A 56,705-nucleotide genomic window follows, 5' to 3' on the forward strand; every position below is an offset into this window, starting at 1 on the left:
CGCTGGAACCACTATATGAACTAGCGACCATGCTATCGGTGTGATAGCTACAATATGAACTAGCGAGCAGGCTACCGATGTGATAGCTACAACATGAACTAGCGACCAGGCTACCGGTGTGATAGCCACAATATGAACTAGCGAGCATGCTACCGGTGTGATAGCTAATATAACTATATGAACTAGCGAGGAGGCTACCGATGTGATAGCCACAATATGAACTAGCGACCAGGCTACCGATGTGATAGCCACAATATGAACTAGCGAACAGGCTACCGATGTGATAGCCACAATATGAACTAGCGAGCATGCTACCGGTGTGATAGCTAATATAACTATATGAACTAGCGAGTAGGCTACCGATGTGATAGCCACAATATGAACTAGCGAACAGGCTACCGATGTGATAATGAATATAACCACAATATGAGCTATCGAGTAGGCTATAAGTCTGATACTTTAGATAGCCACAATATGAACTATCCAGTAGGCTACCAATGTGATAATTACTCACTGTCAGGTAAATGTGGATGATCCTAATAATGAATGGTTGGCTACCGGTGTGATAATGATCCACTGTTAGCTAAATTTTGATAGCATGCACGTAAAACGTGGAAAAAAACAACCTTACGATAATGAATAGTGCTTTGTCATTTTTTCCACACATTGTATACACTCAAAGATAGTACAATAAAACCTACAACAACAGAACAGATTATCGTAAAGTGAGTTGTACATTAAATCTCTAGTTTGGGTCAAGGGACTTATTGGATTATTTAAATTGCTTGGATATTTTATATATATATATATATATATATATATATATATATATATATATATATATATATATATATATATATATTTGTATGTCTATGCATATATAAATTGACTATAAACAGTAAATTAACCAGACGTCTTTAATTTTGGCTACTTGACTTGAATGTACTAGATCAAAACTTAACCTACTATGCCACGTCGTGCATCAGAAAAAAATATAACGTGATTCGAACAGAAACCTTGCGGGCTCTGCCTTTTGTTCAAACAACTTCGATTTATTCTCCCCCTTCCCACGGGCAGAACCGGTTTTCCACATCTTTCTTAAGCCCGGGCAAGCCCACCGGATGTAGAAACGCCCCCTTTCCCCCTCCCCTCTCGTGATGTTTGCCTACATGTGTGACCTTTCGTTTTCGCCGGGTGCATTATACAATTTAATTTAAAATTTTAAATAATGGTGTGTGTATGTGTGTGTGTGGGATGGGGGCGGTGGGGTTGTCACCATTCAGTCTATATTAAGTGTACAGTCTAAAGCCTGGTTGTAGTCCCGTGGTTTATCTCATTTTATCTCACTTTATATCTTACTTTATATCTCACTTTATATCTCACTTTATATCTCACTTTATATCTCACATTTAGCTGTTTAACTTCCTTATTTAATCGAAATTTCATTCACAAATTACGTGCGTACAGCATACTATTTACAGCAACATATGTTTAAAACGTTCGGTTACAATATGCTATTAACTCTTATTGCTTGCTTCAAGTTGTAGATAGCTTGTTTCAACTTTCTAAAATAATCGTATATTATAGTAACTATTTGGGGGAGGGGGGGGAGGGGGAGGAGGGGCACTTCCAGAGAAATTGGGAAATAGAAGTGGTTTATCAATTAGAGACAAAAATCGCTTGTTTCTATAGAAAATAAACATCATATACAGTATGAAAAGTACTCTTTTGTGAGAAATGGATTTAGTTATAATATATTTCAAAACGGTTAAAAAAAACTGTCAAAAAACAGAAATAGGGTTATGTATCACATAAGGTTACCCGACATCACAAGAGTGTTTTTAAATATGCGATCAAATGATCTAGTGTTAATGTATGGTCCTCAGTCTACCGAAGCGGAACGGTACGGCCTACTTATTTTGTGTGTGTTGAGAAACCGAAAGTTTAAATTATCCCTTCCGGTAGCCGGAAATCACAGAAAAGCCGAGAATGCCTAAGTGGTAATTAAGTCAAAGTGTTTACACAGACGCACATTCACATAATTTGCCAAATGGGGTTTTCCTACTCAGGAATGCGTAAAACGTCGACATTTATCAAAATCCTGATTTCACTTATTAAACTGCACTAAAGTAATCTCCTATAACCAGCATACAAGAAAGTAATGTGCTATAGTGAACAGGAATCGACCAAGTCCTGTGTAGAAAAAAAGAATGATCTAATTTGTGTTTTTTCCAGACTTTTTTCTCCAGGGGTTCTTGATATCTTTGGGGGGGGGGGGGGGGAAGGCAACATTTTCAATAGGGGGGGGGGGGTTGAACACTGATAAAAGTAGGCCTATGTTTTCTATATAAATTCCATATTTCGTTGGAGGGGGGGGTAGACTGTCTTTCGGGGGAGGGGAGAGATGCCTCGAAGAAACTCGGGATCTAATTGTACAGCGTGCTACACGCTGTTTAGTAGCACGCTGTTTAGATTTAAAGCAAAACCTTCTATTATATTACTGAAGGACATAATAAATAGATCGCATTTTTCCCCGTTTGCTTTACTCCATTGTCAAGAACATCCTGATAACAGCGTGTTAATCAAATAGTGTGGCAAGCCCACTCCAATATTTACACTATAGCTCGGGATTTCCTTTCGGGGTTTAGAAAAGAAAAAAAATTTAACTATCACCAAACACAAAGAGGACCCGTGCTGTGTATTTTTTAAACGCTTTAGTAGCTTCAGATTTGTGTAACTTTTATATTTTTAGCGACCAAAGGAAATTTAAATCCCCACCAGCTTAATTATAGAATCCGTATATTTAAAAAAAAAACTATTTTTTTAATAAACCGTGTCTATTTTAAGTATTAAATTACAGGAAAGGTAAATTTACTAGAACAATAGCGTTAGCTATGGTTAATCAAGGCTTTATATCCCAACATTATTGTCCACCGACTGCTATAACATATCCGATATAAAATTTAACACTGATAAAAAAGACAATAGATGTATCCACAACATAGGCAAAATATCTATTCTTTTCAACGAGCTAAATGTATACCTAAAAAAACCGCTGTAGTTATTTTCTAAAACGTTATCTACAAATGCCTAGAAAACTAGTTAAAGGTCACCTGATCCTGAACAAAAAGCGTGACTGGCAACTGTATAAAAAAAAAAAAACAATGTTTTCGCTTGTGTTGAATTGTGCAAACAAGGTATCTGGATGAAAAAGGGGGAGGGGGACCAATTGAGATAATGCAAGCAGGTGGAAAAAACCAGGTACGTCAGAGACACGACAGGTTGATGCTCCTCCCCCTCCCCTCCATTCACGGTGGTTAAACATCCGTGTTTTATCATCCTGAATCTGTGATATAAAAGGTGAATACATCACGATAGGCCCTCTTTTAAACACTAGTCATCGCTTAGAGTAAAACAAAGTAAAGTTTCAGTTTTAATGAATTTAAGTTTTATAGTATTCGTGTGATTATTTAAAGTATGTTTAATAACAGTTTGATGTCTAATGTAATTTGTCAATGTTAAAGCTTACATGCATTTTCACAGCGCTTTTATTTATTTATTAATGCAAATGAATAAAAACGTTTTTTTTCTTTCTAGAATACTTCACTTATTGAGCAAATTTAATAGCAGCATTATCAAGATAAATATCTTTCACTGTGTTATTTAAAAAAAGAGGAAAATGAACACATCAGTATTAGGTAGGTTATTTTAAAATATGTGTGTAGGTGTATGTATGTTCATGTGTATATTATGTGCCATTACGTGTATGTGCGGGCTCGTGTGTGTGTGTGTGTGTGTGTGTGTTATGTTTTCAAGTATTCTGTGTATGGGAGATATATATATATATATATATATAGAGAGAGAGAGAGAGAGAGACATACAAGGACAGCGAGGTAGAGAGAGAACTTGTAATTATCGTGTTTTACGATCTTTATAACACAAACCAATTCACATAACGACATAACGACAAAAGACGGACTTATTCATTATGGTCGTTTAATAATTTGTAAATTTTAGAACATAGCACAAATATCTGACGATACGCATATACATACATACACACACACGCATATATATATATATATATATATATATATATATATATATATATATATATATATATATATATATATATATATATATAAAGCTCAATTCTGTATGTAACTGACATGTAATAAGTTTGTTTGTCGTTGACATACTTCCATGGATTTAAGTGTTAGATAGTTAAAGTCCTTATGGTCTAAATTTATTAGTTAAAAAATTAATATTGAAAGTTTTGGGAAATAATTTTCATTTATCAAACTGAAAGTAATAATTTTCGGCATGTTCATTAAACACAAGTTCTAAAAAAATATCATCTTTTACAAAAATTCTAATTATGTTTTTATTTAGTCCTATAGCACTTACTTCCCTTTGATAAATTAGGAAAACACAATTACTTCCCTTTATAAAACCATTGCATTTGTGGAAAAGAATTTACTTTTTAATTACTTTGTTTTGGTGTTGGGAAAAAAATAATTACATAATTAGCGGGGATTGATCAAGTGCTGATGTTGTAGGTATTTTACGGATAAGCTTGGAGTATTATAATTGTTCATTAAATTGAAACAGGCGCGTTCGTTTAAGTGAGTGTAAAAGACTATGAATAAGTTGGGGTACTATAGTCGTTCATTAAGCTAAAACAGGTGATTCCGCCCCGGGCGTTCATGTTCGCGTTAGTGTTTTCTTTGTGTTTAGGTGGGTTTGCGTTAGTGGTTGCGTTTTGATTTGGTTCGTTTTCGTTCTGTCTTTTTTCGTTTTTGTTTGTGTTTTTTTCTTTGGGTTTGTATTTGTGTTTTTGGTTGGTTTTGCGTTTGGATTTGGTTTGTTTTCGTTTGCTTGTTCGTTGTTTTTTGTGTTGGTATTGGTGTTTGTGGTTGGGTTTGTTGTTAGGTTTTTGTTTTCGTTTGCTTTTTTGTTTGTTTTTTTCTTTGTGTTTGTATTGGTGTTTGTGGTTGTGGTTGGGTTTGATTTTAGGTTTTTGTTTTCGTTTGTATTTGTAATTGTGTTAGCGTTATGTTTGCGTTTTGTTGTTTTGGTTTTGGTTGGTTGTGGTTCGGGTAGGCAATGCCGGGTTTAGAATGATTACTAAACACACAGGTAATGGTCTTTAACAGAAAGGTTTTTCATAGAAGCCAGAGCGAGGCCTGGCCGGGACGGCTAGTATATATATATATATATATATATATATATATATATATATATATATATATATATATATATATATATATATATATATATATATATATATATATATATATATATATATGTATATATATATATATATATATATATATATATATATATATATATATATATATATACAATATTAAAGCGAATAAAGGGGTACCTCGAGATAAGAATTTATTTCGTTTTGCATCCTTTCGGTCATTCATTGTCAACATCTCGCTACACTGTTATTACTAACCTATATCCCTAAACTTGACAGAGCGTATCTTAAGCTTTGTCAAGCTTGTTAAGCTTATATTTGCCAAGGTTTCTTAACCGTTCTTATTCCCCCCACCTTCCCCTGCAGGCATTTTTATAAAAAGGAATATTCTCCGAGGTAGTTTTTTCTTGCCCCCATTCTTAATGTTGTTAAGATGAATTAGACACATGTCATTAAATAACTCCAGCACACAAGGATGCATCAAAACGTGCTTATTCGGTTCGTCGTATAGCGAATTTTGCTGGTATTAAAAAAAAAACCTCTTCATCAACTGCTTAAAGATATCAGCAAAACCTGGTATGTAAGGCGCTCATTTTTCGAGGTACAACTGCACTAGTATTGGAAAAGGTCAGAGAGTAGATTTAATTTGTTTTTGCTTTCTTTTTTTTCAGTTTTGTTCGCTCTTACTCTATTGGTCGGTAAGTTGAAATTGTACATAAAAAACAAATTGCTTGATTGCTAATCACTTCCTTAAAGAGTGGTTTGATAATGTGGTTAAATGTACGTTTAGATATTTCAAAATGCTAATCATCTTTTTAAAACATTAAAATATATTATTTGCTGAAACTAAGTGTAATATTATAGGACGGCGTGGTTGAATGGTAGTGCGTTCGGCTGCTGTTACCAGAGGCTTAGTGACCCTTCCCTGCGCCCGGGGACAAACTTTCGATTTGCACCAACCCCCCCTCTAACTTTTCATTTGCACCCCACCCCCTCAAACTTTCGATTTGCACCACCCCCCCCTCGAACTTTTCATTTGCACCCCTCCCCTCAAACTTTCAATTTGTTTTTCCAACCCATTTTGGCGCCCCCCCCCTAAGGTCGGCGCCCGGGGACATATGTCCCCCCCGCCCCCCCCCTCGCTACGCCTCTGGTCTGTGGTATAATTTAATTAAATAGTTATGGTAAAAATTATATGCCTCTTTCTTTAGGTTATTTGCAAGCTGTAGATGCAGTCACCCCTGCTGCCGGTACGTCTAGCGCTACCGACAACACACCTTCTACGACAACTACGACACCCAGCACCACAACAACACCTACCACTACAACAAATAGCACTTCCTCAACAACCAATACATCATCAAATACGACCTCACATGAAGTGACGACTAAAAATGGAGGAAACGCTAAACCAGCAAGTAGGAAGTGTTCAATCCCTAACAAATTGCGTTTAAATGTTTAATTATAATATGTTTTTTAGTATTTTTTAGTATATTTTTATTTAAACACATTGAATATAAAAATATAAACTGTTTTTTTCAGATACGTATATGCTGCAGCTAACTGGACTTGTTCTGTTTACAAATGTATATAGGTACCTGCCATAGTATGGAGATTGTCACTACCAGTTTAGTAAAAACTAAAATGAAGTGATATAGGCCTATATATATATATATATATATATATATATATATATATATATATATATATATATATATATATATATATATATGTGTGTGTGTGTGTGTGTGTGTGAGAGTGTATGTATTTGTGTGTGTGTGCTTGCGTGTGTTTCTTGTGTTTACAGGGTAAATATTACATGCAAATCATTTTGATTCATAAAGATTTTCTATAGCACAGTTCATGTTGATGTTATGTTTATTGATTTTATTACAAGCATTTATTTGGTTACGCATATTTATTTTATCTCTCGTAAAGTCTTCTGAATAATCATGATACCATTTTTTTTCATTATTTTCGTTTAAATATATCTAATAAGTTATGATTTGTGATGTTTTATGACGGCTTTTTTGGTTTGATATACATCACTAATATTAATTAAGACATATCTTATAAAAATGGATGTCTTTTTTTTCGATGTTTTATTAAAATGTCGACACATTTCTGTTTTGGTTTTCAATTTCCTCTGTTGTATAACCAACATCGATATAAGATAATGGAGCTATTATACTTAAATATTTAGTAAATACTTTTCAATAAAATAGCTAAGAAGCTTGAAATCATTGCCTCACAAAATAAAATTATAAATTATCTAAAATAAAAACAAATTAAAAAAGAACAACAGGAAATGAATTGATACCACTAAGTGTATGAAGTGTCATATTATCAAGTTAGCGAGGGCCTCCTTCTGTATGTATTACTTCCTGGTAGTATCAGCCTGAGTGTCACCTTAAAGATATTTTACTGATAGGTGTTTTCAGGTTTTTACTGCCATGATAACCCAGTCAACGATACTTTAGCCTGTTAACTTGTATGTTCGTTGTTAAATAGTTTTGATATAAAAAGTTTAAGTCTGGTATTTTTATAGTTGTTTAAAATGCTTTGTCTTAATTTGAATTTAGAAACAATAATTCGATATGGGACAAGCTATGCTACTAAAAACCTTCCATTCTTCTTCAATTATGTAGTCTACATAGTATAAAGTAGTCGACTGAATTTGAGCAGTTAGTTTCCGTATTTCTGCATTTTAATCTACAATAACCTTAACATACACTTTTTTTTAAACTTTTTTGTTGGGTAAATTTAAAAACGGAAATTCAGTTTTAAAACGTTGACAATATGGAAGACAAAGATTTCGTATCAATGTCTACGCCTGGTTAGATCTATGTCTCATCAACTTGACACGATGTTCAACATAATATAAACATGGAATTTATTTACCGTATTTTAAAACGAAAAGATTTAACAATACTAAGAACTGGATTTTACGAGCTATTTCCCTTCTGCTTTTCTGCAGTTATGGGCTGTAATTCATAGAATAAATGGAAGTTAGCATTTTACAAGTAGCTTCCCTTTGCATAGATCTATCGGTTGTGCGTTGTTTGCGGATTACACGACTGTGGTGTTAGTCTAGGTCATACAGGAACAATACATCTCATTTAAAGTATGTCAAAAGTACATTCCTCTTCAGACGTAGCGATCCATTGAGCAGATGAAGTAGAGTTCGTATGTGTGGTCAGCACTATGCCGAGCCGTCTTTACTTTCCCTAACATGAGTTAGGTACCCATCAGAGCTGAGTGGACAAAGAAACGTTGACCGAACTCGAGACTTCGGGTTAGCAGTCGTACGTTCTACCAGTAGATCATTCCAACCCCAAACAAAATGTCTATTTTTTTATATTTTTTACAAACCTGATTAATCCATAAAGTAAAATCTTATTGCTTTTATTTAACCCGGATTTGAACTTGAGACTTTGGGGTTAGCGACCTGGCGCTGACTAAAGTATTTGCTACCTAGTTATTTATAACTTTAAAAGGATTCTACGACTAATAGATCTGAGAAAATTGATAACAAATAAAAACAATTACAACAAAAATTTGAATTAATAAAAAATTCAAATTGAATCCCATTGTATCTTGTACATTAATTATAAATATTGTGAAGTTAAGAGGTGGGTTGCTTGACTAATAGAACATATCCGTTTAAGGAAACTCATAACAACCACGAGCATAATATTATTCACACGTTAATGCGCACACGATTTTGTATATATATATATATATATATATATATATATATATATATATATATATATATATATATATATATATATATATATATATATATATATATATATATGTATGTATGTATGTGTATATATATATATATATATATAAATATAAATGGATAAGTAATCGAAGCTTACTCGTTATGTTAGTATATAATTTAAAAATCAGTTTGTTTTGCTAAACCTGTCTTTCGATGTCTGTTAACCAAGTTTCCCTTTAGCTTTAACGTTTTTTTCCATCTACTTCAGACATTATGGTGGAGAGCTGGACTGCTAACCCGTATGTCTCGAGTTCGAATCCGGGTTCAAGTCAGTAGACCGTCCCTGAGTCCACCCAACGCTGATGAGTACCTAACTCACGTCAGGGAAAGTAAAGGCGGCTGGGCAAAGTGCTGACCACACTATCTCTTCATATGCCGAGGTCACAAAAACAAGTGAACTCTACTTCACTTGCCCCATAGACCGTCAGATTTGAAAGGGAAACTTTACTTCAGACATTTATTTTCAAACATTTATTATAACACTTTATTATACGAATTAAATAATCTTAAAGTACATTTTAGAAGTACTTTATTATAAAGTGAAAGGAAATGCATGAATTGTATAAGATTTCTCTTGGAGCTTTCGACTTATCAACTTGTTGGCACAAGATACGACAAAGAATAACAATTTAACAATATTGTTTTAGAATACGCTACCCTTATAACATGACACCTGCCTTTTCTGGTCTTAATTTCATGTCCAATGTCTCACTCTCTCAAACGTAATACTCGTAAGGATATTGCTAAAGGGAAGAAAATAATGAGATTTCTGAATTCCCGAAATCCGAAGACACCTTTACTTAATAATAGCTTCACTAGGTATCAAGAAGATTCCCAACACAATGTTATCTAATCAATGTATTTAATACTTAAAAACCATGGCCAACCTCCATAAGATCCAGACGTTTGATAAATGTTATAATAGCTTTTGTTTAAATGGATTCGTCCTACTCTTGTTTACTTTCCACGTAGGCCTACAGCATGTTGACCTGGGTGAACTTTTGTAATCGTAATTTAAAAAGTACCTACCAAATCTTTTATTTTAAACTTCAAACGTTAGTCAAAATCCGATGGGGATACAAGGACATAGGGATATATGGACACAGGAATATAGGGATATAAGAATATTGTGATATATGGATATACGAATACAAGGCTTTATGGATGAAGCGATATAGGTATACAAGAATACAGGAAAAAAATAATTTATGGGAATTAGCAGTTTTTTCCAGGCATCTCTTCGGGGGGGCTAAGCTCCCCCGAAAAAAATTTGCCGCCCCCCCCCCCCCCCCGAACGAAATGAAATTTATATAATTTATATAGAAAATATATACTTTTAACAGTGTCCGCCCCACCCCCCCCCCCCGAAGAAAGTCTACCGCCCCCCCCCCCCCCCCGAAAATTTCAAGTGCCCTCCCCGGAGAAAAAAGTCTGGAAGAAACACTGGGAATTAGAAACATAAGGATACAATAAAATATGAATATAGGTGTATAGGTGTATAAGGGTATAGACATATATGGGTATGGGTTTAGGGAGGTGTAGGGGTATAGGGGGTTAGGGAAACAGGTATATAGCAATAAAGGGATATAACAATAAAGCGATAAAGTAATAAGGAAGCTTTAATAATGATATTGGGCTTTTGGGATTATGATCCGCATATGGAAAGATAGCAGGATAGGGACACGTTTTATATTGTGGTTAGAGTACGTTCTGGGTGTAAAAGGCTTTCTTTGGAATTCGATTATCTCCCTATTTGTTAATAGTTTGTATTTTCAAGAGGAAAATTGGACAAATCTGTTAATTAACAGCTGTAATCTATCTGGGGGTAATAGCAGGGGGTGATACAAGTAGGTTATTGACAAGGGGACAATGTTCGATAACCGTCGAAACCATACCAACGCACCACCACACCACCTTGATTTTTTTTTTCATTGGGATTACAGACGTCAACAGCAAATTAAAACACTTTAAACAAAAGACTATAAAAGGCAGTTCATGTATCGGGACTTCACTTGTTTTCTTCTGTTAGATTTTCTGTATTGAGCCGTCCATATTTTGTAAGTTTTTAAAAATATTTTTTCAAATAACATTTAAATCAATACAAAAATGTAATACAATTAATTGAATAATACTGCTTAACTAGTTTCAACATGTTATTGACATGTTACATGATTTTCTGATTTTGTTAATAATCTTGTTAATTAATTGCATATTGTTTATAATTTTTTTCTGACAATATAGAAAACTTTTTAATAAAAAATTAATATTATCTAGTAACCTTTAGATTTTATGACACATAACTCTGCTATGCATTGTTTTATTAACATTTATGATTTTTATTTGCAAGCCGCTGGATGAAAACGATGTGTTTGATTTAAAAGGTTAAGGAATGGTAAAAGCATTGAACATAATATTGAAGTCCTACATTATTTTGTAACACACACACACACACACATATATATATATATATATATATATATAAATATATATATATATATATATATATATATATATATATATATATATATATATATATATATATATATATATATATATATATATATATATGTGTATATATATATATATATATATATATATATATATATATATATATATATATATATATATATATATATATATATATATATATATAGTAGCATATGTACACTAACCTCACTTTTAAATTACAGCATTTACAGAAAAAGATGTGCGGATTATTTTTTGGTAAGATATGTTTATTTAATATTTTATATTTGAATTGTTAAACATTTCATGACAAGGCACACACATTTTTAATAGATTTATTTTTTAAGTTAAAAAAGCAGAACAAGTTTGTCAGTTATTTGCATAGTATAGCTATTATTCTTTAGTTTTTACTGATTATATAAACTCTGGTGGCCTTGTATAAGTATAAAAACGGATAGCTCAATTTCTGGGCTGTATCTAACTAACCCTGCTCTATGTCTAAAAATACAGTTTAGTTTATAAAATGTCTTATATGATTGATAGTAATTATTATAGAACTAAAGTGAATATTTGTGTATACGTATCATCTTTTGAAATCAATTATGCACTTATCACATTTTTTACAGGTTCTCTGGTCTTCACGCTTTTTGCAGCTGGTAATATTGAATTTTAAAACGTACATATTGTCCCTTTACTATTAGCTTCCAAAAGCCAAAATTATTTTGTTACCGTCAAAGCCCGAAGTAGGCCAAATGACTCATTCGCCTGTAAAAACTCTCAATTTTCAATATATTATTATTTTCATTTGTTACAAGAAAACATTACACTAGTATTTATTCGCTGTGCTATTTCAGCTAATGTGTGAAGTTTTTGGTGAAAAATAAACAGCAAAAACACTTCTTGAATAGAGTTGTTTAAGAACTACATAATCGTCTTTAGCTTGTGGAAAGCGCCTTAGGCTTTCATAACAAACTGCAAGGACGATTCAGGATCGCCGCGACCTCTGTCAACATCTGAGATACGAATGTGTGTTAACATTTATAAAAGTTCTTACAACATGGTCAAAGGGAACTGGCCAAAGCGCGCACTTAGGGCTTTAAACCTCAGTTATATAATATAATATAAAAAAAAATAATAAATATAATATAAATAAATAATAATAAATATAATATAAATAAATAAATATATGATTATATACATCTATAGTCATATAAATAAATATATTGATATATAAATAAATAATAAATAAATAAATATATTATTAAATATATATATACATATATAGATATATAAATAAATATATATATAAATATATATATAAATATAAATATAAATATATATATATATATATATATATATATATATATATATATATATATATATATATATATATATATATATATATATATTCTTTTTTTGTTCCAAAGCGCTCGCAAAGTCTAATAGTGGTAACTATGAATAAAACCATTTATTTAATTATTTACTTGTATGATGGTGATAGTAAAATTAAGAAGCAAAAAACATAAAGATTCGCTAATGCTTCTCCCATGAACTAATATCATCAGTTGTTTCTATATGTTTTAAACACGATTGCCATTGCTGTGTTATTTACTATAAATGTTAATTATGCTAATGGTGCTGATGTTAATTGTAATATGATTCTATAAAACGTCCTCATTTTCAAAGACTCAACGTTTATCAATGATGTTACAAGTGAACTTTTTGGAAAATGCTACAAACCGTGCTTTACGGAACGAGAAAGTCTTTATGGTGCTAAAGATGATAAAGAAAGATGCAGGTTAATGCATGTTACTATACATTTTCCCATTTCGACTATTAAAAATATTTCATTTTTAAAGTTGATTATGAAGAATAAATATAAATTATAACTTTATCAATAGTTAAAATTTTTACATCTATAATAATGAAAATAATGAAATCTGCAGTAAAATACTTTAACTAATTCTTAGAAAATGTTTTCAGCAAGGCGGTCGATTACAGGACATGTATCAGCAACTTCGCCGAATGCAAAAGTGGCGACGTGTTAAAAGAATTCGAAAATTTCTATGACGAGGTTAATCGTTTGTGTGGTAAATTTTTCTTTATTTTCGCATTTTAAAAAAGCGTGTTATCTTATATAATATATGTTATATATTTTACTCTCTTACTGATTAAATATGTAAATAGACTGCAATTTTTGCAATCACTTTAGATTTTGTTATATAATACAACGTGAGCACAAAAGATTATAGAATAGAAAGCCATCAATTATGCGTTTGTTATTAAGCTACGCTTTAACAATAGAGATAAGAATTGTGTATTTGCTTTTTACAGAAACAGGAACACCAGATACACCAAAAGAAACAAGTAGGCTTATGTACCGTAACTAGCTTTGACCAAACTGACATCAGTTTTCACTATAGAACCCTCGATATTTTCCCATTAGGATTTTTGAAATTTTGTATACGAAAATTTTTATCATTTTCTAGGTGTACATTTCATAGAAATATCATTGCACAAAAACTTCTTTACTTTGAAATTTTTTTTTAGAATTCTTTAACATTTTATAGAATATTAAATAATTAACTTAATTAGCTAATTGATAAATTAAACCAGCTGGTCGAAAAACGTGTACTTTTACGTATTATTGTATAGAAATTTTGATTAGCTTTACAATTAAAAATAATAACGTAATTTTATGTGTTGCATTGACAGCGACAACACCATCGACACCATCGACTACAACAACCCCCACAAGTAAGTGTTGACGCTATCTAATGTTCACTGTTTGCTTTGAATGTATTAAATAGCTTTTTTAATTTTGAAAGAAAATCCATTGTCAGATATATATCTGCATTTTAAAATTGTGAACATAATTGTATGAATGTTTGCTTGTGTCAAGGTAATAGTTTTATTATACGTTTTATTGTATAGAAATTTGTATTAACTTTACAATTAAAAATAATAACGTAAATGTATGTGTTGCATTGACAGCGACGACACCAGCGACTACAACAACCCCCACAAGTAAGTGTTGAAGTTTTCTAATGCTCACTATTTTCTTTAAATATATTAAATTACTTTTTTTTATTTGGAAGAAAAATCCATTGTCAGATATATGTCTGCATTGTGAATATAATTACTTGAATGTTTGCTTGTGTCGATGTAGTGGTAAATTAGTTATAAAAACAAGAAAGCCAATCGATAATTTGTTAAAGTTTAAGTATACCAGTATATTTTATAAATGTTAGTAAACATCACTATGTTGAAATTTGCTTTATTGCAGCAACCACGAGTACGGCAACTACTACTACCAAAACTCCTAATAACCAAGCAATAGGTATATTTCTATTTTATTGTGTGGGGATTTTAGGTGAATGTAAGCAAATTAAAAAAAACGTTAACAGATAATACCACTTAAAGCTAACCGTTTAAAGTTTGTTAATAGTTTACTAAACTAAAGCTTAATGTAATTAAATTGCAAATTTGAAAAAAAATGTTTTTGTTAGATACATTAATCAAATTTGAAATATTTTTTTAGCGGTTTGTGTATTTGGATGTTATTACCAGCTACATTTAAAAAGTTAATTAATTTTTTTGTAACTGCTACTCTATAACAATGTAGTCAAAATATAATTGTCCACAATGGTTCATGAGAAGATGCATAAGCTCACAACAAAATTATATATACATATATATATATATATATATATATATATATATATATATATATATATATATATATATATATATATATATATATATATATATATATATATATATATATATATATATATATATATATATATATATATATATATATATATATATATATATACACACACAAGCCGTCCCGGCCAGGCCCTGCACTGGCTTCTGTGAAAAACCTTACTGTTAAAGACCATTACCTGTGTGTTTAGTAATCATCATAAACCCGGCATTACCCACCCAAACCACAACCAACAAAACCAAAACAACAAAACGCAAAAATAACACCAACACGATTACAAATACAAACGAAAATAAAAATCTAACAACAAACCCAACCACAACCACAAACACCAATACAAACACAAAGAAAAAACAAACAAAAAAGCAAACGAAAACAAAAACCTAACAACAAACCCAACCACAACCACAAACACCAATACGAACACAAAGAAAAAAACAAACGAAAAAGCAAACAAAAACAAACCAAATCCAAACGCAAAACCAACCACAAACACAAACACAAACCCAAAGAAAAAACACAAACGAAAAAGCCAACAAAAACAAACCAAATCCAAACGCAAAACCAACCACAAACACAAATACAAACACAAACCCAAAGAAAAAAACACAAACGAAAACGAAAAAAGAAAGAACAAAAACGAACCAAATCAAAATGCAACCACTAACGCAAACCCAACCTAAACACAAAGAAAACACAAACGCGAACATAAACGCAAAGTGCTCACAGTCTAGCCCGGCGCAGAATCGCCTGTTTCAGCTTAATAAACGCCTATAGTACCCCCAACTTATTCATAGTCTTTTGCACTCACTTAAACTAACGTAGGTGCCAAACCAAACCAAATAAACAATTATAATACTCCAAGCTTATCCGTAAAATACCTACAACATTTGCACTTGATCAATCCCCGCTAATTATGTAATTATTTTTTTTCCCAACACCAAAACAAAGTAATAAAAAGTAAATTCTTTTCCACTAATGCAATGTTTTATAAAGGGAAGTAATTGTAAGTGCTAAAGGACTAAATATAAATAATTTTCAGACATAATTAGATTTTTTGTAAAAGATGATATTTTTTTAAAAATTGTGTTTAATGAACATGCCGATAATTATTACTATCAGTTTGAAAAATGAAAATTATTTCCCAACACTTTCAATAGTAATTTTTAAACTCATAAATGTAGACTATGAGCACGATAATAATCTAACACTTAAATCCATCGAAGTATGTCAACGACAAACTTATTACAAACATACAAAATTGAGCTTTATATATATTATATATATATATATATATATATATATATATATATATATATATATATATATATAATGAAATTCATTTGATTGCCCATATTCAGGAGGTCGTAAAAGACGAGCTACAGGTAGGATTTGAAAAGTTAATAAAGTTACTAAAACATAAAGTATTTAAACATCAGTTTAAATACATATTTTTAAAAAAAAATCTGTAAATGATCCTTTTTCTAAAAAAGATATAAAAACAGCTGTTGACAATTTGTTAAAAGCCAACTTAACTTGCGTTAATGAGATGTGTCTTGCGAATAAAACTGCTATGCTGTCACCCGATCAAAAAACCATAGACTGCACGTAAGTACTAATTAACTTTTTATTTTATTTTTAAAGCAATACGTGTTTAGAAATATTATTTCATTAAAACAATGTTGTATTGATCATATTATCCCATATCTCAAATTACCAAACCCATATGTCGATTTTGCTTAAATTTGTTCATGTAAAATAGCCCACAGGTTTTACAAAAAAAGTCTGAGAAACATCGATAAGATAATAATAGTGGGTAGAAAACAATATCTCATGTATTTATTACATACATATTTATATATTATGATTATCAGCAAAACATTGTATACAGCGTTAAACAATACAACAATAGTGATTCGAATGACTTAATAATAACATTGTTGAAGTATCGTAGATTATACATATTAAAACATTATATATATATATATATATATATATATATATATATATATATATATATATATATATATATATATATATATGCATACACATATTATAATTAAGGTTGTTGGGAGTTTACGGGAAATGTCTTTCCGAAACATGCCCTGGACTAGAACCATCAGTTACTAAATACAACGAAAAGTGCGGTATGTATTGCCATATTGATATACATTTGTATCTCTCTCTCTCTCTCTCTCTCTCTCTCTCTCTCTCTCATCTTCTATCCACTGAAACTCCAACCGCAGACGTAGTGAACGAATCATAGATTTTAGTATCCACAGGACAAACCTTCGGTCTAAAATTTGTGAAAAGCAACAGTGACATTTATACAGAATTTTTCCCCCTGGAGTGTGTGTGGGGGGGGGGGGAGGGGTCTCGAAATTGTTTAGTGGACGGCAGAATAAATATTTTCGGGGGGGGGGGGGGGGGGGGTTGGCGTACACTATTAAAAGTATGTTTTCTACATAATTTCCATTTCGTTCGGGGGTTGGGGCGGTAGACTTTCTTTGGTGTGTGGGGGACTTGAGAGATGCCTGGAAGGAACACTACATTCATCAATTATGGATTGTATAATTAAATACGCCTATCAGGGGAGAAAATCTTATTTATATTGAAATAACAATTCACTTGTATTTTTATTCTTAAGCATACTACATTTCTGTAAAAAACTTTCTCTTACACTTTGGCCGTTATCCGCGCCTCTTGGCGATTGGTTACTTTCCGTTTACAAACCACTGTTCTATTTATTTTGTAATACTTTTGTATGATATATATATATATATATATATATATATATATATATATATATATATATATATATATATATAATTTTATTTTAAATCACCAGGTGCAGACAACATACAGCTCTTTTCGTATGTCTTACTTACGGCTGGTGTTATGTTTAAACTTTTGGTGTAATATTTTCATTCATGACAAAGACTCCGTCCGCATACCAGCGTATCTATTTTTATGGTAAATGACTCAACTATATTACAAAAAGTATGTGTTGTTGAAATTGTTAATTTTTCTTTTTGAAAACTCCTTTTGTTAATACATTTCAGATTATTTTACATTATTTTGGAGTAAAATGTCTAAAACAAATTTATCTGAAAAATCCATTTGGCAAAAATACTTCTAATGCATATTTTCTGTAGTGATGTTGATGAATACCGATAATAGTGTTTCGATTATATTATTTATTACTTATTTTAAACTTTTATATTATAAATAGTATATTTCAGTTTTGAAAAAAAAGATTTCCAAACTGAGATCTATTTCCAGATTTTATTTACATTTTAATAAATTAAATTTTAATTTTAAATTTGAGTTTTGGTATATGATTAACATAAACGTTATCTGAGTTTGTGATTGTAAAACAACACCCATTATTGTGAAATAAATTCCAAATACACATGTTTGAACATAAGTACTAAATGTATGAGATTTATGTAAAATTTCAAACACTTTGTATTTGATTAATATCGTTAATCATTGTTAATTTTTAAAAAAAATATTTATTACATGTATAGTATGACTTAGAAAAATAAAGTAGTCTTTGCAATTTAGTTTGTTTTTCGTTGTCTTTTGAAAAAAAAGTATAATATCAATATAAAATACAGTGAAATTAACTTACAACTAAGCAAGAGTGAACTAGCTTGTGTTTGCGACGGCATGGTTGAATAGTGGAGCATGCGTAAAAATTAACACTTCGATAGTAGAAAATGAAGGATTTTATTTAAATACATAAACTGTAAAGAAAAGCGTGGGCTTCTATATTATCCATTAGGTACCTTTAAAACTAATATCTATGGAAACTACCCACGCTTTTCTTTATTTTCTTTTTTTTAAAAGCAGTGTATTATTATATATTTAAAGAATATCATTTATTTTTCCCTTTTTTAGTGCATTATTACATAAAAGCTAATAATTAAAACGAACCGAATCTCATTTACATATAAAAACGTCTTTCTCATATTTAATTTCATTCAACAGAAATGGTACTTTATACATAATACAAAATATGTAATTTAATAACTAAAAATTAAAATTTATTTTTCAAGAGGTGACTCAATATGCTGTGGAGTGTTTAGTGGGGTCTGGGGAGGAGTTAAAAAAAATTGGGGAGAATTTTAAGGCATTAAATATAGTGTTTTTAACTGACCCACAATTTAAAAATTCACAATAAATTAGTTTGTAGATCTGCACACCATTTCAGCTGAGTACGCCAAAATAAGTTAAAAGGTTATCTTCTTCTTCTTCGTTCTTAATTTTTAGTGTTGGGAGGGATCGAGCCTTATCTGCCAGAGGGTTTGAACTCGAGAATTTTTTTCGAATTTATCAACCATGAGCTAAAAGGTTATGAATTCATTGTTTTTTGGTGTATAAAATTTAATAATTTATGAATGGTGAAAATCTTACGAAGAGGTTTTTTTTAGATGGCTGCCATGGTCTTAGTTACCAAATTTTATCAATTTTTTTTTTAGAAAATGGAAACACAAATACCGATGTACCTTTAAAAGCTGTAGAGAAAAAAATGTTTGATCTCTAGTATTAAAAAAGTTTTTTTTCTTTTTTAGCCTACCCGCTTAAGATGAAACACCAAAAAAATATCAAACATTTTTCCTTATCAAACAGCTATATCCATCGCCGTTCCCCTACAAAGTTTTTTTAAAGATAAAAAAATTGTTGCTGTTCTATACAGTTTTGAAGGCATGATAATATGATACTAAAGTGTGTATACGGTATTTAAATCAGGAAAGTAAAATAGGCTTAATCATAGCTTGTATGTAAAAATGTATATATGTTAAAGAATTTACTGTGGTATCAATTTATTAAAAATATTCAGGTTTACACATTAAATACAATAAAAAAAATGTACTACTAGTATATACATTGAGCTTCTCTGACTTAGGTGAATATTTAAAATAATTGGACGAATAAGAAAATATACATACTTCTAACACTAACTCAACCCTGATCATAACCACAAACAAAAATATAATCACAACTCCAATCTCACTATATTTAAGCGGGAGTGCTTTATTCATACGTACTTACCACGTTTTATATATTAGATATTAGATATTATTATATATTAGATCATAATGGCGTTGCATGAGAAATGATATTTAACAAACTAACTACCAACATTATACTAATTTACATTTTGTACAATTTCAAACAAAAATACACTTAAGAGCAGTAGCGTAGCCAGGATCGTCTCATGTGGGGGGGGGTCACATTTTTTGATTAGCATCCCCCCCCCTCAAACTTTCGATTAACACCCCCCCCCCTCAAACTTTATATATATACCGAGGGGTCTATGGCGGGGGGGGGGGGCGTTGACCCACCCTAACACCCACTGCCTACGCCGCTGCTTACGAGACTATAACTATATATCAATTAATTGTAGGACTAAAATTATGAATAATGAACTTGTAAAAATATAATTTTAATAACATCCTATTGATAAGCAAGTAAATTTGCTATGCACTCAAAGTGGGAACAATTTTAATTTACATGTGTTTATTCGTTCATGATAGAAAGCAAACAAAAATAGAAAGACCTGGATACTAGTCAACTCCATTCTTCTCTCTCACCATCTTTCCACTCCTGACGCCCCCATCGTCCCACCTCACACAATAATAACCTTTGACCCGAATCCCCTCCTCTTTCAACCCTCATCAACCCCAAGACATAAAAAATCCTTCATAATCACATGATACATTTTATACTGTTGTAGATGTCATAATTAATTAGTGAGTGGATAAGCTGTATACTATTCGGTGCTAGATTTTGCATCAATGTTCTTGACATTCTAATAAGGTCCACCCGTTGAGATAACAGCACAGAGCTCATTGGTTTTAACTATTCCCGTAATTCTCCACATGTTCTTAAATGAGACTGTTTGTATCTATGATAAAATCAAAACGACTAAAACTTAAATTGTACACTATAGATCACAGGCACCAATCAGTCTTAACAAGTAGGACATCGTAATATAAAAAGTTTAAATTTTTACCACATAATTTGTTTTCGTTTTGATTTCCGTTATATTATATACGTTGACTGACTTGAAAGTCCTGTGCACTCGCGCAGAATGAAACATGCCTGAACTTGCCACGGTTGTCATGAACCAAATGTCATGTGACTCAAGCATTGCGAGGGGCTATGATATTCACATACTGTGTGGGGATACTAATAAACCCACTTCTTGAAATGCCAGCAGTAAGATAAATAGCGTGTAGCGTAGATTATAATTGGAAGACAGTAAGTCCTCTTATTATTTTAATGTTTCACGTTAAAGCGAAACAAACTTTAGTCAGTTCAAAGTATGGAAATCGTAAGTGGCCCAAACACACAAACAACACCGGAAATGTTTAGCAAAGGGTACACATCTGTTAATCACCCCCCCCCCCTCCCTCCCTCCCTCACCTGTTTTATTAGGACAGTAATGGCGAGGCTAAAACGAAAAAAAAACATGTACGTACTCCAATAACACACATAGTTGATAAAGGTTGTTAAACACGATTATACTGATTCATTTTTACAACTTAGAAGTGATCTCCCTTTAAAATTACTATTTAGTATTTTTTCTTTATAAGATTTAATCTAATAACATTGGAAAGTTTTTGTTATTCATTATTAATTCATTATTAATTATTTTTCTTTTTTTTTCTTTAACTTAGCAATTAAAAATATATGTATTGAATAATAACGAATTTTCAGGACATAAAAAAAAGATGAGTACATCAGCTTAAAAATAGTATATCACTGCTGTATGTTATAATTAATGTAATGTACAGTTTAAAAATACCGTATCGTTTAAAATTAAACTAATAAAATATATTAACAATATCATGTAAACAAAAAAATCTATTCTCTTTCACCATAGTATAACTCGAAATGTCAAACACTATACAAACATACAGTCTTCGAAGCCATCACAGTTGGTAATCTAAAAAGTCGTATTAAACTGTTATCGTGTCCTCGAGAAATGCAATTTTAAAACCGTGACAACCTAGTTATCCAAAGTGTATTAAAAGAAATACATTTTATACAAATCTGGCCTTAGCGCTTGGCATATTGCGTTTTATAATTATACAGATAAGGTTGCATTAAGCAGCGAAACCTGTTTATTAACTTGCGCTAATTCCTACAGGTAGGCTTCTGTGGCGTAAAAATGAGTTCGAAAAGTATTGTGACTAAATTCATGTTAGAAATGGTTTGAAATATTATTTCAAATTCATGTACATTAACGATACTTATAAAGCACTAAAATTCATATTATTATTTTGTGCGTGTGATGAAACTTAGTAAATATGATTAAAAATATTTTGAATTTGAAACATAAATCATATTCCTTTTAAGTACTGGTGAGTATTTTAAATTTCAACTTCATGTTTAAAATACAAATGGGTTAGACATTTGTAATATCTAGTTGAAATTTATTTTTATTTCACAGTTTAGATTTTAAAGTTTTTTTTTTTTTTAAATTTCATATCGATCACATCAAAAAAGCTCTTGAAAGTTTAAAGAAATAAGAAATTGTTCTGAAATTCAGGAAAAATGTTTATAAATCAAAAACCTGCTTTTGATGTTTTATGTGTATCTACAATAGTTTGTACTAGAAAGGGACGCCGTGATCGGTATTTTCAAGCCATTAAATGAGCAAGCTGAGAAAACAAACATTCTCTAAAATTTAGTAATACATTTTGCGATCAGCATTATAACGTGCTAGCATACAAGTAAATTGTCCATATTTTTTCACCGTTGTGCTTTTACGTTAAAATCAAATCTTCCTTTTCGATGAAAAAACAACGTCTTAATTAATAAGACATTTTATTTATTTATGTATATCTAAAATGAGGAAATTTATTTACATGCATTAGAAATTGCTTTTTCTCCGGAAATAACCCCTTTAAGCTTAGTCTTCATTAAGTAATAACATCTCAATAAACTTCAGCATAAAAATAAGGCACTACGACCTCGTGAATCTATACTACTTTATTACCTTATAAAGAAAATATGTTTTAAACTTAAATAACTTAAAATCATTCAATAGGTTTAAATTTCTTTTAAGCAGGACAGTTTTTTTTTTTAATTTTTTGTTGCATGAGATAAATGAAAGCGCAAATGGGAATTTATTGGACACATCTAGCACATAAGAAAGAAAGACGAAAATTGGTAGACAGAACAAACATGGAAGCGGTCATTCGTCAGTGAAGCATCGTCTAGAGGTTTCCTTCCTATCCCCCACAAGGGGTCTACGTGAAAGATAACTAGATAAAGGTATGCCACTTGTAATATTTACAGTACAAATGAATTTTATAGTAGTCTCCCTTGGTCGTTTCTGTCTTATTTCTTGATAATATAAATAAAATGTTAAGTGCATTTCCTAACAATCTAGTATATCACAATCATTAGGATGTTTTCCATATAATAGAAATATTTTTACACCCAGCCATTCTCAATTTCAACTTAGATAAAATCTTCGTTGCACAAATCCGTCATTACTTGTAGCACTTTATGCAATCTGACCGCACAGCAACTACGATATACTATTGGTGAACTTACCTTTTACAATAATACTTATTTTTTAATGCTTCTAACATACTATTGTCATCGTGTATTTTTGTTTTACAAGCTCGTACAGCTTTCTTTATACTCCATTAAACAAAACAATTGAAAAATTAAAATACACAACCTCAAATGCTTTTTTAATATTGACATGACATATATGGCATGTTAATTTTATTTTAATAGGGTTGATTTGAGAAAGATTTCACGCTGATGTTGTATTTAGAAATCGTTATTAAAACGAAAAATGTAAGTAAAGAATCCTCTTTAGATCTAGCGATCCATTGAAGATGAAGTAGAGTTCATTTGTTTCTCGACCTCCTCATATGACGGGAAGGTGTGGACAGCATTATGCCCAGCCACCTTTATTTTCCCTAACTTGACTTTTTGCAAACCTCGACGTTTTACACCTCCCTGAGTCTGAAAAACATAGTTTTGCAATCTTGTCCGTATGTCTGTTTGTGTGTATGTCTGTGTGTGTGTGTATGTGTGTGTCTGTAAACACGATAACTTGAGCTAGGTTGATGAAATTTCATATATAAGTATTATATCACAATCGTAGATCCGTATCAACTTTTGAGCGATTTCCGATAATCGAAAGTGTAACTTTTTTCACTTTGAATTTTTCAAAAGCCTATAACTTGAGAACTATTTCAGATAGATAAATGAAATTTTACATGTAAGTAGAAAATCTAATTGTCTACCTTCTGACAAATTTTGAATAACTTCTGTTGACTGGAAGTAGTAATTTATGCTATTTCCGATTTCTCAAAAACTCATGTGAATTTATAAAGTACTAAAAATATTCCGCACCATTATGCACATTTTATTTGGCGTTCACTTGGTGTGCAATAGTTTTTTCTACGAGATTTTATTCTATTTTTAAAAGTTTAAGTATTTAAAATGGATTAAAAATCATGTCTATATCCCGAGTTCCCATCCTCTGTTGTTTTATATAAGAATATTCGAGAAAGTTTATGGGAGATCACTCCTGGTGTTTATTTAAAAATAAAACTTTTTTTTGAAGAGGGTATTTAACATAATCTGTTCTATCTCTAATGATTGATAACTGTGTTTAACTACCATACCACGTTTTCTGTAGTTTAATTAAAAATACGTACAATCATTTTATTTAATATATCTTACAGAGGGTTGAGAGTAAACTATCTATAGAATTTTACAAAACGATGAAATAAGGCTTTTAATTCTAAACATATGGTCAGTGGAAATGACACATATACATGCATGTGCTATGAAGGTGGAGGGTTAAAAATATACAGAGGGAAGTAATAAAGTGCAACTCGTGCAGAGTAACTAAGTTTTCGTAGCCACAACAGTCGAGGCACGGTGGCTTGCGATAACGTATCGATGTTATAAAAGGCAGAGAGAAACACCTGAGAACAGGAAGATTTGGAATAATTGTGTGCACCAGACAGTAAGTAGGATTAAATACAATAATTGTAGCACTATATGCACACAAATATCCTAAGAAGGTTTTATTTTCGTTAATTCACTCAAGAAATTAACTACATATCTTTAATATTCAGGTTCAATTATTAATCACCATAGCTAAAAATTACTTCTATTTTTAATATTTAAAACACCGCATACATTTTGTATTGTTCCTTAGGTGGAATTGTGACGATTTTGAAAAAATGGCAAAAATCATCAGTAAGTTAAAATTAATCAATTATTGCTTTAATCAAGTATGATAACGAAAACGACAAAAAATAAACCGGGAGTGATCGCCCCTAAACTTTCTCGAATATTCTAATATAACACTACGTGGGATGGCAACTCGGAATATAGACATGATTTTTGTTTACTTAAACTTTTAAAAATAGAATAAAATCTAGTAGAAAAAAGAATTGCGCACCAAGTGAACGCCAAAGCAAAAAGCGCATAATAGTGCGCAATATTATTAGTTCTTTATAAATTTACATGCGTTTTTGAGAAATCGGAAATAGCGTAAATTAGTACTTCCGGTCAACAGAAATTACTCAAAATTTGATAGAAGGTAGAGATCTAGATCTTTTACTTACATTTGAAATTTCATTTATCTATCTGAAATAGTACTCAAGTTATAGGCTTTTGAAAAATTCAAAGTAGAAAAAGTACCACTTCCGGTTGTCGGAAGTCGCTCAAAAGTTGATACGGATCTACGATTTTGATAAAATACCTATATCATCAACCTAGCTGTAACGGTACTCAAGTAATTGTGTTTACACACAGACAGACAGACACACACACAGACATACAGACAAGATTGCAAAATTATGTTTTTCCGTATCAGTGAGGTGTAAAACGTCGAGATTTGTAAAAAATCTCGATTTTCTTTTTGCACGATTACAATACTTTCTCTATACTTCGTATATACGAGAAAGTAAAAACGAAATAAATTATCTCTTCTTCGTCTTCATTATTAATTCTTGTGTTGGAGGGATTTCCTCCAACACAATTAAGTAGTACTTGTCAACTGGCTGACCACTATTTCAGCCTGATTTTCTTTTGGATTTGCTTCCATAGCCTTTGTCCAACCAAGAAAGAACTAAGAGGCAACAGTTGTTTGATTATATATATATATGCCTGTACGTAATTGTTTTTTCATTTCAGTTTTTTGTGCTTTACTGTTGTGTAAGTACTTACCCATTAAATTGTAAGACGTACGTTAAAAACTTTACATGATGATTCCGTTTATATTTTGTCAGTGTTAATAGGTAGTAACAGATAAATAAGAACTACTATCCTAAGCTTAATTTTGTTTTTTGTGCAATTATATTATTCAAAGTATAATTACATAGTCTATATTTTATTTTTATTTTTTACAGTAGCGAACATTGGAGGTGTTTCAGGTCGGTAGTTTGGTTTAAACACAATAGAAATGTAAATACAATATCACAGTATATCCTTAGTGTTTTACCAAATGTCATGAGTAATTTAATACAAGTAAAATGTGGGTTTTATTTATTTATTTGGTTAAATTAATTGAATAGGATTTTAGGGAAAATATTACCTCGTACTAATCAAACTAAACTTTTAATTCTGTAGTAAAAATGTTTTTTGGGCGAGCAATGTAGGCTATATATTTAAAATAATGACAAAAGGTTTCTAAAAAAAGTATTGCTGTATTGATCGTTGTCTGGAAGCTTAGTTTGATAGGCCTATATGATAATGAGACTAATTAAAGAAGAGTAAAAACCGCTTAAGCAATAATGTTTGTTAAAACGCTGTGTTTGTCTATCCCTACAAATTATACTTTGTTGTTAGTGTTGTTATTCTAATACATAAAAAATATTATTTTAATTGTATGCATAGCTCAGGACAACTCAACTGAGAATGATAACCCAACAACAAAAGATAACCCACCTGCAGGTAACTTTAACTATTATTAGTCTATTTTAATTGTAATGCTGTAAAAATACCTCTTTCAGTACATTTTCAACGTGTTTTTACTCTAAATTTATCTCCATACCAATTTAAGCTGAATGTATATTACTTACATTTTGATATAAGAAAGATAATTTAAGAAATATCCATTAGTAAACTTTTACAATCGGATTTCTGGATACGCCCTTATATGATAAAAAATACGAAGTAACTATGCGTAGCAAATTGCATACCTCTAAGCCTCCAAAAGGCTTGCGAAAGAAATAAAAATGGGCTTGCACACATATTTGTTGTGTATCATAATACACTTTTCGATTTTTTCATCTTTGTTCGGGTGGTCGAAGTGGTTACGCATCAGGCAAGTTTTTCGTGGCGTGGTTTAAAATCCTATTAAGTTTTTATTTTGCTTTTTTTCCTATTTTACTTAGTAAATAGAAACTGTTAAAACGTTTTATAGGATTAGGGGTTTGTGATTTATTAGCGCTAGATTTATGGTTAAGCATTAGGGTTAGGGTTATGGCTACGCATTCGGGTTACGGTTAGGTTAAAGGAATTAGAATGATTTTAAACGCGCATACACAGTACATCAAAAACAGGGCCAAGAAGGGTGTCAAGTTCTTTTTACACGCGTAATTTTATTCGGATTATAATTGGTTAAAAATATTAAGTGGCAGTAAATAAAATTCATATGGTCTTTAATGAAAACGATCTATACATCTTTTATTTAGAATACGTTTGTAACATAAGCACAAGTATTTTATTGTTTATACATATTAAATGAACATAATAAATATTAATTAACTAGTGTTAAAGATGTGTAACTTTACGATATTATATATTGTAAAAACAGTGACACCCTCAGCTCCAGGAGGGGATGGGACATCCAAAACATCAAGTACAGTTAAAACTACTACGACAACTATAGGTATTGAGATTGGCTTCATAATGTATTATTACAATCTCGTATTTAACTTTCTTTCTCTTGCATTTATCTTGTTATAAATCAAAACAGGCTAGTGAAAATTCGACGAATTTCTTTCAAATATGGCACGTAAGTCCAGATCCAATGACAAAGTCATGTGGCTTTAAATTTGACTTAATGAGTTTTGAAGAATAAATTAAATGTTCCTTTACAAGTACTATTTTCCGCCTTATAATACGCACATACAAACATAAAATACGTTTATAATAGTTCGGTAAATAGTAGTCACCCTGCTAATTTTAGTAAATTGTAATTGATTCATAAAATTTTTATAAGTCATCCAGACAAAATCCAATTTGATATCAGGTAGCTTTGTCATCGATCTTGCCAAGTTTGAAACGAATAGGGTCAGAGATAATTTCTCGAAATTTTAGATCCATGACGAAGCACTGCACTAAGCACGACAGACAGAAAAAGCAAGTTAAATAAAAGCTTTTAAAAATAATGTTTGCGGAAATTTAGGGGAGATAACTCTTGATTTATTTTAAAGCATTTTTAGTTTTACCTTACATTTACTGTTTCTTTATTATATATATATATTTATATATATATATATATATATATATATATATATATATATATATATATATATATTAATGTGGAAACAAACTAACAGTTACACCATTAAAGCTATAGGCAAAAACTAACAATGCATTACATATTGCAAGTGACAAAATTTACACTTTGCGTTTATGTTTACGTTTGTGTTTTCTTTGTGTTTAGGTTGGGTGTGTGTTAGTGGTTGGGTTTGCGTTTTTATTTGGTTCGTTTTCGTTTGCTTTTTCGTTTTCGTTTGTGTTTTCTTTGGTTTTGTTTTTGTATTTGTTTTTTCTGTTTTGTGTTTGGGTTTGTGGTTGGGTTTGTGTTTTCGTTTGTGTTTGGGTTTTGGTTTGGGTTTGCGTTTGCGTTTGCATTTGCGTTTCTGTTATCGTTTGTATTTGTGTTTGCGTTTATGTTATGTTTGCTTTTTTTGTGTTTTGGTTTTGGTTGGTTGTGGTTATGGTGGGCAATGCTGATTACAAAACACACATGTCATTTACAGATAGGTTTTTAACAGAGGCCTGTGCAGGGCTAGTATATATATATATATAAGTATAAATGTATGTATATGTATTTATATATATATATCTATATAAGTATATATGTATGTATATGTATTTATTTATATATATATATATATATATATATATATATATATATATATATATATATATATATATATAGTTCGCGCGATGACAGGCTCGCTTAGAAAAAAAGCATAGAAATGTCTATTGTATTTTGAACATTGATTGTTAAACCAGATTATTGGCGGGGATACCCTAACCAACGACCCGAGTAAGTTAGAGTGTAATGGCGCTTTAATTATAACGATGCAAAATTCAGACTAGCTTATTTAGTGAACACTATACACAGTCATATGACATAATTGACAGAGGGAGCGGTTGAATTAAAATATTTCATTTGTATATAATATTATTATCGGACGAAGTAGACGGACAGTTGAGGAAAAAAATTCTAACACAAAAATTTCGAGTTGTTGTCTTCGGCTAGAGTCCGTAGCACATCCCCTAGTCCACCCAGTTCTGATGGATATCTGCCATACTTTAGGGAAATAAAGGTCAGAACTATTGTTGCATGGTCATAGAAACAGATTCTCTACTTCAATTGCCCTGTTTACTGACAGGTCCGAAAGTAACTTACAATAGATTTGTTTTTTACTTTTACGAAGCACTGCGCATTTCAATGTATATATTTAGCGAGAGCACCACTATTAATTGCATTATATATGAACAGATCCAATTTTGGCAATCAATGCAGCAATTAGTGATATACCCGACAGTTGCAACTCGAAAAATGGAACAGGCTTCAACTGTAAATTTCTTGTAGATGATATTACAAATGCAGAGAGCAAAGACAAGAAATGTTCGTAAGTATAAACTATCTAGGGAAAGCATTAATGTTATTTTGTAATTATTTTTAATCCTTAGTGCATTAAGTGTTGAAATATATCCGATGCTTTTTACTAAATGGTTTTTGAAAAAAAAATTCTTCTAAGCAAAGACACACTACAATATTGTTAACACTGAACGTGTTGTTTTATTAAGTTGAAGTGTTATATATTATCACCTTTTCCTTTTGTGCCAAAGACACATGGGGTCGCCGTGGATAGCTTATTGCACTGGGTCGGTTTTCGACTATTTTCGTGGCAGTACCCCAAGACAGATTAGCCACTGCCAACTGCTTTCCCACCGTGGGTCTTTATATTTCCCTTGGCCTTCGATGTTTTCTGTTACACTGTTTGCTTTTAGCACAGCAGGATTTATTCTTAAAATGTGCCCCATCCAACGTAATAATTCTTTTTTCGATTATTTTGGAAACAGTTTCCATTTCTGTATCTTCTAGTATTTTATCATTTGACACTGTGTTGGGCCAGCGTAGGCCTTTTATCCTTCGCAGGAACTTAGTTGGAAGAAGTCTAGTGTTCTGCTGGTGGCTGTTGTTACTTTTCAGCATTCGCTGTCATGCAGTAGTACGCTAAGGACATGCTGTTAAATTGTCTGCATTTAGGGGAGATATTACTAGGTCACCATGTTTTTGAATGGTAGCAAACTGAAAAGACTTGCTCGAATTTAGAGATGCCTTTTTAGCGGTGCAGTCTCCTCCATAATCGCCATTGCAAAATATGTGAAATCTTTTACTTCCTCTACTTGTGTTTTCCAGAAGTTGTTTCAGGCTAGGCTATAAAAAGCCTTTCCAAAATAAATGAATAATGCATGGAGGGGGATCTTCCATTAATTGTTTTGCTCTAGTTTTTGTCGAAAGGTATATATGTTTAAGTGGTCAATTGATGATTTTTTTTTGCTTTTCCTAAGCCCAGCATGTTACTTTCATTTGCAGCGTTCGAGATTCCATCTAGAAAAATCCTTCAAAATATGTTACTAGTGAGTGGAAGAAGTGTTGGGGCATAGCAAATTACTAGTGACAGTTTTGAGTATCTTGATCCTAATCTGACATATAATATAATTGTGGGTCCGTTAAAAACACAAAATTACTCAAAGCTTAGCGTTTTTACCGGACCCAAAATTTGAAAATTCATAATAAATTACTTTTTTACTTAATTTTAACTTAGCACCTCAAAATATTGTAGAAGATCGTCAATTTGGCTAAAAATAACGAACTTTATGAATAGTGGAATTACTACGAATAGGTTATATTTTCAAGATGGCCGCCATTGTCATAATTACCAAGATTTTCCCACCAATATTTAAAAAAAATTGAACCACATATGCAGATGTACCTTAAAATGCTGTAGAGAAAAAAATTGCTCTCTAGTATTGAAAATGTTTTTTATTATCCGAGCCTACCCCCAGTTCAAATAAAAAGAAGACGTTTTATCTATACTTTATTTCGTAAATCTGTGATAACGGACTTAATTTTTGTTCCTTCCGGAGAGATGTTAAGCCAGAATAAGCTTTATTGAAAGAATTTGGTTATCCGTCGATAATTTAATTTTTTTAAACAGATATTTCAAAAAGCTTGAGAATTGTGTCAATACAAATTGCACAGCTAGTACAGACCTTACTAACAAAGTTAACGCTATGAAAGAGATTTGCAGTAAGTCAAAACATATTAACTAAGTATCATAATCATTTAAAAAAGAATAACTCAGTAACCTTTGTTATAACTAGTTCTAAACACTAATTTATTTTAAGAAAACCTACCAAAGTAGTTATTGAAGTAATATATAACGTTTATATAGAAGAATTAACACTTGTTCTCTGTTTTTGTTGAGCATTTACTCATCCAATAAAATTGTACACTATATATTTTTCAGATGGCGCCAGCATCCTCGGTGTCTCCACTATGCTGATTTGCTTCCTGGCTGTCATCTTCAGATTCATTGAGGGGTGAATGTTTTCACCCGATATTTTTCTTATTTTATATTTTCTTATTATTGTAATATTTATTGCTAATTAATTAAGTAGTGACACAAACAAAACAAATCATATTGGTTCATTTTACACCTTTTGATTCACACTTTGTCTAAGCAAAAATAAAATATAAACATTAAGATTTATTTTATACGTATTTGATACTTATACGCATTCTACTTTATTTTTTTAAAGGAAAAAAAAAACAACAAAAAAAACCCTACTTTTTGTCATTAAAATCTTGGCAAGACTTGACACATAACATTTCTGTATTTTAGCAAAACGATTATAGAAACATTCCGTCCATTGTTTTAAGCGCAAAACTTGTAATAATTATTTAAGAGTTGTAATGATTATATTTAAAATGAAGAGAATAACACTATTGTACTAGTGAAAATGACTCAACACCTAGTGAACTTATGAGCTAGCTAAAGAAAAAGCTTATAGCATGAAACGGTATTGTTGATGAACACACAGGTACAACTTATGTATAATGCTGTAATTTCTTAACAAAAACAAAATCTTTGTCAATCAATTCTAATCTCATGAGCAAAAAATAATTAACATAATTAAAACCATGTCTATTTATATATGCAATAAATTTTGAATACATACATTTCTATTATTATCATTTTGTATGTTAAATTCAATATGTATAAGCAACATAAATATGTAAAAAGAATATAGCCTATATGTGTGTGACGTTCAAAGATAATGTATGCTTTTGTATTTAGCTTTAAATAGCAGACTCGTGCCTAAATATTGGGTTTGTAACAGTAACAGTAACAGTAACAGTAACAGTAACAGTAACAGTAACAGTAACAGTAACAGTAACAGTAACAGTAACAGTAACAGTAACAGTAACAGTAACAGTAACAGTAACAGTAACAGTAACAGTAACAGTAACAGTAACAGTAACAGTAACAGTAACAGTAACAGTAACAGTAACAGTAACAGTAACAGTAACAGTAACAGTAACAGTAACAGTAACAGTAACAGTAACAGTAACAGTAACAGTAACAGTAACAGTAACAGTAACAGTAACAGTAACAGTAACAGTAACAGTAACAGTAACAGTAACAGTAACAGTAACAGTAACAGTAACAGTAACAGTAACAGTAACAGTAACAGTAACAGTAACAGTAACAGTAACAGTAACAGTAACAGTAACAGTAACAGTAACAGTAACAGTAACAGTAACAGTAACAGTAACAGTAACAGTAACAGTAACAGTAACAGTAACAGTAACAGTAACAGTAACAGTAACAGTAACAGTAACAGTAACAGTAACAGTAACAGTAACAGTAACAGTAACAGTAACAGTAACAGTAACAGTAACAGTAACAGTAACAGTAACAGTAACAGTAACAGTAACAGTAACAGTAACAGTAACAGTAACAGTAACAGTAACAGTAACAGTAACAGTAACAGTAACAGTAACAGTAACAGTAACAGTAACAGTAACAGTAACAGTAACAGTAACAGTAACAGTAACAGTAACAGTAACAGTAACAGTAACAGTAACAGTAACAGTAACAGTAACAGTAACAGTAACCAGAAACAGAAACAGAAACAGAAACAGAAAAAAAACAAAAAAAACTGCAGAAACTGAACTGCAAATGCAACAGTTATATGTGTCTAGCAGCAACTAGTTTCGCCTGGTACTGTCCAACTAAGCAACAATACAACTGTAGACCCAAAAGATACATAGCGAAGCTAAATAGGTTCTTTACTAGACTACCCGTCATCCGTTGGATAACTGTGGGTTTCGGGGGTCATCCATCAAAAAGCATCACGTCTGTCACTCAGAGGCGTAGCGACCCTTCCCGGCGCCCGGGGACAAACTTTCCGATTTGAACCCCCCCCCCCCCCCCCGGAGAGCTTTCGATTTGCACCCCCCCCCCCCACCTCAAACTTTCAATTGCACCCCCTCAACCTTTCAATTTATTTTTCCTACCCATTTTGGCGCCCCCTAAGGTCGGCGCCTGGGTACATATGTCCCCCCCCCCCCCGCCACTGCAGTGTCACTTATCGTCACAAAAAACAGACCCCCACATTCAAAAATATGTTTTTTATCTTTTAAAAACACCGAAAATACCGATTTCCAACTATCCCTTCATATACAGACGTCACAGGTGACCTACTCAACTCTACTTCACCTGCCCAGTGTCGCGTCAAGTCTCAGACAACATGTTTTTATCGATTAAAAAACGATTCCAGCCGAGCATGTCTCTGACCACACTATCCCTTCATATGTTTAGGACAAACAAACAGGTGAACTCTACTTCACCTGCCCTGTGCCCCGCGAGGTCCTGATAGTCAACCTTATCATTCACATGTAGGCCTTAGGAAAAATAATTGAAAACATTGTTGTACAAAAAAAAATTAACCTTTTTACTATTACTAAAGTCATTGTTTTAAACTTTTATAATAATGTGGTTAATTTACCCATGAATATATTAATAAATTAATTAACGGCTTTAAATTAAATTGTAATTAACAGTGTTTTTAAGAAGAAACAATATTTACCACCCCAAATACCATTTTACAGCTCTACACATAATAAAGATTCTCCCCAATAACAAATCAGAAAACAAACAAACAAAAAAAATGAGTTATCAAACATCACTATTCAGCCAAAGTTAAGTCATTGTTCTAAAACTTTAAAACAAATGTGGTTAATCTATCTATGAATAAATCAATAAATTAATTAACTTCTTTAAATAAATGTGTGATTAACAGTCTGTCTGCAATAAAAAATTATTCTCTACCTACAGCTCTCCAGATAGAGTAGAACCATATAGAATAGTAAATCAGACAAATAAATATTCATGTAAACAAACTTGAGTTTTAGTAGTATATAGATAGATAGATAGATAGATGGCAATAAAGAACATTTTAAATATAGGGCGCCAGAGAGAGATAGAGATATTGGTAACGTGATATTTCCATAACGTTGAACCCTAAGTCACGCCACACATATCTCACGAATATTGTCAAGCCCATCTGTTCAGGCGAGCGTTGATCATTTAGGCAAAACGGCTTCAGTCTTGTAGGCTCCAGACAAATAGCCTTTCATCATTTTTAGCTCCCGCGAGGCACACTAAACTTTACATCAATCACTCGCGTACACGCTGGAGTAATGACATTTTCCTATGTTCTAAAAATAAGTGCGACAAACATTGTTTGCTACAAAGTAAATTTTTAAGTCAAACTCCATATATGGGCATGGGGTATCTAATACGCATTCACTTAGGCCCTGTTCGGAAACATAGTGCTTGACGCTATCAACACGGGTGTGTTATTCACGGTTGAATGAACATTGGTAATCTATGGCTAATCGGATCTTCACGCTATTTACAGTGGTGGGGAGGAGTCGGGTGGAGGGGACGTTTCTAGACCCAAGTGCTGTACACAGGAATGTGTAGTAGGGTATTATGAAGAGGCAATAAACTCGTGTAAGTTACAATTGAAGTAGGGATAGACAATATAGTGAGAAGACCGGCTATCAAACAGAACTAAAGCATTTGAACCCTTTGTCATAAAGAATAGAAACTTTCCACATGCATAAAGCTTTATATCATCTACATTTCTGCATTTGAACATTAAGTTTATTTCAACATTTCAGGATATTATTAATGATAATGTAGCACCACCATGTTATTTTTTCAAATTTTTTTAAATTTTAAAATCTTTTTTAAATAAACCGGGAGTAATCTCCCCTAAACTTTCTCGAATTTTCCTCTACGTGGGATGGCTACTCGGGATATAGACACAATTTTAATCCATTTTTAATTACTTAGAAAAAAGAACTGCACAACAGTTGAACGCCACGCATTCTGTGTATAATTGTGTGGAATATTATTAGTACTTTATAAATTCACATGTTATTTTGAGAAATCCGAAATTAATTACTACTTCCGGTCAACGGAAATGACCCACAATTTGAAAGAAGGCAGAAATGTCGATCTTTAACTTATTTGTGAAATTTCGTTCATCTTTCTAAAATAGTACTCAAATTATTGGCTTTGAAAAATTAAAAAGAGAATAAGTTCCAGTTCCCTTTACCGGAAATCGCTGAAAAGTTAATACGGATCTACAAATGTGATGTTATACTTATATATGAAATTTCATCAAAATAGCTGTAATGATACTCAAGTTGTCGTGTTTACCTAAATATATACACACAGAGACATACGGACATAATTGCAAAGTCAAGTTTTTCCGACTGGATTACGCATGAAACGCCAAAATTTTTATATATCTAGATTTATAATTTTTGTCCGATTAAAATAAGTCATCTGTACTCAGAATGTGATGAAGGACTGAGGTGTAAAACGATGAAAACTGTCAAAATTTCATGTGATTTTTGTGCACGATTACAAAACTTCCTCCTTGTGAGGGTGGGGATTTTTAAGATGCGGAACGAATGAATCCAATAACACACAGTTCAAGTTTCAAATACAAAGTTCTTTATTAAAATTATAAATCAAGTTTCTACCTAACTAGCCTGTTAAATAATATCTACTGTTTACTACTACTACTACTAACTGTTCACTATACTACTAACTACGCACTCCCATGACCAATCCTAACACTAACTAACTGTTCCGTAGCTCTGCAAATTACAACCGTCTCTAACCGCTTCCTAACACCTTCTCTACTCTTCGCTATCTATCTATCCACTGCCCACACTAACTAATCATGATCTCCTGCCTAACAGTGGCCCACGCTTCAGAGGTCAGCTGACCGTCCCACGTGACATGTCAGTTCACGTATTTTTATTGGTCTCTCTCTCTGACTAGTCTGACCAACTTGCTATAGCCTGCTTCTGCTATCTACCTGAGCTCGACGCAACCTTGCGTCATCACACTCCTGTATACGAGAAAGTAAAAAGGCATCCTAGGTAACAAACTAAACAAATACATGGAAATACATGGATAAAACTGAAAAACATAAATCTTTAATTAGATTTTGTTTATCTCTTATTTGAGCAAAGTTATAGAGATTTTAAAAATGTGAATTTTTACATTTTTTTTGTGGTTTCCATACCAACCATGGAAGCAGAGCAACCATAATGTGACGGTGTGGCCTAGCGGTAGAGAGCTAGATGATTTAAAGTCCAGCCTATTCAGTTGGGTACCTAACTTACGTTAGGGAAATAAAGGCGGCTGTAAATAGTGCTGACCACACTATCCCTTCATATACCGAGGACTCTGAAGCAGACGAACTCTGCTTCTTCTTCCCCGTGTGTCTAGGGCACGAACGGTAAATGATGATGATAGCAACCATAACTGCTAGTGGTAAAGTTTTATTAATTTTGTCTATAGTTTAGACATTATTAACATATGGATTTATTAAACACCCTGAAACATGATAAATATATTTTTTTCATCTATGGTATATATCCATACCAGCAAATCATATCAGGAAATTGAACCATTACTTGAAATTTAAACGAAACTGAATTTTTATTTGGTGCAATAAATTTAACCTGCGCTAGATCAGGAAATTGAAATGGGAAGTTAAAATCAAACTGAAACATTAACTGGAGACGGAAATTTTACTCAATCGAAAAGGGTTCGGCGTGGTCGAGTCTGTAAAGCTCATGGTTGCTAAACCGAAAAGTCTCGAGTTCGTACCCTCGGGCAGATGAGGCTCGTTAGCTGGGAACAGCCACTCTTCTAGGAGAGACAACTCCAAAATTAAACAACTGCTGCCTTGTAGTTTGTTCTTGGTTGGACAAAGGCTATGGAAGCAAATCCAAAAAGAAATCGGAGTCAATGGCCTCAATGACGCATAACCAGTTGACACGTAACGCTTAATTGTGTTGGAGGCGTGGTCGAGTCGGCAAAAGCTCATGGTTGATAAATGCGAACAAAGTCTCGAGTTCAAACCCACTGGCAGATAAATCTCGATCCCCTTCAACACTAATAATTAAGAACGAAGAAGAAGAAAAGAAAGAAGACTCAAACCAAAATCAGAACGTTAATAGGTACGAACTTTAGTTTAATTAAAACGGAACCGGCATTTTAACCTGAACTGGATATTTAACCTGAAATAAAACACCTAATAACCCTAAACTTAGTCGTAATCCTAATTCTAACGTTTATATTTATTTTACTTTTCCGGTATTTTCGTTTGCGTACATCAAATTCTAAAATTAGACACTTAAATTAGGCGTTTATTTTTTGTCTCTATAATTAATGATGTCATTGTTATTGTGTATCGTTTTCGGCATTCAATTTTTACTTCTGTTTTATTCAACAATCAATGACGCCATTCTATTTTATGCATAGACACTAAATCTACACATTACCACAATACTTTAGCTTTACACGTTTTTACTGCGCATTCATACTAAATATAGTCATAGATCATACCCATACATTTTGCCTCTCAGTTCACTCTTGACAAATGTCACATTCAGAGTTTCTTTCATACATCACTTTGGGGGGGGGGGGGGAAGACAGAGCCACCCTCAGATTCTCCCCACCTGGGGTTGCTCTGCCTCCCCCCCCCCTTCGCGAAGATTAGCCTAAAGGAAACTCTACGTAAAGACCACTTTTAAGATCAGATAACATTAATTAGGCGGTGACTTTTGTTTTCGGCATTAGATTTTCAATCCTTTTTTACTCTTGAATCAATGACGTCCTTATGTTTTCTCTAGAGCCTTCTTGACAGACACACATACTAGCAAAACTATTATTATAGATTAAGATATAAAGTGTGAAAGCGCAACAGTGTGCAAGAGAGAGAGAGAGAGAGATAGAGAGAGATAGCTTTATACCACGAATGCATTAGTTGAGTTTGTAATTAGGAACACATTTTCAAATTGAATAATACTATGGTTCTTTCAAAGCAATCTTAAAGATCATAAAGTAAAAAATATTGCGTATTGTTTTTGAGATAAGAAATGCAAATAATGACGTAGGCATAATGAGGTTTTATGACCTCTCTTACTGTGCTCGATAAACGTAAAGCATTATATGACAGCAAGAAGTACAATCAGAGAGTACTTAAGTGTTACACATTTTAAAAATATACGATAAAATCGTGCTAATATTTATGTGCAGTCTTAATCGGATTTAGACGATAAGGCCACTTGCTATTTGGCTTTAGGACCATTATAATTCCTGATATCATATGTCAGTCAGTTGCGTCCAGTGGCGTTGGCATAAGTTAGTAACCTCGAATTGTCTAATTATAGTTTATTTAAATCCATGAAGGAACCAAATTAAAGTTTCGACGTTTGAACTAAATTTAATGTAGACGTGACTACTTTATCTTACAAGGTCTATTAAAAACCGCAAACCTGACCTTTTTGTCAATGTATTGCGTTGTAAAATAATAAAAAGATAAGGTTGGGTTAGTCATTAAACCTTATTTGTTTTTTACAAAATACTACATTGGCCTACTTGTTGGCTTACAAAAAGTATAAATGTCTTCGAAAAGTGTTGTAGCATTTTAATGATTTTGCGCAGGCCTAAGGTTATACCATTGTATGAATCTAATAGAATTATTTTCTTTTATCATCCACGTCAGTAAGTATTGTAACTAATTTAGGTATTATGATTATTAAACTATTATCATCGATATAATTGATTTAATGGTAGTTAAATTTAAAATAAAATGCAATATTATTTTATTTTGTCATTTCATTTGGTATCTGTGAAATGATCATGCAGTTAGGCATGTTAGGCCTTGTTAGGCATGTTTGTTGTGAAACCCTTGTTTTAATTTTAAACGTATGTGGAAGAGGTAAGTGAAATATTCGAATATGCCTTATTAATCTTTTGAATAATTAACTGACCAATCCTAACACTAACTAACACTAACTAACTGTTCCGTAGCTCTGCAAATTACAACCGTCTCTAACCGCTTCCTAACACCTTCTCTACTCTTCGCTATCTATCTATCCACTGCCCACACTAACTAATCATGATCTAACAGTGGCCCACGCTTCAGAGGTCAGCTGACCGTCCCACGTGACATGTCAGTTCACGTATTTTTATTGGTCTCTCTCTCTGACTAGTCTGACCAACTTGCTATAGCCTGCTTCTGCTATCTACCTGAGCTCGACGCAACCTTGCGTCATCACACTCCTGTATACGAGAGGTTGGGTTAGTCATTAAACCTTATTTGTTTTTTACAAAATACTACATTGGCCTACTTGTTGGCTTACAAAAAGTATAAATGTCTTCGAAAAGTGTTGTAGCATTTTAATGATTTTGCGCAGGCCTAAGGTTATACCATTGTATGAATCTAATAGAATTATTTTCTTTTATCATCCACGTCAGTAAGTATTGTAACTAATTTAGGTATTATGATTATTAAACTATTATCATCGATATAATTGATTTAATGGTAGTTAAATTTAAAATAAAATGCAATAGCCATCTGAATATTATTTTATTTTGTCATTTCATTTGGTATCTGTGAAATGATCATGCAGTTAGGCATGTTAGGCCTTGTTAGGCATGTTTGTTGTGAAACCCTTGTTTTAATTTTAAACGTATGTGGAAGAGGTAAGTGAAATATTCGAATATGCCTTATTAATCTTTTGAATAATTAACTTACTCAACAAAACAAAAAAAAAACAGTGTAACAAAATCATTGACCTTTATTACAATGTCTCAGCAGATTAGTTACTAATTAGTAAGTAATAAGCAGGCCTAATTTATTTTATACGTGTGTTTTGGCTAAGCATTACAATTATTTTTATTTAGATACTAAGTAATTTTTGTGTGCTAGAATAATTTATCACTCTCACATTTTCAATGTTTAAACTACAACGTAACTTTTGAATTAACAGGCTTCATCATAAGACTAGAACAAGGCAACCTGCTGAATTTATCCTTTACTAAATAATGATGAAATTGCCATCAATGCATTCAGCTGCTCCATTCAACAAGTTTACATTTTTATCTAACTGGAAGTTCACAATGTTTTATATAAAGGTAAGTAACTTGAATTTTTCAGTGCATATCTGAAATTCATGATCGTCTCCCCTGATCCTTTCTACTTGCTTTCTTGACATCCAAATTTTATAACATGTGCAACATAAGGGGTCTTCTATAAATGACGTCACACTTGTAGGGGGAGGGGGGGGGTCAGATGATGCGACGTCACACTTTTGCATTATAGAAAAGCACAGTGGGAAAGCAAATTTTAGACGTAATTTCGCGTTTTGGAAAACTATTTTAGTAAATTGTAAAAGGAATTGATTAAAAAACTCTATTTTGACAGATCACATATTATATACCAAATAATGCTAATTACAGCAAAACCAACCAAACAATGCTTATATAATATAATATATTTATATTATATTTCCCTTACTCCATTATGAACAAAATAGTTATGTTGTATGTATTAATACTGCTCTATTTCTTAAAATAGTATATGCACTAAAAATCACAACAAATCATAACCTGTTAATTTCAAATTGGTTTAATTAATATTTCTGAACACTGTTGATATATTTTTATACTTGTATTATTTATGCCAAATATTTTATACTAGCCATCGGTCCCCGTTACACGGACAACTCTGGTGACTGTTAGCTCTCTTCTCTTTACATATAGGCTACCCGGTTTTTCTTTTAGATATTTATCTCCGGGTACGGCATTTAAAATTGTCCGGGCGAACATGGGGGGTGTGTGTGGGTGTGTGTGTGTGCGTGGTGGGGGGGGGGGGGGGGGGTTGGAGGTAGCGGATACTGGTTTTTCTGTTGTTTTTTTTATGCAAGGGGAAGAAACGGTAGATATGCCTAAAAAAACTGTATATATCTACGGAAAGTGAGTAATAAAATGAATTGTGATTCAGTTTTTAAAAGAAGTCATTATCGGAAAATTAGAAAAAAGAAACATTTTATTATCAAGAGCATTGAAATGAAACATTGTTAAGATTATGAAAAAAAAACACACGAAAAGAAGGGGTTTTGTTATATGTACTATCTATGTTTATAATTGTTTGAAATAACATAGACTACTAATACCTATTAGATAAATTAAAACCAAATTATATACATTATTAGTCAACACCATATTAAATGCATACGCTGATTAAGAGGTTTAAAATTAAGAGACTTAAATGATTTTGTCACGATCCAAACACTGACCCCTACACACCCCACTCAAGGAAAAACTATATGGGTCACCCGCTGATCTGGAGACCACAGTCCAGTTCATACACGAAGTTGGGCTTGTTTAAATCCTCCATCATATACTTAATTAAGAACGAAGAAGAAGAAGAAGAAGAAGAAAGATGATTTTGTTAAAATCCGGATGTTTAATGGTAGTTATGTTGCTTTTGCCTAATAAAAACACCTATTTCGGTCTGACCACACTATCGTTTCATATACTAAGAAGACAGATACGGGTGAACTCTACTTCACCTGCACCGTGTCCCGCCAAATCCCGATAAGCAATTTTATTATTCATATCTAAAAAAAAAATGTAAAAAAAATTAAGACATTTACATTATGTGTCTCGAACCCGTACCACCCGCATGGTAACTATTACACTATCAACTCAGCTATCTGGGAAGTTCCAAATAGATATAAAATTAGTGGTGTAGTTTACATAGAGAGTCCGCTTAGAAACTAAGTTACATGAATAGGCCCTATTATTTCAAATTAAATTTTATCCCAAATTAGACAATTCCGTAACTACGCCAACAAAGATTTATATAAAATAATTAAGATACTTTTCATAGCGTACGTAGATGTAAATCGATTTTGAATGAAATAGTTCATTTCTTTATATTAAAAAATTGGAAGATGACACAATTAGTTTTGTATTCTTTCCTTAGTGTAAAAATATGACATGTGACGTCATTGTATAATGCGTTCTTGACACGACAATAAACGCTTTAGCTAGAAATCTGTTCTACATTCGAATATGCTTTTATTTTTATTTTCCTTCTTTAAAGAAATTTTAGTTTATACATTTATACCATCCACCATATTATTTTCAACAAAAGTCCCCATCTTTAAGTTCTCCATATATCGCTGAACATGCTGACGACGTTGACAAAAATATTGTGGACAGAGAGAAGTGCGCACATTGTCTTTTATATATTAGGATTAGATAATTTTTATAAGAATACGATTGCCTCATATGCCGAGGTCACAGAAACAAATGAACTCTACTTCATTAGCCCTATAGACCGTCAGGTTTGAAAGGGAACTCATTGCAACATCCTCTAAGACATTTTTAAATCTATAATCTATTAAATCTATTATACAATGTCGGGTGGTAACTGGTTATATTATAAAATAGTAGGACTAATGTAATGCTATTCGACATTCATCACATGTTAGCAGGTATGCATGGTAGAGCATATAAAAGAAGAAATGAGATCAACCTAACAACAACAACGTCTTTGCAATGATATTTTTCATCTAGAGAATCTGCAAAAATACTTAAATATGAGCAGATACAAGGTAAAGCAATTACGATTCATGCTGAACCTCAATTTTCCCATATGTTTGAGTAATTTACCGTTGTCCCTATAATTTATTTTTTATGTTATCGTATTTAAGTATGTATAACAAAGACAGTAAGCCCACTAGTCTGTTTAAAATTTTCCACATTCTTATGAATGAAGTAGCCCTAGGTTCCCCCAAAGTATAGCCACCCCCCCCCCCCACACACAATCTATTATGAATTGACCTTCTATCTAATACACAAATATATATATATATATATATATATATATATATATATATATATATATATATATATATAATGACCTGAGTAGGAGGTTTAAATGACCTGGGGGGGGGGGTGGCATTACTAGCACTATAGTAGCCAATCACAATTTTTTTTTGCATAGGGATTGTAAGGGCCAGATAAATCAATACTTCACACGCCTATAAAAACCCCTACATCTGCACAGACGTTCATTCTCTCTTCTACGCGTGGTTCGTGAAGTTTACTGCCAGATTTGAGAACCTGTAAGTTATTGATTTAAATAATGTGTTTGCACAGTGAATTCTTAAAATGTTTTCAAAAGGATATGTTATTATAATCTTAACGCACAATTAACTCTTCTGATATGTTTTATGAACTTGCTATTTTTTGTTTTCCGTTTCTTATATATATATATATATATATATATATATATATATATATATATATATATATATATATATATATATATATATATATATATATATATTTGCACGTACTAACTGAAAATAATATATATATATATATATATATATATATATATATATATATATATATATATATATATATATTTGCACGTACTAACTGAAAATAATATGATTCGTACATCAGTAATTAAAATTCGATGACTACTTTGTTATCAACATGTTTATTTTAGAAATTAAAATAAAATACCGTATTTATTACTACATTGACTAAATACCTACAAAAGCTCTAGTATAAAAAATCATTTGTTTTATTGAGGCACGCCCATCTTTTAGTATAAAATTGTCGTTTGTTTTAGTAGGTTGAAGCGTGCATAAACCTTGAGTAGTGGCTAAGTCTCTCTCTCTCTCTCTCTCTCTTCTCTCTCTCTCTCTCTCTCTCTCTCTCTCTCTCTCTCTCTCTCTCTCTATATATATATATATATATATATATATATGCCTATATATATATATATATATATATATATATATATATATATATATATATATATATATATATATATATATACAGATATATTTACGTGTGTACATATAGATACAACATTTAGCATTATTTCTTTTTATTTATAGCATTTAAAGGCCAACATGTACAGCATAATATATGGTATAATAATTTAATATTTTTTTTACTTTTAATTTATAACCATTTTTAACTATATTACCGGGGTCGGAGTGGTCGAGTCGGTAAAGCTCATGGTTGCTAAACCGAAAAGCTACGAGTTCGAACCCTCGGGCAGATGAGGCTCGTTAGCTGGGGACAGCCACTCTTCTAGGAGAGACAACTCCAAAAGTAAACAACTGCTGCCTTGTAGTTTGTTCTTGGTTGGACAAAGGCTATGGAAGCAAATCCAAAAAGAAAAGCAGGCTGAAATCGGAGTCAATGGCCTCAATGGCGCATAACCAGTTGACACGTAACGCTTAATTGTGTTGGAGGCGTGGTCGAGTCGGCAAAAAGGTTGATAAATTCGAACAAAGTCTCTAGTTCAAACCCACTGGCAGATAAATCTCGATCCCCTTCAACACTAATAATTAAGAACGAAGAAGAAGAAGAAGAAGAAACTATATTACCGAAACGAGGCATTCTTGTTTAAGGGATATGTTTCTAGGTGTGGAACGAAAATTAATCAAATATCTGTTTGCCTTATAATTGGTTGCTGTGAATTTGTAATGCATAGAGCAAAAAAGTAGTAATTCATGTTTTTCAAAGTAAAGTTCTCATTTTAAAGACCGCATTTGGTTAATCTGTTTTTTATTAATAAAAATAGTTCAACATATTTTCATTTACGTTCTGTATAGTAAAATATAACAATAAAAGCCGTTGCATTTCATCAACTTAATATGTGTTACGACTGATAATTCATTTAGTATCTTGTATTTCCAGCATCTCTTGTCTGTTTGCTTTTTGCGGCAGGTAACACTTTAACTTTTTTACAATATAAAAAAAAAATAGAATAAAACTATACACACACATACACACGCACACCACATACACAAACAAACACATACGCTCATATAAATAAATAAATAAATAAATATATATATATATATATATATATATATATGTATATATATATATATATATATATATATATATATATATATATATATATATATATATATATATATTTAAATGTTCATATAAAACTAGACAAATGTTTATCTTTGATATTTACTAATTAAATATATTACATTTTTTTCTTCAGATTCGTTTGCTATTTCCAATAACGGTAACAATTAATAATTTAGTTTGCAATAGAAGCGAAGATTGGAGATTTTAAATATAAAAAGCAAAAAAATATACAAATTTAAGCTAAACTGTTAGTTTTTTTTTTCTTTTAAACATGTCACTAGTTTTTTTCCGTTCTATACGTGTCTGTCATTGTTTAGTATTATTTTAAAGTTTTAATTCCAGTAAATTAACTGCTGTTAAATGTATTGCTGTGCCATATTAATTATTTTTGTTTAAAAATCATAAAATCCAAAGACACTGTGTTTATCACCGATGTCAAAAACGACTTGTTTGGAAAATGCTATTCCAAATGCCAAACCATACGCGAAGAACTCAAAGTTGCAACTGATAAGACAGTGCAATGCAGGTGAGATAATACTAAAGTTAATAGACAAATATTTCTTTTTTTCTTATATAAATAAAATTTACACTGATAGTCGATGGTAACGGAAATGAAAGGATATAAAATCAATGAAATAAATACAAGAATTACAAATATTTTTACATAATTGATATTTAAGTAATTGTTTAGTATTGAATTTAAAAAAAAAATGTTTTATAAATATCTTTCACAAAATGGTATAGTAAAGCTGACGAATACACAAAATGTTTAAAAACGGACGATAACTGCGTTAAAAATACAGAAGCTAATCAACTTGATACCTTAAACACAGACGTCCAGAAGTTTTGTGGTAATATAATTTTATCTTTGCTGTTAAAATAGTTATTTATTGGATTTGTATGCATGCTCATCTCTATTCTCCCCCACCCCTTCACACGATAACACACACATATATTTTTGCTCTCTGCATTTGTATTTAACTTCTTCTTTAACGATCAGAGTTGTCGCAAAAGGGATATCCTGAGGTATTAGAACACTAATATTGTGCGCTTATACCAATGAATGACTTTAAATATTGCACTATTTTCTTTATTCTGATGTTCTTAATAGACTTAAAAAGCTGGTTCAAAATGGGTCCATATTTTTTTTGCCAGAAAGCATATTTTATAGCCAAAATAGAATATTGTTTAACATGTGTGTAATAAGTACACAATTACTTCCGGTTTCATTAAGGCTAGAAATAGTCAAAGAAATAATTACTAGTAATATAATAGTAATTAAGCAAACACTTTAATTTTCAATTCGGAATAGTAGAGTCAGGGTGTTATGGTGATTTTGGATCTTATAATATTTAATAAAAATGCAATACCCCTCTATACACCGTAAATCACTATTGTATATTTTTATCATGTAAAACAATCGTTCTACTTTTCTTTTTTTACTCTCCCTGGCCATTCCGGTTGACTCCAAGGAGAGGTTGTGGGCAGTTTTTGAAAATATTTCAATACTATTTTACAGTTTTTAGACACAGCACGAATTCTGTCGAAATCATTCGATTGCTCAATCAAATTAAATACACACGGCGTATAATTAATAAAAGAATACATTTAGTTATGATCGAGTATAACAAACGGATTATATTTAATCAAGTATATTATTATCTTTCCTACTATAAACGTCACTTTATAAATATCACTTTGAGCAATAACAAAGGGTAACATTTAGTCAAACAAAAATAGTAAAACATTTATCTGATTATTCGTCCTCTTGTTTTTGTAATCTTTTCTTTTTCTATAGCTTTAACCTATTTTAAGATTCGATCATGTACTATTAATGTGAAAAAATCATTCAACTGCCTTGTCTCAATACTCCAGAGCTTAAAAAGTATTATGTAGCAACTGCAGCGGAATATAAAATCAAATGTAAAAAGTGTACTATCGCAATGTCTTATATATTATTATATATTATATGTACGACTTTTTAAACATGGAAAAAATATTATTATACGCATGCTATTAACATTAGACAAGAAAAGCATTTTAAGAACTGTTTTTTGCATTTGCAGAATCGATAACACCAGCCGCAGCAGAATCTAGTATGTATTTTAGCACCCCAACCCCTTAATTTTTACATACATAAACAGTATGGATTGCATGAGATATACCCTTTTTCTCATAATTTAGCACTTATTCAAACACCTTAAACAGTTTAATTTTCATCACTTAACTGCAATCATACAATGATTGTCTATTTATTTATTTTTAATTCTTTTAACTAATTGTGCATGAATGTAACAAATGAATTAAAAATGTGTTGCATTTACAGCTACGAAAACAACACCAACAACCACAACAGGTAAGTTTTGTATCAAACGCTTCCAATCGTTAACTATATCAAACTTATTACATTTGGGCGAGACATTCTAGTTTGTTTTTATTTTAATGGTAAAGATGATTATTTAAAAATTTAAATGTTATTAAATAGGCCTAATACATTAAAAGAAAATAACAACGATAATACTAACAATAATAATTAAAATACAATTATAGTAATAATAATAATAATAATAAGAATAATAATAACATTATTATTATTATTATTATTATTATTATTATTATTATTATTATTATTATTATTATTATTATTATTATTATTATTGTTATTATTATTATTATTATTATTATTATTATTATTATTATTATTATTATTATTATTTTTATTATTATTATTATTATTATTATTATTATTATTATTATTATTATTATTATTATTATTATTATTATTATTAATATAATACATTGAGTAAATAATACATAATAATGTAAATTTTAAGTTCAAAAGCATTTTATCTCATATTAATAAAACCTTATTCATCACCTTAGCTTTGATGAACTTATAGACATTTTATGATTGCAGCAACAACTGCTCCGACAACTCCCGATCCTGCTATTGCTAACCCTGCTAACCCATTAGGTAGTACCATTTTTATTATTTAGCATTTTGGATGAATGCAAAATTTATTAATTAAAATGTTAACGGGTATGCACTTAAAAAAAACCGCTGTTTATGGAATCTTAAAAAAATATTAACCTAAAATGAGTAAAAACCAGATAGAAAAAGTATTTTAATTTGCGCTACACAGGCATAGGCCTACAATGTTTAGATATGTCTTTAAAACAGTGTTTAACTAATCCTTATATTCTTATATGTAAGTTAGGGTGTTAGAATCTTGTGATTAGTACTACTGCTTTTGAGAAAATGTAAGCCCTCTGTCAGTCTAAGTCAGTTTTCGGCCATTGAGATGACCATAGATTACCTGTTTAAATGAGAGTAGATTGCACACTTATATATATATATATATATATATATATATATATATATACGGTCAGAGCCCAAAGTGCGGTCATAGCACGCATTGGCCGGCCAATGTGCGCATTGACCGGCTCTCTTGGCCAAAGTCCGAAGAGCTTAGCACTGAGAGCGTGTTTTGTAATGTTCGCATCCGTATACCAGATGTTGACAGAGGTCGCCGTGAACACTAAAGCGTCATTGCAGTTGGCATGAGCGTCGTGGGCTCTTTCTACAAGCTAGAAACGGAACATAGTGTTCTAAAACAACTATATGCTAGAAGTGAGTTATCTATTCTTCACGAAAAACTGCTCTCATTGTCGTCCGTTGGCACTGAGGATAAATCACTACAAACCATCGCATCTTCACAATCACTGACCGGCTGACAAAGCTACATTTGCTGCAATTGCACAACCAAGTGCACAACAAATCGCTGAAAGTGTAAAAATAACAAGCTACTATGCAATTCTAAATACTATAAAAGTTCAACTTATTGTAACAAGTGATAATATTGATTGAGATTATAGTACAATAAAATAATTTGAATGTTTCTGTCATTTACTTTAATTAATAATCAACAAAGACTTAATTTCGTGTTCCTTGCGGTATAAAAAAAACCCTAAATCTACTCATGATCTTCTAATTTGGACTGTGGCCGGTCGTCCCTAGCCATATGATCTTCTATTTAGGACTTTGGCCGGACCACCATGGCCAGTCCGCGGATTTGCCGGCCAAAGACCGAAATCAAGTTAATTTTCTGACTTTGACCGATCAATAAGAGGCGATATTGGCCAATGCGTGCTTTGACCGTCTCTGATCCCGTTACCCCGTGGTCAAACTCTGGTCAGCTCAGGCTTCTTTGTGGGCGATTATCAGTGGTTCGCTATCCCACGTCACCGATGTCAGATCCGATAAGTGAGCTGGGCGGTTACGCCCCTTTGTTACCTGGCCAACGGGTCCGCTTTTGATCACAGGGATGGCTGCCTCGGGTCGTCCCGCGATCAGCTTGACCGGTGGGTCGCCATTCAGCTGACCGTTTCAATAAGTGTCATGGGCGGTTCTAGTCCCTTTGTTAGATAGAGTTGGTCTGGCCACCGTTTCCGCTGGACCGGTGGGCCTCTATTCAAGTGGCAGATCCACTAAATGGTTTGGCCACACCCAGGGTGATGTAAGAGCTAACGGCTGCTGTAGATAAAAAAAACCCGGTTGTGCATGGTATCCTGCCCCTTTTATAGCCCTAACCCATTGATCGTAACTACCCCTAGTAATATATATATATATATATATATATATATATATATATATATATATATATATATATATATATATATATATATATATATATATATATATACATATTTGTAACTAGGTGGAAAGTTCTTATCACAACCATAAATACTTTTCCGGTTGCATAATTAAAGATGGGTTTCTACATTCGAATACGCCTTGATTTTATTTTCCGTCTTTAAAAAACATTTAATTTATTACATCATATTCATCCAACATATTATTTTTAACAAAACTCCCTATCTTTAGGGTCTCCATATATGGCTGAAGATGTTGATCTCATAAATCCGGAAAATATGTGACTGACAGAGAGAAAGAGAGAGAGAGAGAGAGAGAGAGAGAGAGAGAGAGAGAGAGAGAGAGAGAGAAGTGAGCACGTGTGCTTAACGTATTAGGAATTATATATATATATATATATATATATATATATATATATATATATATATATATATATATGTTTGTGTGTGAATGTGTATGTGTGGGTGTATCCGTGTGAGTCTGAGTAGATGTTTGAATAAATGACTTGTTTTTCAGCTCGTAGAAGGAGAGCTGCTGGTAAGATTTAATACGTTATTTTTAAAAATAAATAATACTTTGAAATAAAAAAGACGAAACACCTAGTTAAAGAAGGAAAATCCAAAGAATATGCATAGGCGTACTTGTACGCTTTTTCTCGTAGCAGATATAAAAGCCGCTGTAGACGAATTGCTAAAGAAGACCGAGACGTGCTCAAAAGAGCTGTGTTTGACGGATCAATCTGCTATGATTTCTACTGATGGAGCAACCATTGACTGCACGTAAGTGGTAGATCTAATTTTTAAAAAAATATATTAAGTTTTTAGAAACAGATTATGAATCAATATGTATATAGGCCTATATACGTGAGCCTATATATATATATATATATATATATATATATATATATATATATATATATATATATATATATATACATATATATATATATATATATATTTCAGGCTGTTCGGAAAATACGGGAAGTGTTTAGTTGAGGCATGCCCTTCGCTAAAGTCAACATTTAATAAATACAACGCAAAGTGTGGTATGTACTGCCCTATTATACATAGACTTTTTCTTTATGTATGTACTGTTAAAGTATAGGCGTATAGTCTAAAATTAATTTTGTAGGTTAGCGTTGTTAACAACAAACTTTATGTATATGGATATGTATATGGATGTATATATATATATATATATATATATATATATATATATATATATATATATATATATATATATATATATATATATATATATATATACATATATATATATATATATATATATATATATATATATATATATATATATATATATATATATATATATATATATATATATATATATATATATATATATATATATATATATATATATATATATATATATATGCTGGAAGAATTTTTAACAATGTTTTGCAAAACAATTAATATTTTTGTAAATTCTTTAACTATGAAAAAACAGCCCTCTAGAATTAAAAAAAAAATGTCGTTAATCATCTCCATCATCTACCTAATGTAATATCAGCAGTGATCTTTTATCCTTGTTTTTATAGCAGAGGCTTAGTTTATTTTCAGAGAAATCTTTTATCTGGTCATTATTTCCTATGATATCTCGACAATATAATGTATTAAATCATTTATAAACCTTCAAATAATTTTCAAACATTACTTGCAATAAAAATAACCAATAGAAAGATTGTCTTTGCACAATAAACAGCGTGTATTATATAACGATAGAGAGTCGTAGCTATATTAAAACGACTAATTACTTAAAACGTTTTATTTTTATATTTAGACATAATACATTTCTGCAAAACGCTTTTCTTAACACAGATGACGTCCCTCTCTCTCGAAATTCATCCTTGAGTTTGGAAACGGCTGTTATATTTTTATCTTCTTTTTTTTTTCTAATATGTTCTTCTCTTTCGTTTTTAACCCTCAGGCGCAGCCAACATACAGCTCTTCTCATATGCACTGTTTATGGCTGGACTGCTGTTCAAAATATTGGTTTAACTTCTCAATGGTGCCAAAAATTCCGTCCGCATTCTAACGTATCTATTGTGGGAAAATGACTCAACTTTATTACAAAAAAAATTACAGAATTGTTTTTTTCATAAAAGAAAACTTTCAATTTTTTAGGTTTTTAAATGAATACCAAAATTGTATAACAAGCGTTTGTTTGGCAATTGATACTTTTTCCTCACTAATTTATACTTTCAGTAGTGTTGTTGATGAAAACCAATAATAGATGTTGGATTGCTATTGTATTTGTTTTATACGTTTTTAATTTACGCAGTATTGTGTTTAATTATTTACAAGTAGGTTTAAACTGTATTATAATTTTAGCTGTTAATTAAATGAATGAATCCATTTTGATTAAATATGAATATTTCAACAAGATTTTTTATTATTCGTGACAAATTTGTAAAATCATACACATCGTATTTTTTTATCCGTCCAAAATCTATGTACTTTTTCAAAATAAATTGTATTTTTTACATTTTTAGAGAGTGTTAAAAAAATAAAATTTACCTTACAATAAAGTTTGTTTCTCGTTATATATTTGTATATAGCATATTAATGTACTAAATAAAAGTACTATATGTTTAACATAATAGAACTACACCATGCAATAATCATCATTATTGGAGTCTTAAATTTACAATATTACATCTTGTTCTTTGATTCTTCAAGGATTTTAAGGATCGTACTTAGCACGAATATATCTAGACCACTTTAAACAAAATAATCTCAGGTTTAGTGTGAAAGCTCATTTTCACCAACTATAGTTACTAGTATTCATCAGTATTGCTTTCCTTTTTTTTTTGCGAATAATGCAGGCTACTCAGTTACAAAAAGTACTGAATAATTACAGTAAGTTACTTTTTACACATAAAGGTCTATGTGGCAACTGAAGTAAATTTTACCTGTTTCTGTGACTTAGTCAAATGAAAAAAACTTAATAAGGCAAATACTACAACTTAAAGTTCTAAACATATCAACAGGTAATTACTCCAAGGACATTACATATACCTATACCTATACCTATACCTATACCTATACCTATACCTATACCTATACCTATACCTATACCTATACCTATACCTATACCTATACCTATACCTAGTACCTATACCTATACCTATACCTATACCTATACCTATACCTATACCTATACCTATACCTATACCTATACCTATACCTATACCTATACCTATACCTATACCTATACCTATACCTATACCTATACCTATACCTATACCTATACCTATACCTATACCTATACCTATACCTATACCTATACCTATACCTATACCTATACCTATACCTATACCTATACCTATACCTATACCTATACCTATACCTATACCTATACCTATACCTATACCTATACCTATACCTATACCTATACCTATACCTATACCTATACCTATACCTATACCTATACCTATACCTATACCTATACCTATACCTATACCTATACCTATACCTATACCTATACCTATACCTATACCTATACCTATACCTATACCTATACCTATACCTATACCTATACCTATACCTATACCTATACCTATACCTATACCTATACCTATACCTATACCTATACCTATACCTATACCTATACCTATACCTATACCTATACCTATACCTATACCTATACCTATACCTATACCTATACCTATACCTATACCTATACCTATACCTATACCTATACCTATACCTATACCCTATACCTATACCTATACCTATACCTATACCTATACCTATACCTATACCTATACCTATACCTATACCTATACCTATACCTATCCTACCTATACCTATACCTATACCTATACCTATACCTATACCTATACCTATACCTAACCTATACCTATACCTATACCTATACCTATACCTATACCTATACCTATACCTATACCTATACCTATACCTATACCTATACCTATACCTATACCTATACCTATACCTATACCTATACCTATACCTATACCTATACCTATACCTATACCTATACCTATACCTATACCTATACCTATACCTATACCAATACCTATACCTATACCTATACCTATACCTATACCTATACCTATACCTATACCTATACCTATACCTATACCTACACCTATACCTACACCTATACCTACACCTATACCTACACCTATACCTACACCTATACCTACACCTATACCTACACCTATGCCTACGCCTACGCCTACGACTACGCCTACGCCTACGCCTACGCCTATGCCAACGCCTATGCCTATGCCTATGCCTACGCCTATGCCTACGCCTATGCCTACGCCTATGCCTACGCCTACGCATACGCCTACGCCTACGCATACGCCTACGCATACGCCTACGCATACGCATACGCCTACGCCTACGCCTACGCCTACGCCTACGCCTACGCCTACACCTACGCCTACGCCTACGCCTACACCTACGCCTACGCCTACACCTACGCCTACACCTACACCTACACCTACACCTACACCTACACCTACACCTACACCTACACCTACACCTACACCTACACCTACACCTACACCTACACCTACACCTACACCTACACCTACACATACACCTACACCTACACCTACACATACACATACACATACACATACACATACACATACACATACACATACACATACACATACACATACACATACACATACACATACACATACACATACACATACACATACACATACACATACACATACACATACACATACACATACACATACACATACACATACACATACACATACACATACACATACACATACACATACACATACACATACACATACACATACACATACACATACACATACACATACACATACACATACACATACACATACACATACACATACACATACACATACACATACACATACACATACACATACACATACACATACACATACACATACACATACACATACACATACACATACACATACACATACACATACACATACACATACACATACACATACACATACAATAACTACGACTACTACTACTGCTACTACTACTACTATAACTACAACAACAAAAACCGCAATTAAGATTTTTGTAATGCTATAAGCCTCTTTATTTCCATAACCCAAACCTTATCAGATATCCTATATATCTACTGATGTAGTGTTCTGGGCATGGGGTGTTATACAGAAGTTAATCGGCAGGGTGGGAGTTAATGACTGGTATACAATAAACTCCTCACATAGTGTTCTCCATAGCAAAAAATCACATTTTTATTGTTGTAATATTCTCAATATGCCTTTACCATTTTAATGATAGAATACAATACCTGGTAGTTAACCAATCTTGTATTCTTTTTTATCCCGCCCTTATCAGCGAACAAACACGTTTCCAGAGACTCAAGTTGATAAGCGTTGCTATGTTACAACGAAGCCTTAACACAACAAACAAGCTAGAATCAATAAGGATTGTTGCATAGTGAAAAAAAAGCTTGTTATATTCAATGACTTGCTGGATTGGCCGATACCATATACTAATGTATAATAAAATGTTTATGTGTGGAAATTACTAAATTCCTTAAACTATACATTGCATACTAGTGCAGCTCTGATTAACGACGGTCGTTTTCTAGACGTTCTATGACTGGTCTCGACCGTTGAGAACACAGCACAGTTAACATAGTTCCTCCACTTTACCGAGATTCAACACATTTATAACTTAAAAACAACAGAACAATTTAATATTATATAAAGCCTAATTGACCCAATGAACATTATTAAGTATCTTGTAGTAATAAAACGGTATATTGTTTTACGTCATGTCGCTTTTTATCGTTGTTGTATGTAAAGCATGTTCAGACTTAACAACCCTTTGTAGGCGCGCAGTGTGAAACATGCCTTATCCTGTCGCAGTTGTTAGGAGCCAAGTGGCAGGATACAGAAACTTTAGGTGGGGTCATGGAATTTAACTACGTAGGGGGTAAATTATTCAATTACGGCATTAAGACCTCACAATATGTATAACAGATGAAGTAGATTTCATGTGTTTTTCGACCTCTGTATATGAAGAGAAGGTTCTGTCGCACTATGTTCATATGCCTTTACTTTCAATAACGTGAGTGGAGGACATCTCACAAACTCTAGCACAGACTGAGATCGGATGACAAGACATTCGAGCAATTAGTCGAATTTCCCAAATCTTAACAACTAAAAGAAAACA

General features: G+C 31.8%; 4 protein-coding genes across 6 annotated transcripts; all 4 read left to right on the forward strand.

Annotated features, from left to right (window-relative positions):
* The first annotated feature begins 3,362 nt into the window (after positions 1-3,362).
* LOC131933110 (serine proteinase stubble) lies at positions 3,363-7,249 on the forward strand. 2 transcript variants are annotated; one of them, XM_059289922.1, is made up of 5 exons: positions 3,363-3,419; positions 3,598-3,698; positions 5,881-5,907; positions 6,421-6,627; positions 6,752-7,249. In XM_059289922.1, exons 2-5 carry the CDS (start codon positions 3,680-3,682, stop codon positions 6,814-6,816), a joined length of 318 nt encoding a protein of 105 aa, XP_059145905.1. In that variant the 5' UTR covers positions 3,363-3,419; positions 3,598-3,679; the 3' UTR covers positions 6,817-7,249. The 2 variants fall into 2 exon arrangements, with proteins under 2 accessions (XP_059145905.1, XP_059145906.1); XM_059289923.1 differs by having other exon boundaries at positions 3,402-3,475.
* Positions 7,250-10,997: 3,748 nt separating this feature from the next.
* On the forward strand, positions 10,998-18,755 carry LOC131933109 (uncharacterized). Its single transcript, XM_059289921.1, has 14 exons — positions 10,998-11,056; positions 11,690-11,723; positions 12,092-12,121; positions 12,890-12,913; positions 13,152-13,263; positions 13,449-13,555; positions 13,800-13,832; positions 14,181-14,222; positions 14,460-14,492; positions 14,752-14,805; positions 16,557-16,580; positions 16,689-16,803; positions 17,260-17,342; positions 18,044-18,755. Exons 2-14 carry the CDS (start codon positions 11,705-11,707, stop codon positions 18,112-18,114), a joined length of 747 nt encoding a protein of 248 aa, XP_059145904.1. The 5' UTR covers positions 10,998-11,056; positions 11,690-11,704; the 3' UTR covers positions 18,115-18,755.
* A 6,186-nt stretch (positions 18,756-24,941) lies between these two features.
* On the forward strand, positions 24,942-32,692 carry LOC131933112 (uncharacterized). The gene is made up of 9 exons (XM_059289926.1): positions 24,942-25,210; positions 25,406-25,446; positions 26,389-26,409; positions 26,604-26,627; positions 27,091-27,147; positions 28,013-28,087; positions 29,939-30,071; positions 31,668-31,759; positions 31,980-32,692. The coding sequence occupies exons 2-9, from the start codon at positions 25,431-25,433 to the stop codon at positions 32,054-32,056; spliced, it is 495 nt and encodes a 164-aa protein (XP_059145909.1). The 5' UTR covers positions 24,942-25,210; positions 25,406-25,430; the 3' UTR covers positions 32,057-32,692.
* Positions 32,693-43,424: 10,732 nt separating this feature from the next.
* LOC131933111 (uncharacterized) lies at positions 43,425-52,971 on the forward strand. 2 transcript variants are annotated; one of them, XM_059289925.1, is made up of 14 exons: positions 43,425-43,525; positions 43,918-44,038; positions 44,828-44,861; positions 45,639-45,668; positions 45,961-45,984; positions 46,242-46,353; positions 46,572-46,678; positions 47,894-47,923; positions 48,154-48,183; positions 48,745-48,801; positions 50,998-51,018; positions 51,146-51,260; positions 51,444-51,526; positions 52,429-52,971. In XM_059289925.1, exons 3-14 carry the CDS (start codon positions 44,843-44,845, stop codon positions 52,497-52,499), a joined length of 699 nt encoding a protein of 232 aa, XP_059145908.1. In that variant the 5' UTR covers positions 43,425-43,525; positions 43,918-44,038; positions 44,828-44,842; the 3' UTR covers positions 52,500-52,971. The 2 variants fall into 2 exon arrangements, with proteins under 2 accessions (XP_059145908.1, XP_059145907.1); XM_059289924.1 differs by having other exon boundaries at positions 43,426-43,525; positions 51,143-51,260.
* Positions 52,972-56,705: the final 3,734 nt, after the last annotated feature.

This window comes from Physella acuta, unplaced genomic scaffold (assembly GCF_028476545.2).
Source record: "Physella acuta isolate Inbredline_101_S28 unplaced genomic scaffold, ASM2847654v3 ptg002368l, whole genome shotgun sequence".
NCBI classification, from domain to species: domain Eukaryota; kingdom Metazoa; phylum Mollusca; class Gastropoda; family Physidae; genus Physella; species Physella acuta.

What these genes read in the sequence shown, in the direction of transcription:
- LOC131933110 (XM_059289922.1), top strand. An exon ending in CGCTCTTACTCTATTGGTCG is followed by an intron (nt 5,908 to 6,420) that starts GTAAGTTGAAAT and finishes CTCTTTCTTTAG; the next exon opens with GTTATTTGCAAGCTGTAGAT. An exon ending in AGGAAACGCTAAACCAGCAA is followed by an intron (nt 6,628 to 6,751) that starts GTAGGAAGTGTT and finishes TGTTTTTTTCAG; the next exon opens with ATACGTATATGCTGCAGCTA.
- LOC131933109 (XM_059289921.1), top strand. An exon ending in CGAGGTTAATCGTTTGTGTG is followed by an intron (nt 13,556 to 13,799) that starts GTAAATTTTTCT and finishes TGCTTTTTACAG; the next exon opens with AAACAGGAACACCAGATACA. An exon ending in GACTACAACAACCCCCACAA is followed by an intron (nt 14,223 to 14,459) that starts GTAAGTGTTGAC and finishes TTGCATTGACAG; the next exon opens with CGACGACACCAGCGACTACA.
- LOC131933112 (XM_059289926.1), top strand. An exon ending in AACTACTACGACAACTATAG is followed by an intron (nt 28,088 to 29,938) that starts GTATTGAGATTG and finishes ATATATGAACAG; the next exon opens with ATCCAATTTTGGCAATCAAT. An exon ending in AGCAAAGACAAGAAATGTTC is followed by an intron (nt 30,072 to 31,667) that starts GTAAGTATAAAC and finishes TTTTTTAAACAG; the next exon opens with ATATTTCAAAAAGCTTGAGA.
- LOC131933111 (XM_059289924.1), top strand. An exon ending in AACACCAACAACCACAACAG is followed by an intron (nt 48,184 to 48,744) that starts GTAAGTTTTGTA and finishes TTATGATTGCAG; the next exon opens with CAACAACTGCTCCGACAACT. An exon ending in TAAATACAACGCAAAGTGTG is followed by an intron (nt 51,527 to 52,428) that starts GTATGTACTGCC and finishes TTTAACCCTCAG; the next exon opens with GCGCAGCCAACATACAGCTC.